Here is a 60948-nt window from a genome sequence, read left to right as displayed (position 1 = left end):
GACAACTCACGTGCTATAGTATCAATATCTAGATCCGCACGGATAACTCACGTGCTATAATAAGCCAATCTTGCCTGCTACGGCGTGCAACCCAATCCCATAATTATCCTCAGAATCAGGCCCTCGGCCTCACTCAGTCATCAATCTCTCCAATCTCTCGGGCTCACAATGTCATGAAACTAGCCCAAAATAATGATATGATGTATCAATAAATAACAACATAGACTGAGATATGATATGCAATGAATGAATATGACTGAGTATGAAATTACAATTTAAACATATAATTCGACAGTAGAAAAGACCTCAGTGGGTCCCAATAATACCAACATTTGCCTAAGGATGATTTCTAACATGCGTCACAACTCAGTTTCTCTAACACATAAAAATGCATGGAAAAATACAAGTTAATTGACTATACAGCTCTACGGAATCAACCGAGTCTCAATTTCTACGGTACATGCTCACACGCCCGTCACCTAGCATGTGCGTCACCTCCAAACAATTCACATAACACGTATAATCAGGGTTCATACCCTCAGCTCCAAGATTAGAGATGTTACTTATCTCGAGCAAGACAAATCCAATACCGAGCAAGTTGTACAATACTCCAGAAATTTTATTTTGCGCGTATCAACCTCCATACGCCTTCCTATATCCTCAATTCAAGCCAAACTATTTGTATCTATTCAAACATCGTGCAAATTAATCACAATTTACTCTAAAGCTTACAATTTAACAATTTACAAAAATTTTCAACTCCGCTCGAAAAATTGACAGTGGGGCCCACGTCTCGAAATCCAACTAAACTCACAAAATCCGATAACCATTCAATTACGAGTCCAACCATACTAATTTTACTCAAATCCGACTCCGAATCGATGTTCAAATCTCGAAAATTTATTTTATGGAATTGTAAAAAATTTGTTCGATTTCTCTTGGAAAATTATTAATCTAACGCCAAAAACGAAGATTAATTCATGGAATATAATCACAAAGGAGTCAAGAATACTTACCCCAAGTTGTGTGGTGAAATTTTCCTTTGAGAATCGCCCAAACCGAGCTCCCCAACTCTGTTTTCGTCAAAAATGGCAAAAACCTCTCGTTTATAGGGCTTTTTAGTGTTCGAGCGTCACAAGTGGCATGGGGCGCTGCCTTTGGCGCAGCTTCCAGCATCCCAAAAATTCCCAGCGCCAGGGTTAGCGCCCCATGCTACCCTGTGCGCTGGCGGCGACGGAAAATCTTTCTCGACACGGAAATGGGCATAACTCTCTCATACGATGTCCGAATTCGACGATTCTTTTTGCTATGGCTCCGTAATTTCAACAAGGATCTAATACTTCAATCAAAACTGAATTTGGAGTTCATTTTCTTATTGTGATACCACTTATGCTTGAAGAAACAATGTCGAAACATTCTGGAATTAACCATCCGAAATTCACCCTCGGCCCTCGGGACCTCAATCAAATATACCAATAAGTCTTAAAACATCATACGAACTTAGTCGATACCTCAAATCACATCAAACAATACTAAAATAACATAATGAAGCTATCAAATCAACTTTCGAACCTCACGCCGAAACATATCAAATCAATCTGGAATGAACTCAAATTTTGCGTACAAGTCATAAATGACATAATGAAGCTATTATAATTTCCAGAATATGATTCCGACTCCGATATGCGAAAGTCAACTCCCCGGTCAAACTTTCAAACTTTAAATTTCCTATTTTTGTCATTTCAAGCCAAATTTAACTATGGACTTCAAAATGAATATCAAGACACACTATTAAGTCCAAAATCACCATATAGTGCTATTGGAATCATCAAAACTCCATTCCGGAGTCGTTTGCATAAAACGTTAAATCGGTCAACTCTTTTCATTTAAGCCTCTAAACAAGGATTGTTCTTTCTATTAAATCCCGAATCATCCGAAAACCAAAGCCGACAATTCACACAAGTCATAATACACATTACGAAGCTGCTCAAGACTTCAAATTGTCGAAAGGAGCATAGATATTCAAAATGACAAGTCGGGTCATTACAGTTTATTAAAGAACAAATATCGTGATTCAGTTTAGAATAAGGTAATGGTTCCTGTCAGGAGCAGAGATTCCAGGATTTGTTGATTCGGCAGGTGGTTATGAGTTTCTACACATCTCGTCCGTCATGGCAGAATTGAAGGATTGAAAACCGGGCTTATATGTGTTATGAGGTATGCTTCGGGCGCCGGGGTCAGTGAAATTTCAGCATGGGCAAATAAGGTTGCCTTGGAGGAGGTTGCCTTGGGCAAATGAGTCATGCGGTGCATTGTATGATATCAGCATGGGTGCATGATTATGTGTGGATTCAGCGTGTGGAGAATTGTACGGTGTTCGTACGTTGGAATTAGCTCTTGTAAAGAAATTCGGAGTCGGAATTTGATTCTAAGGCTTATTGGTGTAGTTTCTCCATCTTGTATGTGATATGAACTTGACTGCTTGTGCATTTCCATTGGTTTCCTCATGTAAGTATTCTTTATTGTTTTCCATATGAAAGGTTATTTGTCACATTAGGTAAGAAATCTCAATTATAAGGTTTTTAGGACTAACCATTTTATTACTTCTTTAAGGGCGTGTATTTCATTTAGTGTAACTTTGATAGAACTTGATGTATCATGTTCTGACATTTATAATTTTACTATTTCTTATTTCCTATCTTTTGATTTTAGGTTTGGAATAGTTTTAAATGAAATTAGTATGGTTGAACTCGTAACTGAATGGGTTATCGGATTTTGTGAGTTTCGTCAGATTTCGAGACATGGGCCCCACTGCCAACTTTCGAGCGGTATTGGAAGTTTTTATAAATTGTTAAATTTCAAGCATTGGAATATATTTTAGATTAATTTGCACGTTGTTTGACTAGTTTCGGATTGAACGGCACCAAGTTGGGGCTTTAGAGCGAAATTGTTGCCAGAAAGTGGGTTTTGAGATGAGGTAAATCTCTTGTCTAACCTTGTAAGAGGGAATTTACCCCATAGGTGATTTAAATTATTGTTTGCTACTAATTATGGGGGCTACGTACGTACGAGGTGACGAGAGTCCGTGCGTAGCTACTAATTATGCATATGTCCGGGTAGTTTTAGGACCCAAAGCATGAACTACTTGTAATATTTGCACTCTTGGTTAATTGAAGTACCTAAATCATATTGGAAGATGTTAGAGGAAATAGTAAAAGACTTAAATTTCACGTACTTGAATTTTGTGCGAGTTATTCGACCGTTAATAGAAATTATACCTCCTTACGTGTTAGCTTTATGATAGCTTCTCATTCCGGAGGTTCATGAAGTGTCCTCCTTTCTTTTGGAAGGGGACAAACGCCTCAGAAGTATAGTGTCACGACCCAAAAATCACTAGTCATGATGGCATCTAACTCGACCCGCTAGGTAAGCCAACTAACAGTCAATACAATCCAAATGAAATTGTAGGAAAATAATGAAGAATTATCTGAACTTTTACAAATTAACCCAAGAACTGGTAGTACGAATCATGAGCTTCTAAGACTTGAAATTTACAAGCTGATACAAACAATTACATGATCTGTTTGAAGGTTACATAAACATATTAACAAAATCTAAAGCTACCAAGGACAAGTGACAGCTATATCTGGAATGCACGAACATCCTCAGGGTCAGCTCCTGACATCACCAGCAGCTCCGCTCCAGAAATCTGCGCGCAAGGTGCAGAAGTGTAGTATGAGTACAACCGACCCTATATACCCAGTAAGTATTTTGTCTAACCTTGTCAAAGTAGTGACGAGGCTTTTTAGTAAAAAGATGCTCACTAATAAAAATCTGTACCGAAATCTAGCCATAGAACTATACTACAGTGTAACATGATAGAGTACATGAAACAAATGTACAAAATAATAACAAAGTACTAGAATAGATCACAATTCAACAGTTTTCAATATCTCAACCAATCTTTTCCTTAGAGCGAAACTAATAAACCACAATAGTCACCCCATAACTTTCATAACGTGAGGAATATACTCTGATATAAAGTCAATTGCACGGCAACACCCTTCGTGCATTTATCTCATCCTCACCAAATATGCATACAACAGTACCAACCGGATGGCAGAAATGCTAATAACAGTAATGACAAAGTAGGAAATATGCAAGTAGCAATAATGAACGAGAATGTACATAAGGGCATCAGTAACAGACAAGACAGAAAGCATAGAGGTGATGACAAAAATCAGGAAAAAGGAATGTAACTTCAACTAACTAGCATGGTTGAGGCATAAATACAAATATAACGAATAAGAGGGGAACACATGATCTTTATGCATTAACAAGTAGAAGAATGAATGACTAACACGGAAGAAGGCATGTACTAAGTGCAACCAAAATAGATACGACAAAGATATAATTATGACAGCCGGAAGTAGGCATGGTATTTGCGAGTTTAGCAAGTAGGAGGCATGAGTGACACAATAACAAATAAGATAAAAAAACAAGAACATGGCATTAACGACAAGTCACATAAGAACCATAAATACAACAATAACAGCTCAATGTAACAGCATGATTGGTATACACAAAGGAAAGATATCACAACATAATGCATGTCCCTCGTCCTCACCTGCACGGAAACACCCATCGTGCCATGAACTCATGATAATTTAAAGCATGATAATATAAATAAAATGGCACGGCATCACCCTTCATGCTTTACACTCACATAACATGGCACGACATCACCCTTCGTGCTTTTCACAAATGATATGGCACGGCATCACCCTTCGTGCTTTTACTCTCAATAATATGGCACGACATCACCCTTCGTGCTTTTACTCTCAATAATATGGCACGACATCACCCTTCGTGCTTTTATTCTCAATAATATGGCACGACATCACCCTTCATGCTTTACAGTCTCCCTCACATGATAATGTATAGACAAAGCCACGACATCACCCTTCGTGCTTTACACTCTTCCTTACCAAGCATATGTATATCAATGACAAACAAGACAAGAAGAATAAATAACGTCAAGAAGAGTGTTTAAACGAATATTCCAAATGAATCCCAATCACAACTTTCCAAGCCAACAATAGTTCAATAAACCCGCAAGAACCTTATTATTCAAGTATTCCAACAAATCTCACAAATGATCTACAACACAAATATAGAATCTAGTATCTCAATAATATCGGTCGTAGCAATGTATTAATGATTATGCATATTGATGACCAAGTTAAACACACCAATATATTCTCAGAATTTCTATTAAATTTGACCAAGTTATAATAAGCTAAGTCTTAGTTCTAACATGTAATACTATGCTCTTAGTATCTAGGAGTCAAGTAAGGCATAAGGCAAGAAGGTCAGGTGATTCTACAAGACACAATTTATAACATAATTTACCCCCGAGCATGGTTAGCCCTGGCACATGCATATATGCTCGTCACCTCATATATGTATCACCCCCGCATGTGGCAAACAATGTCAAATAGTAGGAAAAATTCCTTCAACAAAGTTAAACAAGGCACTTACCTCAATTCGGCTAACTCAATACTCAATTTAGCTTTTTCCTTTACAAATTCACCTATGCTCGACACAATCTTGCCAAAGACGACTTAAATACATCACACAATGCAAGGGAAAATAATTTCAATTAGTAAAGCTGTGATTTTTATACAATTTCTAAAAAGTCAACAAAAGTCAACTCCTGGGCTCGCTTGGTCCAAACCCGAAATTCGGAAAACTCGAGTACTCATTCACACCCGAGCCCGGTTTTGTAATTTGTTTTGAAATCCGACCTCAATTTGAGGTCTAAATCCCAATTCTACAAAAATCCCTAATTCTACCCAAACCCCCAATTTTCACCATGAAAACACTAGAATTTAGGTTGAAAACTTATGAAATGTAATGAAAGATTGAAAGGAAATAGGTTAGAATCACTTACCAATGGATTGGGGGAGAAGAGTTCTTTGAAAAATCGCCTCTAGGGTTTTCTAGTTTTGAAAATTTGAAGAATGAACAAAAATCCCATTTTCCCCTTCTTTTACCCAACTGCAGTTATCGCAATTGCGACACAAGGTTCGCAATTGCGATCAATTCCTCGCAAATGCGATGAATCTCTGAGCTTGCTAACTTCGTAAATGCGACGCATATGTCGCAAATGCGAGCCAAGGTCCTTCGAAAAAGCAAACTTTTTACTCGCAAATGTGAGTTTGCCTTGATCTGATTCGAGTCGCAAATACGACAATATTCCCGCAAATGCAAATCCTGCCCCCATCACATTTGCGGCTTCTCTTCGCAAAAGCGAACCTGACCCAACCCCTTCCCTCTTCGCAAATGCGAGCCTGACTTCGCATTTGCGATCAAGTCCTCGCAAATGCGAGATCTGCAGACCTGATGCACCAGATATTGTTTTCCAAGTCTAAACCACTCCGTAGCCTATCCGAGACTCACCCGAGTCCTCGGGGCTCTAAACCAAATGTGCACACATGTATAAAAATATTATACGAACTTGCTCGCACGATCAAATCGCCAAGATAACACCTAAAACAATGAATTGAGCACCAAATCAAAAGAAACTTTTCAAGAAAACTTTAAAACTTCTATTACAACAACCGGACGTCCGAATCACGTCAAATCAACTCCGTTTCTCACCAAATTTGACAGACAAGTCATAAATATAGAAATGAACCTATACCGGGTTCCAGAACTAAAATATGAACTCGATAACAACAATTTTAAACATCGATCAAACCTTTAGATTCATTAAGCCTTTAAACTTTTAAATTTCAACAAAATGCGGTAACCCGAGCTAGGGACTTTCGAATTCAATTTCGGGCATACGCCCAAGTCCCAAATCATGATACGAACTCATCGGGACCGTCAAAATACTGATCAGAGTCTGTTTGCTCAAAACGTTGACCAAAGTCAACTCAAATGAGTTTTAATGCAAAGATTTCATATTTTTCAGTTTTTAACATAAAAATTTTTCGAAAAAAAAAAATACCCGGATTGCACGCAAATTGAGGAGGGATAAAATGAGGTATTTGAGGCTTCGAAACACAGAATTAGGTACTAAAATATAAGATGACCTATCGGTTCATCACATAATACATCATGTGGGGAAACTCGTGCCCTCAAACTACCGAGAAAAGTGCAAGTGCTCAAAATGACCAGTTGAGTCGTTACATATAGATGCATCTATGGATCGCGCAGCTCGTCCCTCGGCAGTGTACACATTATTCTGGATCGGGTCGAACGATCTCGGCAGAATCGTGCGTTATATCGTTAGTAGCCCGAATATTCACGAGCAAATCTTTCCACTGATGCCCGATATTTTTATGGTATTTCTTATTTATTTGAGAATGACACTTGCCATTTTTCTGAGTTGTTATGGTAGAATACAAGATTTAGAAATTCATGCTTTAAAGAAAATATTTGGAAGACTATGTAACTTACAGTTTTTACCCCATTACTTCCATATGCTTCATATCTGCTCACGCTTTTATTATATTGCTCTATTGGACCTTTAGTTAGTGTCGATGTCGATCTCTCGTCACTACTTCTTCGAGGTTAGACTTGATACTTACTGGATACGTGTTGATTTACGTACTCATACTACACTTGGTATACATTTTGTGAAGGTACATATATGTCTAGTGGTTTTTTTGAGCACAGAGGCGCGACTATTGCGGGGATTTACGGTGAGCTGCATTCCATGTTACGAATCCGCAGCATACAGAGTCTCCATCAAAATTATTTACATTCTCCTCTCTAATTTGTATTCCAGACAGAGGTTGTATTTTATCATATTTTCTAGTGGATGCTCATGCACTTGTGACACCGAGTTTTGAGGGTTTTCTTAGGGTTAATCGTTATTGTGGTTCATATTAATATTTTTATTCATTTTGTAAATTCTATGATATACTGTTAAATTAAGAAAAAATCGCGATTTTAAAAATATTGAAATGAGTAAATAAATTAATAAATCAATGTTGGCTTGCCTGATGGCGGCGTTAGGCGCCATCATGACCCATAGTGGATTTTGGGTCGTGACAATATATGTTCACTAAATACGACAAAGCTGCAAAATGAACTTGTCGCATCCATAAACGTTTTCTTTTTACCCGTTGAAGATGTTGCTTCTTTTTTTCCCCTAATGTGCTATTTATTTTCGTGTTCTTCTTGTTTCACTAAATAATGACTTATTTTTGTGAAATGCTTGAACAAGTGAATTTGCTACTTAATTAGAGTAGATATATAGTGATTTTTGAAACAAGCAATTGAATAAATTTACCAGTTATGAGATTTGTGAAATCACTAACAGTAAATGCCAACATGTGATGTTTTTTCCTTTTTGTACCATCTGAAATTATGCCTACGGCATGCCATTCAAATAAGGGTGAAGGGCTAATCCTTCCCAAAATTCATGCTTTGATTACACCCTCGAACTTCATAATTGAAGTATAGCTAGATGGAGATGATCTTCACTGAAAAACACCTTACTATTAACCGTGAAATGGTTATTTAGCATTGTAATGGCTAATGGAAACCAGAATTTTTATTGTTTTATCAATTTTGAACCAATCTCATTGTTGTAAGATTTGGTTTCAGGATCATTAACAATCCTCAAGGTTATGAAAACCCAAAGACTCTTACATCATCTCCTATCATGACCCAATTTCTCCTATAGGCCGTGATGACGCCCAATGTTGCTGCTAGGCAAGCCTACGATGAATTTACTAAGAGATTAATTCTTTTAATAGGTTTACAAGTAATTAAATTCTATTTATTTAGAATTTTATGAAATAGAGAGTCAAATGAATAAAACGAAAGCTTCTGAATGCAAGCATAAATATGTAAATACTCCAAAATCATAAAGTCTACTAAAGCGTGTGCCAAAGTCTGGTATCACAAGTGTACGAGCACTAGTAGAATATACACAACTCTAACCACTGTTTGAAATAGGATAGACAGGAAAATAAGTACGAAAGAAAGGCTCTAGGTGATGCAGAACGACTCAGGATGCAGCTCACCACTAGGCCTCCGGGTAACGGGGGTGTGCGCCGGTATGTCCACCAGATGCACCTGCCTCAGATCCTGCACGGTTAGTGCAGAAGCGTAACATGAGTAAATAAACAACATGTACTCAGTAAGTATCAAGTCTAACCTCGAAGAAGTAGTAACGAGGGGTCGACATCGACAATTACTATGGGCTACCAATAAAGTACAGAAGTTCTAAATAAGCAAGTGGTATGTAATCAAAATAATTACTAAATAACAAGAAGGAAGTAACTAATTCCTTCTCACATGGTAAGTCCTAAGTTAATCTCATCAAGTATACTTTTAACCTCTCAAGCCATGAAATGATATCAAATATATAATTAAACTCTAAGCATTAACAAGCACGATTATGCCGAGGTCGTACGTCCCGATCCAGAATAATGTGTACACTGTCGAGGGTCGAGCGACACGAACCATAGATGTATCTATCTACTGCCGAGGCATTCGGCCCGCTCCACAAGAAGAGAGGATACTTTATAAGTATTTGACTTAAACGTTATTAAAGGATAATACACAATGTAATACAAATTCCATTAACGGTCTTTCACAATTCCTCTAACAAGCTTCGATATAATTTTGGCACTTAATTAACTAGTAGGGTGCAAACATCTCAAATAATTCATGATTTGGGGCCTAAGACTGCCCGGACATAAGCATAATTAGTAGTTACGTATGGACTCTCGTCACCTTGTACGTACGTATCCCCCACAATTATAATCAAACATTAATTTAAATCACCTATGGGGTAAATTTTCTCTTACAAGGTTAGACAAGAGACTTACCTCGTCTCAAGGTTCACTTTCCGGCCTCAAATACCCTTTAAAGCTTCAACTCGGTGCCGAACAATCCGAAACTAGTCAAATATTATATAAATCAATCAATATATGTTCAAAAGTTCATATTCTAACTATTAAAGTGATTACCCAACCCCAATTGAAAGATTCCTAAAATTTACCCCGGGCCCACGTGCCCGGATTCCTAAAATTTTCGAAGAAAGTTGTTACCCATAACCGCACGAACTCAAATATATAATTTTCACTCAATTCTCCAACCATTTTCGTGGTTAAATCCCATTTTTATCAAAACCTAGGGTTTTCATCTAAACCCAAAATTTCCATAATTTTACATGTTAAAAGCTACCCATAATCTATGTATTAAACTCACATTGGGTAGGAATTACTTACCTTCAAAAGCTAAGTTGAAATCCCCCTCTTTAAAGCTCCAAAATGACCCAAGAGTGTAATAAATAAGCTCAATATAGCCTAAGTCCCGATTTAAAATAAGACACTGCCCAACTGCCCCTTCTTCACGAACGCAGAAAGGGCCTCGCGTCTGTTTACCCGAAAAACGAATGGAGTTGAATTTATGCTTAGTTCTAAGGATATGTGGTGCAACTAAATACAATTGTAAGGATAAATAGAAATATAAGTATGGATTGCAAAGAATGCAAAATAGATAAGATTGTAGGGAAGATGAATTTTAGGACTAAACAAGTGGAATCAATTTAAGAAGCTTGAAAGAATAACTCTTTACTATGGGAGAATATAGTGTTTTGATTACAATGTAAGCATGAAAAAATTTTCCCTCTACCGAAATGATAACTATCCCTTTTTATAGTAGAGGGATCTTACTTTAAATATAATTAAAAATACATAGTGGGAGACCATGATAAATTAACTTTTTCACAATTCCTGCCGAGATTCTCTCTCTAGTGGGATTGCAATGGCTCTTGTCTATGAGCTCGATATTGACTCGAGTCTTCAGTCTTGACTCGAGCTCTCGATCATGGCTTGAGCTCGATTCTGACTTGGACCCTTGAATTGATTCGGGATCGATGTTGGTCGGTCTCTGGATCATAAACTCGATAACTTTACTTTGCATCATAGCTCGATTTGGATTCAGGCTAGATAAGGATATCGGCCCCTCGGACTCGAAGATTGTTTGTACCATCTTCAGAACCCGACTTGAAGTCTCGCTTCAATCGATTATGTTTCGAACTCGATCGATCATACGAAGGCCGAAATTTATTTCGACCCCATACAGATAGTCCCCTCGTTTCTCAGGAAGAATGTGGTGAGAAACAATATGATTTTTTAACGTCTCGATCGGATTACAAGCTGACGTTTATATTGGGCTCGACCATGATGCATGTGATAGCTGTCCCATCGATTTAGTACCATCTTCAGAACCCGACTTGAAGTCTCGCTTCAATCGATTATGTTTCGAACTCGATCGATCATACGAAGGCCGAAATTTATTTCGACCCCATACAGATAGTCCCCTCGTTTCTCAGGAAGAATGTGGTGAGAAACAATATGATTTTTTAACGTCTCGATCGGATTACAAGCTGACGTTTATATTGGGCTCGACCATGATGCATGTGATAGCTGTCCCATCGATTTAGTACCATCTTCAGAACCCGACTTGAAGTCTCGCTTCAATTGATACTGAACCGCGATTGCCTGAACCTATAAATATCCCTCCCTTTTATCATTTAGTACTTTTGCACCTCCAATCTTCCAAATTTCCCAATTTTCTTTTCGTATTCTCTGAGTTCATTCACAAATCAGTGGTTCCTTTTGCAAAATTCTTCTTCCAAATTACCAAATCTTTGTCACCTTCTTTAAATCCAAAATGGTGAAGACATCCAAAACCGTTCCCCAAAAAGAAAAAGCTTCTTCTTCCCAATACGCCGCCGTTAAAACACCGGTGGATCCTCGTCCTGAGGAATGTATTCCGGTGGCAGGTGTTCTTACCTCCGATTTCAAACTCGATAAAGGTTTGCCTGTTCCTAGTCGATGTGAGCCCGCATCGAGATATATTTGTTCGATAACCTGGGAGCACATCGAGCGGATAAAAAAGGATTGTAATTGGGAGAACAAAGAGGTGGTAGTGCCGTCTCCTGAAGAGGACATCACTACTCACGTGAGAGGGTTTTTAGGCGTGTATACTTACCCTTTCACGTTAGGTCCCCTCGACCCTGTTATCATAGATTTTTGTCGTAAATACCTAATAACCCTAGGCCAGATACATCCTTCCTTTTGGCGGATCGTTATTTTGATTCGATATTTTGTAAGTAAAATCGAGGGGATGCCTTTCACACTCGATCATCATTTCCGATTATACCGTCCTCGTCTTTTTCGAGGAGGGTTAATAAAAATCCAACGTCGAGATACCAAGGCTCTATTCTTGAGTATAGACGAGGATAAGGATCGAGGCTGGATGGGACGGTTCATTCGAGTGAGGACATCGGACTTGATCCCAACCAAAAAAATGCCTTTCCTCGAGGATTGAATTATGAACCGTAAGTGTAATTTTGCTATTATCCCCTATTATGTTGTTCTTTCATTTCTTTTCTCACCAATATTCCTCTTTTGTGATGCAGCGGTTACCTGGATGCCCGACGCAGTGCCCGATCTCAAGAATTGGGTACGTGATCTGGTTTTGACCTCCTCATATGCCGAGTGCTCATAGCGCGACTTGTCAAAGGGCCGATGGGAGGCCAAAAATTATGGTGAGCACTCCTCTCAGGGCTCTTCCTGACTCTTTTCGAACCTAAGAGAACGCCCCAGATGACCCATTCGGGGCAATAGCAATCGAAGGCTCGCCCTCCTTCCCTGCTTTTTCCGCATGGGCGATTCGGGAGGCCCAAGCTTTGGGGGCCCTCAAATTAGATAGGCTTCATGATGGAGAGGATCCTTTTCGTGACCTGTTCATCGACGTCGAAGATACTACCGGTACAAGTGACACATCAGATATGTTTCACGGAGTGCAGCAGGCTTTGAATCAGGTAGGCCTTAAATCATATGGCGCTACCTTTAAGTTTACTTTTCTTTTCTGACTTCATTTCTTCTTTCTTTGCAGGCTACGGCAGTTCATCGAGAATCATGTTCTCGGTCCCGAACTGAGCTGCGTAGATACGAGGCCGAGCTTCAACAGGTTACGGAGGAGAGGAACTCCTTAAAGCTCCTTTTGGGCCAAATGGGAGAGAAAATAAAAGACCTCCGAGCTGAGTTGGTCAGGGCTCACCAAGATCAGATCGATTTCTCCGAGCAGGTAATAATGCTTTTAAAAGCCTATGGTCTTGATACCGGAATGATGGCTAACCTTTCGGTCTCACAACTGCAGCAGAAAATCGAGATAATCGGAAAACTTTGTGAAGAAGTCGATGTGATAAGAGCAGAGTCTTTGAAGTGGAAAGAAGGAATGGACCGCTTTGCTGCAGAGAAAGAAACTGCCCGAGCCCAATTGTCATCGGCTGAAAACCAACTTCAAAAGATGAAGGAGAAAGGCTTGGTCCAAGCAAGAAGGATAGAGGAGCTCGAGGCTCGGTTGGACTCTGTACTTGCGAAGGCCGAATCTGACACAGAGAAGGCAAAGGCCGATGCTGATGCACTTATGGCCATCTATCGCGCCGATGCTGAAGCTGCCCAGGTCCAAGTAAGAGAGGCAGCCGAGACTGCAGATACTCGAGCACATTGGATCGCTGAACTTGCTAAGTGCCGATCTTGGAGGGAGACTCTCGAAGAGATACATGTTCGAGGTTTCGACCTTGTTGAAGAAATAAAATGGGCCAAAGAACTCAAAGCCGATGCTGAAGCCTTGGCTTTCGATGACAATGATGATGACAATGATGATGACGACAAGGGTAAGAGCGGTTCCGAGGACGGGGGGAGCCCGATAGAGAAGAGATCGTTCCTGGGGATGACCAGGAAGCTTAGTCCTTAATTTTTTTACGTTGTAATAAATCATGTAAACAATTTTGTATATAGAAATGTCCCCTTTTTTGCTGACTTGCTCCTGTTTTGTTTCCTGTCTTGTGAAGACTTTATCCATGCCTTATGAATATTTTCACAAGGATTTAAGCGACTTGAAACTTGAAATAAAAGTAGCCCGTAGGCTTAGTAGTCGAGTGAATGATTCGATCTTGAAATAATGTAGCCCGTAGTCGTAATAGTCGAGTGAGTGCTTGCTCGAACTTGAAATAAAAGCAGCCCGTAGGCTCAGTAGTCGAGTGAATGATTCAATCTTGAAATAATGTAGCCCGTAGTCATAATGGTCGAGTGAGTGCTTGCTCGAACGCGAAATAAAAGCATCCCGTAGGCTTAGTAGTCGAGTGAAATATTCGAACTCGAAATAATGTTGCCCGTAGGCATAATGGTCGAGTGAGTGCTTGCTCAAACTCGAAATAAAAGTAGCCCGTAGGCTTAGTAGTCAAGTTAATGATTCGAACTCGAAATAATGTAGCCCGTAGGCGTAATGGTAGAGTGAGTGCTTGCTCGAACTCGAAATAAAAGTAGCCTGTAGGCTTAGTAGTCAAGTGAATGACTCGAACTCGAAATAATGTAGCCCGTAGGCGTAATGGTCGAGTGAGTGCTTGATCGAACTCGAAATAATGTAGCCCGTAGGCGTAATGGTCAAGTGAGTGCTTGCTCGAACTCAAAATAAAAGTAGCCCATAGGCTTAGTAGTCGAGTGAATGATTCGAATTTGAAATAATATAGCCCGTAGGCGTAATGGTCGAGTGAGTGCTTGCTCGAACTCGAAATAAAAGCAGCCCATAGGCTTAGTAGTCGAGTGAATGATTTGAACTCAAAATAATGTAGCCCGTAGGCGTAATGGTCGAGTGAGTGCTTGCTCGAACTCGAAATAAAAGTAGCCCGTAGGCTTAGTAGTCGGGTGAATGATTCGAACTCGAAATAATGTAGCCCGTAGGCGTAATGGTTGAGTGAGTGCTTGCTCGAACTCGAAATAAAAGTAGCCTGTAGTAGTCGAGTGAATGACTCGAACTCGAAATAATGTATCCTGTAGGCATAATGGTCGAGTAAGCACTTGCTCGAACTTGAAATAAAAGTAGCCCGTAGGCTTAGTAGTCGAGTGAATGATTCGAACTCGAAATAATATAGCCCGTAGGCGTAATGGTCGAGTGAGTGCTTGCTGGAACTCAAAATAAAAGTAGCCCATAGGCTTAGTAGTCGAGTGAATGATTCGAACTCAAAATAATGTAGCCCGTAGGCGTAATGGTCGAGTGAGTGATTCGAAATCGAAATCGGAGATTTATCCTAATTCTGTTTGCATAATAAATCTCAAAAATGGAGGAATGTTTCTTGGATATAAGATATCAGAAAAGAGGAGAACTTTCTTTGCAAGTCATTATACATGCGTTCATGTTTTGCGTCAGGGCTCGGGCCAAATACATGAGCATGGTTTGTTTGATCATTTCGCTCTTACAACATTTTCCTATTAGAATCCCGTTGTTACGAAATAACTTTATTGCATCAGAACTTGATATATTTGAGGGCTAATGCCCCCCCAGTATTCGACGTCGATTGCAAAGAGGCCTCAGATTCTGTCGTGTTGTTTCCAAGTATAGCACGATCATTGGTTGCCTCATTAAAAACCTTGCCGAAAAACCCATTAGGGATAAAACCGGTCTAAGGGAAAACTAGTATAACGCGTGCTTTCAGATCTAAGGCTTCGTACTGAAGGATCCATCTTAGCTCCTGATTGGACTTCTGCAGGGGTTATTTTTGAAATGTAAATGAATATGGGAGGGTCGTACCTTAACAGTAGTATCGTTTTAGATGCGATACATTCCAATTGCTTAGCAGTTGTTTTCCGTTTATAATGCCGAGCTTGTATGATCCCTTTCCGACGTTCTCGAGAACCTGATATGGTCCTTCCCAGTTCGGTCCTAGTTTTCCTTCGTTCGGATTTCTGGTATTGAGGGTGACTTTCCTTAGCATTAAGTCCCTGGGCTTAAAATGGCAGAGCTTGGTTCTTCGATTGTAGTATCTTTCGATTCGTTGCTTTTGGGCGGCCAATTGGACGAGAGCAGCTTCTCATTTTTCATCCGATAATTCGAGGCTAGTGTTCATAGCCTCGTTATTTGATTCTTCTGTTATGTATCAAAATCTGGCACTGGGTTCGACGACTTCGACTGGTATCAAGGCTTCAGACCCAATTACTAAGGAGAACGGGGTTGCCCCCGTACTAGATTTTGACGTTGTTCGATATGCCCAAAGGACTTCGGGTAGGATTTCTCTCCATTTTCCTTTAGCGTCGCTCATCCTCTTCTTTAGGTTTTGGATGATAGTTTTGTTCATTGATTCGGCCTGTTCGTTCCCATTGGGGTGATACGGTGTTGATAATATCCTTCTTATTTTGTGATCTTCGAAGAATTTCGTCATTTTGCTGCCAACAAGTTGTTTCCCATTGTCGCATACTATTTCGGCGGGTATCCCGAATCGACATACGATATGGTTCCAGATAAAGTCTACAACCTCTCTCTCTCTCTTACTTTCTCGAACAGCTGTGCTTCAACATTTAAAGAAATAATCAGTTATAAATAAAATGAATTTAGCTTTACCTAGGGTCGATGGAAGAGGGACGACGATATCCATTCCTTATTTCATGAATGGCCATGGGGATAGATTGAGTGAAGTTGCTCTCTGGGTTGATGGATCATTGGTGCAAATCTTTGACATTTATCTCATTTTAGAACAAATTCCTTCGCATCTTTGCCCATATCGATCTAATAATACCCTGCCCTGATTATTTTTCGGATTAATGGATCGGCACCGGAGTGATTCCCACAAGTGCCCTCGTGCACCTCATATAGGATGTAATCGAAATTTCCCGGACCTAAGCATACTGCCAATGGTCCATCGAATGTCCTTCGGTATAGCGTTCCATCTGAAGCCAACGTGAATCGAGCAGCTTTAGTCCGTAGGGCCCTTGAATCTTTAGGGTCCGATGGGAGCTTTCCGTTCTTTAACTATTCAATCACGTATGTCGAGTGTTGAACGTGCTCTCGTAGAACATGTTGTAAAGTCTATTGTTTGAAATGGTGCAAAGTGACATGTAGTTTGTCCAAATACCTTTGCATTCTATCTTCTCGAACTTCGAAGGTTTTGTTTACTTGACTTACCCCCAGCAAAGAGTCACATTTGGCTTCAATGACTTCTGCTCCCAAGTTTTTAGCTAGCTCGAGACCTGCAATCATGGCCTCATACTCGGCCTCATTGTTAGTCAACTTGGTAGCTTTAATAGATTGCCTAATAGTGTTACCCGCGGGTGGCTTTAAAACTATGCCTAACCCGGACCTCTTCACATTCGAAGCCCCGTTCGTAAAAAGGGTCCATACCCCCAATGATGTACCCGATTTCAAAAGGAGTTCTTTTTCGACTTCGAGTACGAGGGTTGGCGTGAAATCAACCACGAAGTATGCGAAAATTTGAGACTTGATGGTCATACGGGGTTGATATTCGATATCGTACCCACTGAGTTCGACGGCCCATTTGTCCAATCGGCCTGATAGTTCGGGCTTGTGCAAAATATTAAGAAGCGGATAAGTGGTTAATACACATATGGGGTGACATTGAAAGTACGGTCTTAACTTTCTAGAGGCACTTATCAGTGCAAGTGCCAATTTTTCTAGGTGCAGATATCTAGTTTCTGCTTCTGCTAAGGTCCAACTTATATAATAAACGGGAAATTGCGTACCTTGCTCTTCCCGAACTAGGACACCGCTTACTGCAATTTTTGATACTGCCTAGTACAAGCAAAGTTTTTCGTCTGTTTTTGGAGTGTGAAGTAGTGGTGGGCTCGATAGATACCGTTTTAGTTCTTCTAATGCCTATTGGCATTCTGGGGTCCAAGCGAAATCGTTTTTATTTTTGAGTAGAGATAAAAAATTGTGACTTCGATATGATGATCTCGAAATGAATCGGCCTAAGGCTGTAATCCGTTCCGTTAGCCTTTGTACAGTTTTCACGCTGTCCATGATTGTGATGTCTTCGATGGCCTTGATTTTATCGTGGTTAATCTCGATTCCTCGATTTGACACCATGAAGCCGAGGAACTTGCCCGAACCGACCCCGAAAGTATATTTTTCGGGGTTGAGCTTCATGTTGTATTTCCTCAGAATCTCGAACGTTTCCTGCAAATGGGTCAAATGGTCCTCTACACGCAGGGACTTAACTAGCATGTCATCAATATAAACTTCCATTTATTTACCTATTTGTTCTTTGAACATTTTATTTACTAGGCGTTGGTAAGTAGCCCCTGCATTTTTTAGCTCGAAGGGCATCACGTTATAACAATATGTTCCATATTTGGTGACAAATGAAGTCTTTTCCTGGTCATCCAGGTTCATCTAGATTTGATTATACCCGGAATAGGCATCGAGAAAAGTGAGGATCTCGTGGCCGGCTGTGGCATCGATCATGCGATCGATGTTGGGCAGCGAAAAAGAATCTTTGGGGCATGCTTTGTTCAAATCCTTATAGTCCACACACATTCTATGTTTGTTCCCTTTTTAGGCACTACAACTTCATTGGCTAACCATTCGGGATATTTCACCTCCCGAATGGACCCTATCTTAAGAAGTTTGGTTACCTCGTCCTTTATGAATGAGTGCTTTACCTCGGACTAGGGTCTTCTCTTTTGCTTCATAGGTCTGAACCTAGGGTCCAAGCTTAGCCGATGTGTCGTTCTGTCCAGTGGGATCCCTATTATATCTAAATGGGACCAGGCAAAGCAATCAACGTTATCGATAAAAAATTGAATAAGTTTCTTCCTGAGTTCGGGGCTCAACCCCATTCCCAGGTATACCTTCCGTTCGGGCCAATGCTCGATTAGTGTGACTTGCTCTAGTTCCTCAATCATTGATTTGGTGGTGTCGGAGTCATCGGGAATCACGAAGGATCGAGGGATCCTATGATCATCTTCTTCTTCAATCTTCTGGGTATCTAGTTGGGTCAAAGCCAATGTCTGTGATTGCTATTTGGTATTTTGTTCCCCTTCTGAGCCCGATCCCTTTACTGGCAAAGGCGAGGATATTGGTTTCGCTTCCTCGACAGCGTACACATGCTTAACTTTAGTTTTATTCATGAGTACGGATATTACCAGTGCATTGTTATGAGGTTGTATGACTCCTTCTACATCTTCATCATTGAAGGACAAAGTTCCTATGGATGTATAATCTTGAGTTCGAGATCGCTTTTCTCTCACAATCGATGTCTTAGTGCGTTTAAGCACTGGTCCCTAAGGGGGATCGGCGCCGCCGGTGATCATGTGAATGATTTGATGTGGTTCTTCTTGTTCGTTTTCCTTGCCGAAATCCCTGTTTTTAAAATGGTTCTTCGCCCTATTGCTCAAAAATTCTCGAAGGTGCCCTTTGTTAAATAATCGGGCTACTTCCTCTCTTAGTTGCCTGCAATCTTCTGTTCTGTGGCCATGGGTGCCATGATATTCACACATTTGATTGGGATTCCTCTGGGCAGGATCGGTCTGTATGGGTCGAGGCCATTTAGTGTCTTTGATGGGTCCGATAATCGAAACGATGTCGGATGCGTCAATGCTGAAGTTATATTTTGATAACCGAGGTGCTTCCGTAGATCCGGCAGGCCTATTGAACCTACTTCTGTTCATCATCCCCCGGGGCCCTTGACCTCGATCACTTCTTTTGCTATTTTACCTGAGGTTGTGTCTCGATTCACTGACTCTGTGGCTTTCGTTGTAAGGTTGGTATCGATCCCTGATTGGACCTCGTTCTCGATTAGTATCCCTTCGAACAACGGGTTCAGACCCCAATTGATCATCTTCGACCCTAATTTTTGATTGGTACCGATTATGCACGCTGACCCACGTGATGGCTGGGTATTCGATCAGGTTATGCTTTAATCGCTGTGAAGCAATCGAACTTCATTCGTTCAAACCTTGAGTGAAAGCCTGAACAACCCAATCGTCTGTAACTGGTGGCAAGTCCATTCGTTCCATTTGAAAATGAGATACGAACTCCCTCAGCATCTTGTTATCTTTTTGTCTTACCTTGAAGAGGTCCGATTTCCTTGTTGTGACTTTTATGGCGGCGGCATGTGCTTTCACAAAAGAATCTGCTAACATGGCGAACGAGTCTATGGAATTTGGTGGTAGGTTGTGATACCAAATCATTGCCCCCTTCTAGAGGGTCTCTCCGATTTTTTTTTAACAACACAGATTGGATTTCACCGTCTTCTAAATCATTGCCCTTGATGGAATATGTGTAAGAAGTGACGTGCTTGTTGGGATCGGTCGTTCCATTATATTTGGGGATTTCGTGAATACGGAATTTTTTGGGGATTGGTTTCGGGGCTGCGCTCGAGGGAAAAGGCTTTTGCACGAATGTTTTCGAATCCAACCCTTTTATCATTGGTGGAGCTTCCGAGATCTGATCGACCCTAGAGTTATAAGTTTCTACTTTTTTATCATTGGCTTCGACTCGCTTTGTGGGTTCCTCCATCAATTTAGCAATTTCGGGAGTAGTCCCCGATTCTTGCTCATTTGACTTCACTATGGCTGGCTCCGTTCTGTGGGTGATTTCTCGAGGTGGGCTGCCTGCTTTGTAGCTAGGTTTGGCTCTGCAACTGAGCTATTGCTGCCTGTTGGTCTTGCAACATTTCGAAAATCATACGTAAGCTAACAACATTTTCCTCGGCATTATGGGTATCTCGAGCTTCAGACCGAGTGACACCAGGGATGCTATTCTCGGGTTCAGCATGGAGGTTTGCCTCAATGGCTACATTCTAATTGATATCTATTGGCGCTCCGGTTCGAGCTCCAACGGCGTTTACAAGTGGCCTTTTGGTACTGGGTGTCAAGTTATTTTTCTCATCTTGAAGACCGACTCCGTTGTCGATCGGTGAAGCCATTTGATTGGTAGTTAGTCATTACTAATCCGAAATCCAAGATATTTTCGGAACCGAGCATAAAACACAACAGTGTGTTTCTTCAGATTCATATCAAGTAACCACTGTTATCCTTAACCCCACGGTGGGCACCAAACTGTTTACCCGAAAAATGGATGAAGTTGAATTTATACGTAGTTCTAAGGATATATGGTGCAACTTAATACAAATTGTAAGGATAAATAGAAATATAAGTATGGATTACAAAGAATGCGAAATAGATAAGGTTGTAGGGAAGATGAATTTTAGGACTAAATAAGTGGAATCAATTTAAGAAGCTTGATAGAACAACTCTTTACTATGGGAGAATATAGTGTTTTGATTACAATGTAAGCATGAAAAAACTTGCCCTCTACCGAAATGATAACCATCCCTTTTTATAGTAGAGGGATCTTACTTTAAATATAATTGAAAATACATAGTGGGAGACCATGATAAATCAGCTTTTTCACAATTCCTGCCGAGATTCTCTCCTCTAGTGGAATTGCAACGGCTCTTGTGTATGAGCTCGATATTGACTCGAGTCTTCGATCTTGACTCGAGCTCTCGATCTTGGCTTGAACTCGATTCTGATTCGGACCCTTGAATTGATTCGGGATCGATATTGGTCGGTCTCTGGATCATAAGCTCGATAAATTTACTTTGCATCATAGCTCGATTTGGATTCGGGCTCGATAAGGATATCGGCCCCTCGGACTCGAAGCTTGTTTGTACCATCTTCAGAACTCGACTCGAAGTCTCGCTTCGATCGATTATGTTTCGAACTCGATCGATCATACGAAGGCCGAAATTTATTTTGACCGCTTACAGCGTCGAAGGCAAACGGCCCAGGCTCAGATAACTTGGCCATCGCGAACGCGACCAGGGCCTCGCAAACGTAGAGGCCTACTAGGTAATCCAAACATATGCCCAAGTCCAAAATCATCATTCGAACCTATTGGAACCGTCAAATCCCGATTCCGAGGTCATTTACTCAAAATGTTGATCAAAGTCAAACTTAGCTTTTTAAAGCCAAACCAAGGAACCAAGTGTCCCGATTTCAACCCAAACATTTTCAAATCCCGAACTAACCATCCCCGCAAGTCATAAAACAGTAAAAGCACATACGAAGAGTCTTATTTAGGGGAACAAGGGTCTAGAAATAAAAACGACCGGTCGGGTCGTTACATCTAAGAAAACTATGCGTCCTTTCAAAAAATTGTGATGAAATGGCGGATGAGAGGGAATACAGCGGATGAAGATATGCCGAGAAGTGAAAGAATTACAAAAGGCAACACCAATATTGATAGAGAAGTGGTGTCTCTGTCACTAAGCGTCAGGATTAAAGCTTAAACGAGTCATAATTGAAGAAATTAGAAAGCGATTATGAATCTCATCGAGTGATCGGAGTAAGGAGTAACCATAGTCTTGATCCGGATAGGAACCCAAGACCATCCTAACCAATTCACTGCGAGCCCAAAAAAACTCGCATACTTATTTCACTTTGACAGTGTCAAAGCAAGACTATTGCCAATAAAAAATAGAGTAACTTTTTCTTTTGCGTATGGAAAAACTTTCCTTGCTAGGAGGATTTATCACTAGGGATTTCAGGAAATCGCTAACAACATCTGCTAGCATCGTGTGACTTTTTCCCACACAAAATTAAAGGTGGATTCTTTAGTAATTAATCCGAAAAATAATTATTTTTTTCGACTTATTAAAATGGATAAGTAAACAGAATGTTTTAGTTAATGGAGTATAAATAAAAAGAGACAGGAGAAATAATATCTATTGCAAAGGTTACATGCTAAATAGCAAAGTTTTTAAGTATAAATAGAAGAAAATAAAAATTACGAGTCTTTAGGAGTTTCGTACTTTTATAACAGATTAACAATATAGAATTATGTATTTTTAAAAAAGGTTTATAGTGGTTAACAAAAAGATGCACGTGAAACACACGTGATCATTAGTAATCGTAATGTTAATTGATATAAGATGTACATGTAAAGCACCCAATTAGGAAACTAGTTATTTAATGAGAAGGGTAAAATTTAAAAATAATAATTATTTCTCTGCCGACTTGTTAAAATGGACAAGTAAACAAAAATAAATTCTTTTTTTAATATATGAATTACGAATATAAAGAAACGGAAGGAGTAATATCTATTGCAAAGATTTACATGCTAAAAAGAGAAGTTTTCAACTAGAAATAAAAGAAAATATAAATTATGAGTCTTTATGAGTTTTCTACTTTTATAATAGATTAAGAATATAGATTTATGTGTTTTTAAAAAAACAAAAGAAGTGACACAAAATGCACGTAAAATACACACGATTAGGAAATTCAAATACTCAAGAATCTCATACAGGACCATCCTAGACAATTAATCGCGACGCAGGAAACCACCCTTAGAAAAGCTTCACTCCGACAGAGCGTCAAAGCAAGAACGTTTCCAATGGAAAAGAGAGTTTCTTTCTCTCTTGAGTAGGGGAAACTCCAGTAGTAGCAAGAATCAACCCGGTAATATTCAGAATGAAACACATCATGTAATAGTAAACAAGCTTTGATCAAGACGGATGACTGACAATCTTGATGATGGCTTTGTTTTATGCTTCATTTCATTAGTAACTTTCACGTTTGCTCAACTAGGGATCCAAAAGTGGCAATGGTGGAAACCCCACTTGAAATGGAGATGCCAGTGATTTCACTATCTCTTGCTTGCCTTATTTAATGTCTGGAGCTAGAGTAATGTCATCATCTCCATATATATCACACAAATGGCAGGTCATTGATCTTTGCAAGAAGGTTGAAGACAAGGATGGTGGTTTAGGAACAACAAATTGACCATGACATTGTTGAATCTCAAAAGATCCACTTCTGCAGCTTGATTTCATAATTTTCACTTACAAAAAGGGTAGTAATAGTATTTTTTAGGTAGAAGAAGCTAGCGTACAAAGATGTTGCTATGAAATGGAATGTTATAAGATCAATGTATTTTGAGGAATATTCATCTGTAGCCGGCGGTAAAAATAATTGCCATTCGCTAGCTATAAATTAAGCCATATAATTCATAGCCCCGATCAAATTATAATGGCTAGCCTAAATTAGTTTTCTCCGCATGCCGACAAACATTAGCATTTACATAATTCAGAATAACATATGTTCATTTATGTGGCTTAAATTCATCTTCTTTGTACTCCATATCCCATTTAGTATATGGAGTATAAGTAAAAAGAGATGGAAGAAGTAATATCTATTGCAAAGGTTACATGCTAAAGGGCGAAGTTTTTAAGTATAAATAGAAAAAATAAAAGTAATGAGTCTTTAGGAGTTTCGTACTTTTATAGCAGATTAACAATATAGAATTATGTGTTTTTAAAAAAGTTTATATTGGTTAACAAGTAAGATGCACGTGAAACGCACGTGATCATGAGTAATCGTAGTGTTAATTGATATAAGATGCACATGTAAAGCACGCAATTAGGAAACTAGTTATTTAACGAGAAGGGTAAATGTCACGACCCAAAATCTATTAGGGTCGTGATGGCGCCGGACACCACCGTCAGGCAAACCAAAAATAAATACTCGATTTGGTTCTCATTTTTAATATTTTTGAAATCATATTTTCCTTCGAGTTAATAGTAAAAGATAGAATTCATAGTGTAAATAATAATATTCTTAACAATTTCAATACAGAACAACCCATATTCACCCCAAAACCCGGTGTCACAAGCGCATGAGTATCAACTAAGAATGTAAAAAAAATACAACATCTGTCCGGAATACAAATTTGGACAGGAGAAATATAAATACTCTGAAGGAGACTCTGCCGGCTGCGAGTCGTAATATGGAAATGCAGCTCACGTAAGTCCCCGCATGCATACGTGCCTCTGCCCTCACAAGGCCACTAGTCACATATGTACCTGCATAAAAATGTGCAACAAGTGTAGTATGAGTACGAAATTAACGTGTACCCAGTAAGTTTCTAGCCTAACCCCGGAGAAATAATGACGAGGGGTAGACATCGATACTTACTAGTGGTCCAATAATATCATGTACAGTAAAGAGGTAAGTAAATATTAAGCAACATAAATAAATGATATAAACAAGTATAGATTATGTGGTACAAATACCCCTCTTTACGAGGAACTCGAGCGCTCCGTTTGAAAATTCCGTCCTTAACCGGAGTATATATATGAATATAGTGGATCTCATTAGATAGATTTTCATAACCCAAATTGGGAAAACTTACAGTTACTCTGGCTTATTGCCATATATTACGCACGATTTTATGAGAATATGATATAGGAAATGCCGAGGCATACGATCCGATCCAACATAAAAGTTAAACTATGCAATGCCAAGGGTCGAATGATGCGAACCATAGATACATCTATTAAACTGTCGAGGCGGACGACCCACTCCCATGAGAGTGTGGTACATAAATCCCGCCGAGGCGAATGACCCAATCCCATAAGAGTGAAATACAAATTTCTGCCGAGGCGAACAGCCCGATCCTATTAGAATAAGAAGCTTTGACGAGTCCTTGACCCCACTCAAGAATAAACATGTGAGTTATAATTTCTTTAACAAAAACCTTTCAATAAAATATATATATATATCATAGAAACATGCCGTAGGAGGAGTAAAGTTATTCGGTGACTAATCGTGAAATCGTGAAGTCTCTATAATAACAAGTCTGTAATGTAGAACAGAGGAATTTAATAGGCGAGAGACTGCTCAAATAATACAGATATAGCATGATGTGAACCTAAGCCTACCCGGATAATAACATGAATGTAGCTACGTACGAGCTCTCGTCACCTCGCGCGTACGTAGCTCCCACAACAAGTAGAACACATCAATATACAACACCTAGGGGTAATTTCCCCCTCACAGAGTTAAACAGGAGACTTATCTCACTCCGATGTTCCAAACCCGGCTCCAACACCGCCCTAACACCTCAAATCGGTGACCGCCGATCCAAAACTAGTCAAATAAGATGCAACCTAATCAAAATATACTTTAATACTCATAATTAATCAATTTATAATAATTTTTAACTACGCTCGAAAAATCGATAAAGCAACCCTCGGGCCCGCATGCCCAGATTCTGAAAATATTCGAAGACAAACACTACTCATATCACTACGAACTCAAATATATAATTTATTCTCAATTTCATGCCCAAATTCGTGATCAAAATCCAAGAATACCAAGTTCTAGGTTTTTCTTCAAAATCCCTAATTTCTACTAATTTTCATGTTTAAATCCATATATAAACCATGTATTTAACCCAAAATGAGAATAAGTCACTTATCCCATAATAGAGGATGAAGATGGCACTCCAAACCTACTCCAAAATCGGTTCCCGTGGACAAAATAAAGTGAAATTGAACCCAACTCTCGTTTTAAAGAAGACACTGCCCAGCCATGATTTTCGCTTCTGTGGTTCATCAACCACTCATGCGGCTCCACACTTGCGGAAATCCCATCGCAGGTGCGGTTCAAGCTCGGCCCAACAGCCCCCGCATCTGCGCTTCTGCTTCCGCGATCCTTAAGCGCATCTGCGTGTACACCTGCACGTGTGTGCCCGCTTCTGCGACCCCAAGCCTTTTGGCCAACTTCGCTTCTGCGCTTGCCTTGCCGCTTCTGTGGCCCTTTTTTCGCAGGTGCGGTTACACCAGAACTCAGGCCCTTCAGCAACACAACAAACCTCCAAGTTGATCCGTTGACTACCCGAAACCACCCCGACGCCCTCCGTACCTTAACCAAATATACCAACACGTCCCAAAATACATTACGAACTTAGCCGAGGCCTCAAATCGCGCCAAACAACATCGAAACTACGAATCACCCTTCAATTCAAACTTAATGAACTTTGAAATTTCAAACTTCTATAATCGATGTCGAAACCTATCAATCTGGTTGACCTAAAATTTTGCACACAAGTCATAATTGATATTACAGACCTACACCAACTTCCGGAATCGGAATCCGACCCCGATATCAAAAAGTCCACTCCTGGTCAAACTTCCAAAAACCTTCAAATTCCAACTTCCGCCAAATGACCTCCAAATGACCTCCAAATGACCTGCGAACCTCCAAATCCACATCCCGACGCGCTCCTAAAACCAGAATCACCATATGGAGCTATTCTCAGACTCGGAATCCCAAACGGACATCAATAACATTGAAATGCACTTCAACCCATATTTAGGAAATTCTTCCAAGAATGCCAACTTCCATAATAGGCGCCGAAATGCTCCCGGGTCATCCAAAACCCTCTCCGTGCATACATCCAAGTCCAAAATCATCATACGAACCTGTTGGAACATTGAAATCCCGATTTCGAGGTCGTTTACTAAAAAATCACACCTTAGTCAATTCCTCCAACTTAAAGCTTCCGAAATTAGAATTTTCTTTCCAAATCAACTCCGAACTTCCCAAAATTCAATTCCGGCCACGTGCACAAGTCATAATACCTGAAGTGAAGCTACTCAAGGCCTCAAACCGCCGAACGACGTGCTGGAGCTCAAAAAGACCGATCGGGTCATTACATTCTCTCCCACTTAAACATACGTTCGTCCTCGAACGTGCTAAGAACTGCTCTGGAGATGTCCGAAATCATTGGTCAACACCTCGTGCACCTACCCGTGCTACCATAACCCAGTTGAGTACATTATCTTGAGCCAATCTGAATATCTTCCCCTTTATTTGGTCAAGTAAGTCTTAGAGTCAAATTCCAACATACGAAATTCTCCACCAGGCCTGTTTCCAACATACGAACACCGTATCAATCACTACACACTGCACCAAACACGATTGTATACCCTTACTAAATTCTTACCATGCACTGCATAATTCACATGACCATAATAACATCCTCTGATAACAATAACCGAAATTCCATGAATCTGAACCGCTCTGAAGAATAAGTAGTAAACACATGAATGAAGTGTGTGCAATGCTGCCATGACGAAAGAGATGTGTAGAAATTGATAACCAACTACCGAGTCGACGAAACATTGAGTTTCTCCTCATGACAAAAATCATTACCTCGTTATGAATCAAATAACGATATAGCTCTTTAACATGCCTCATATAAATCCGTTCACACTGATCCCAGGTCCAAAAATCTCGTCTCACCCAGTACAAGCTTCTCAGGCAATAAGCTACCTCACACACTGCCAAAAATCTCATATGATGCCACAATGTGCAAAGAAGCTACAAATTCGAATGTGATACCTAAGGAAAAACAAACTCTGGAAAGAACTACTCAACCCACGTAACTAATTAAACAACTGAAAGGAGGTTATGAACCTTCCTCAGAAACGAGAAATAAAACACACAAGAATAGATATGGTGAACTGTACTCAACATCATACTGTTGTGGCGTGCAACCCGATCCACACATGATACCGTTGCGGCGTGCAACCCGATCCAACCATGATACAAATGGCGGCTTGCAACTCGATCCAAACAACATATCCGTGGTGGCGTGCCACCCGATCCACACATAATAATCTAAAGAAAACACACATCGAGCCGTAATGCTTATACTCATGAAGTGCCTGAATATCGAACATAAGCACCCCAAGTGCATAATACAAATCCTGGGGAGACGGGTAGCATCATACGCTATAAAATTCAAGCAAGACTAAGGTGCGATATATGATCTGCATCTCGAGAACCATCCTACTCACATAATACCACAAACCATACGGGACCTCAATACGAGTGCGAATAATCAAACCACCTCACAACCCACCTGGTCTAATATAGATTACACAAAATAGCTGACGATAGAAATAACATCCAAGGCCCAAAGACCCTTCCAAAAACAACGCTATGCTGAGATGAGCACATCCGGTCTGATATAGAGCCCACATTCACATTTAGATCCATCCACGGACCTGAAACCGATTCTGATCATACCATGCTTGTCTAAATAGACTCTCAAGGACCCACAATGACCTATTCACAACACATAAGAACAGTCGTCAAATCCGAAACAAACTTCCACATTCCATAACCAAATGAACCGAGCCCCCTTCATGCATAAATTCTCACATTAGTGATAGTACCACAATCTCCATACTTGGTTTTAAATCTTTAACCAATCAAGTGACTATATGTCACACTTATACAATCTTCCCGTGGGATACACTCCCACGACCCTCCGCACCAGGTAATAAGTCTGCACATCCATACCACCGGTCACACTAATGTTGTAAAGCAAATCAAGAAGCTGCAAATCAGTACACAAAGCCTCTTACATAGGACACCGATCTCAGGTGACGCCAAGGACAATACCAGCTTACTCTAAACATCTGAATTCTTCTCTGCTTATCCGAGATCGTGACATTCTTGTTGACATCAACTGCAACCTTGATCCTTGCCAATTCTTATGCCGCTCACTGCACCTAACATACCAATAGGCAAGAATACAAGAATTTCATCATAACTTCCGAACCACCAATAGGGTACACACTTTATCATATAGAAACTTTTCACTTAACTCATTTCAGGAGAACCATTGCCACACGTGACTGAATTTCCATAAACGCAGAAAATACAAACCTTGAGTGGTGGTCTAAACCACCATAATCCTTCCGGGATCCATCTACACATAGCATGCCATAATACTCGAATGCGTCCAAATAAAATCAATTACGGCGACCGTCAAACCTCGCACGTACCGCCACAAATCACATGTATAACTCAACACGCTGAAGTAACTGATCATTGCCACCATCATGCCAATTCAACCATAGCTAACCGAATCTGACTTCTTCTAATTTACTATGGACTTGCCTTAAGAATAATAATAGCCCCATTCAAAACATCATGAACCTAAATCCGCACTCATCCTGAGTGACCTTATATCATGAGACCACGTTGTCTCCAAAACCTACTAACCATCTCATACCCTCCTTATGCACATATTCGCATCTTCAACTGGTACACCCATTCTGAAAACCCCTCTATGAATCCGAAGTTATTTTCTCCCATTCCTCAAATGCCACACCGTAGACCGACGATAACATAGAATATTCCAAGTCCCCTTTTCCATAATCCGCTGCCAAAATTTGATACTTAACTATACCACGGACTCAGAAATCCTTAGGCATATCACCTTAAATTTCGAACCTACTTGGACCATTGTTGAGAGTCACCCACTCTGACTTGTCCCCGAATATAATCAAACTCCAAGGCCCTGCTAGCACATGAGCACCCTCTCAAAGAAGCAACCGACTGAATTCCTCTCCTTATACATCACATCCACACGAAGCATAAACTCTGGGTCTTCCCAAAACCTGAACATGAACCGATAAGGTCAAAGATAGAACACATTCCTCAAATCCTTTGCTCAAATTACCACTGATGGTTTCTTTCCTTAGTAGTAATAACCCATCAATACTCCGATACCCAGAAACCGCACAAGTTGATAACTATGCAATCCAATCATAGACGGTGGGGCTCTCCCACTTAGCTTGAAGCTACAATTACATAACACTGGGACCCGCCAAGGTTCCTCCTTCCCCATTGACATCAGCTAAAAGTCCAACAACGCATTCCAAACTCGAAATCATGCTGCATCTAAATAAAATCCATGGTCCTAGTCACTGTCCATCACTATTCCTAGATTGCTCTAAGCTTCCCACAAGGCGTGTTGCTATCCTACCACAGAACCCATATGCTACCCTGCCAATCTCCCACTTTGGTCAAACCCTCTCCTTTAAGCAGCTCCTCGACTTATACTTTTCACCCTTGACCTTCGAACAATTCCAACCACCGCAAGACACCTTCCACATGTCCTTCCTCGTCCTTCACTGCCCAATTGTTGCTCCAAACCCGAAAATATCCGAACACATGAGTCGCCACAAACTCTAAACCTCTTAAAAGATCATGTTTCTCGAGCCATCAATACTAGAGGTACCAATTTGATTCCGAAATTGCTACACTCCGTTATCTCTGACAACCGCATCTCAGGCACCATTTCACAACACCCTACCCTGAAGGCAAATTGAAGAAGACCATAATATCGGCGAACCTTAACGCGTTTAACAAGGACGATGACACCACATCACAGATGAAAATTCCACCACTCTCAAAATACCAAGTCTCGTTACTCCATCAACTCAAACACTCATAGTCCGATTGCCTTTTCTCTGCTGGAAATAAAACACCGAGCCTCTGAATCATACACTGAGTAAAACCTCCTTTCAAGTCATTCACTGCCTCGATGCATAGGCAGGCATCCTACCATTACATAATCACGGTGCGATAACAACGCACGAATCGTCATAACAATCAATGCCAAATCTCAAAACCATAGGAAATACTGATGCTGAGCTGAAACGACAGGACGACCTTCTGCAAGGCGACGGTAATAGCCTAATAAAAGATGCAGGGAGAAACATCCCACACCACATATGCAGTACCATTAAAATTCCTCGATTCCAAAATTATAACAAATACTTCACGTCGCACAAGATTGAATAGGAAGGAAACGAAGGCATAAGCCTCAAAGGAATCAAATCGCACGATGAGGAATCAAGAAGGGAATTGCTCTTAACGGTCCTATAGCCTCTCGAAGATAAGTACAGACGTCTCCGTACCGATCCGCAAAACTCTACTAGACTCGCTCATGACTCGTGAGACCTAAGTGAACCTAGTGCTCTGATACCATGTTGTCACGACCCAAAATCCATTAAGGTCGTGATGGCACCGGACACCGCTGTCAGGCAAACCAAAAATAAATACTTGATTTGCTTCTCATTTTTAAAATTTTTGAAATGATATTTTCCTTCGATTTAATAGTAACAGATGGAATTCACAGTGTAAATAATAATATTCTTACCAATTTCAATATAGAACAACCCATAATCACCCCAAACTACGGTGTCACAAGCGCATGAGCATCAACTAGGAATATAAAATAAAATACAGCATCTGTCCGAAATACTAATTTGGACAGGAGAAATATAAATACTCTGAAGGATATTCTGTCAGTTGAAAATGCAGCTCACATAAGTCCCCGCATGCATATGCGCCTCTGCTCTCACAAGGCCACTAGTCACATATGTACCTGCTCAAAAATGTGCAGCAAGTGTAGTATGAGTACGAAATTAACGTGTACCCAGTAAGTATCTAGCCTAACCCCCGAGAAGCAGTGATGAGGGATCGACATCGACACTTACTAGTGGTCCAATAATATCATTTATTGTAAAGAGGTAAGTAAACCTGAAGCAACATAAATAAATGAGATAAATAAGTATAGATTATGTGGTACAAATACCCCTCCTTACGAGGAACTCGAGCTCTCCATTTGGAAATTTCCTCCATAACCGGAGCATATATATGAATATATATATGAATATAGTGGATCTCATCAGATAGATTTTCATAACCCAAATCGGGAAAACTTACAGATACTCTGGCTTCTTGCCAAATATTACGCACGATTCCATGAGGATATGATATAGGAAATGCCGAGGCGTATGACCCGATCCAATATAAAAGTTAAACTATTCATTGCCGAGGGTCGAACGATGTGAACCATATATGCATATATTAAACTACCAAGGCGAACGGCCCGTTCCCATGAGAGTGTGGTATATAAATTCCGCCGAGGCGAACTACCCGATCCCATAAGAGTAAAATACAAATTCCTGCCAAGGTGAACGGCCCGATTCCGTTAGAATAAGAAGCTTTGACGGGTCCTTGATCCCAATCACGAATAAATGTGTGAGTTGTAATTTCTTTAACAAAAACCTTTCAATAAAGTATATACATATCACGGAAACATGCCGTAGGAGGAGTAAAGTTATTCGGTGACTAATCGTGAAATTGTGAAGTCTCTACAATAACAAGTCTAGCCTCAAGTAGTAGTATAGAACAGAGGAATTTAATGGGTGAGAGACTGCTCAAATAATACAGCTATAGCATGATGTGAACCTAAGCCTACCCGGACAATTAAATAAATGTAGTTACGTTCGGGCTCTCGTCAACTCGTGCGTACGTAGCCCCCACAACAAGTAGCACACATCAATATACAACACCTAGGGGTAATTCCCCCCTCACAGAGTTAGACAGGAGACTTACCTTACTCCGATGTTCCAAAATTGGCTCTAACACCGCCCTAACACCTCAAACCGGTGACCTCCAATCCAAAACTAGTAAAATAAGATGCAACCCAATCAAAATATACTCTAATACTCATAATTAATCAATTTATTACAATTTTCAACTCCGCTCGAAAAATCGATAAAGCAACCCTCGGGCCCACATGCACGGATTCCGAAAATATTCGAAGACAAACACTACCCATAGCACTACGAACTCAAATATATAATTTATTCTCAATTTCATGCACAAATTCGTGATCAAAATCCAAGAATATCAATTTCTTGATTTTTCTTCAAAATCTCAAATTTCTACTAATTTCCAGGTTTAAATCCATATATAAACCATGTATTTAACCCAAAATGAGAAGAAGTCACTTACCCCATAATAGAGGATGAAGATGGAACTCCAGTCCTACTCCAAAATTGGCTCCCATGGACAAAATCAAGTGAAATTGAACCCAACTCTCGTTTTAAAGAAGACACTGCCCAGCCATGATTTTCGCTTCTGCGGTTCATCAGCCGCTCCTGCGGCTCCGCACTTGCGAAAATCCCATCGCAGGTGCGGTTCAAGCTTGACCCAACAGCCCCCGCATTTGCGCCCCGTGCAGCACATCTGCGCTTCCACTTCCGCGATCCTTACACGCATCTGCGCGCGCGCACTTGTGCGTGTGTGCCCACTTTTGTGACCCCATGCCATTTGGCCAACTTCGCTTCTGCGCTTGCCTTGCCGCTTTTGCGGCGTCGCACTTGCGGCCCTTTTTCCGCAGGTGCGGTTACACCAGAACTCAGGCCTTTCAGCAATACAACAAAACTCCAAGTTGATCTGTTGACCACCCGAAACCACCCCGACGCCCTCTGGACTTTAACCAAATATACTAACACGTCCCAAAATACATTACGAACTTAGTCGAGGCCTCAAATCATGCCAAACAATATCGAAACTATGAATCACTCTTCAATTCAAACTTAATGTACTTTGAAATTTCAAACTTCTACAATCGATGCCAAAACCTATCAAATAACGTTCGGTTGACCTCAAATTTTTCACACAAGTCATAATTGACATTACGGACCTATTCCAACTTCCAGAATCGGAATCTGACCCCGATATCAAAAAGTCCACACCCGGTAAAACTTCCTAAAACCTTTAAATTCCAACTTCCGCCAAATGACCTACGGACCTCCAAATCCATATTCAGACGCGCTCCCAATACCAGAATCACCATACAGAGCTATTTCCAGACTCGGAATCCCAAATGAACATCAATTATATTGAAATGTACTTCAACCCAAATTTAGGAAATTCTTCCAAAAATGCCAACTTCCATAATAGGCATACGCCCAAGTCCAAAATCATCATACGAACCTGTTGGAATATTCAAATCCCGATTCCGAGGTCGTTTACTCAAAAATCACACCTTAATAAATTTCTCTGACTTAAAGCTTCCAAAATTAGAATTTTCTTTCCAAATTAGCTCCGAACTTTCCGAAATTCAATTCCGACTACGCGCACAAGTCGTAATACATGAAGTGAAGCTAATCAAGGCCTCAAACCACTGAACGACACGCTGGAGCTCAAAACAATCGGTCGAGTCGTTATAGTAAAATTTAAAAAAATAATTAATTCTCTGCTGACTTGCTAAAATGGACAAGTGTACAAAAAAATTCTTTTTTTAGTATATGAATTACGAATAAAAAGTAACGGGAGGAGTAATATCTATTGCAAAGATTTACATGCTAAAAAGAGAAGTTTTCAACTATAAATAGAAAAAAAAATATAAATTATGAGTCTTTATGAGTTTCCTACTTTTATAATAGATTAAGAATATAGATTTATGTATTTTTTTTAAAAAAATGATTGACAAAAAATGCACGTAAAACGCACACGATTAGAAAATTCAAATACTCAAGAATCTCATACAGGACCATCCAAGACAATTAACCGTGAGGCAGAAAACCACCCTTAGAAAAGCTTCACTCCGACAGAGTGTCAAAGCAAGAACGTTTCCAATTGAAAAGAGAGTTGCTTTCTCTCTTGCGTAGGGGAAAACTCTAGTAGTAGCAAGAATCAACCCGGTGATATTCAGAATAAAACACAGCATGAACAAGCGCTTGTAAACAGTAAACAAGCTTTGATCAAGATGGATGACTGACAATCTTGTTGATGGCTTTGTTTTATGATTCATTTCATTAGTACCTTTCACGTTTGCTCAACTGGGGATCCAAAAGTGGCAATGGTTAAAACCCCACTTGAAGTGGAGATGCCAGTAATTTCACTATCTCTTGCTCGCCTTATTCAATGTCTGGAGCTAGAGTAATATCATCATCTCCATCTAGATCACAGAAATGACAGGTCATTGATCTTTGCATGAAGGTTGAAGACGAGGTTGGTGGTTTAGCAACAACAAATGACCATGACGTTGTTGAATCTCAAAAGATCCACTTCTGCAGCTTGATTTCATAATTTTCACTCACAAAAAAGGCTAGTAATATTATTTTATAGGTAGAAGAAGCTAGCGGACAAAGATGTTGCTATGAAATGAAATATTATAAGATCAATGTATTTTAAGAAAAAAATCATTTGTAGCGGCTAGTGAAAATAATTGCCATTCGCTAGCTATAAATTAAGCCATACAATTCATAGCCCCAATCAAATTATAATGGCTAGGCTAAATTGGTTTTCTCAGCATGCTGACAAACATTAGCACTTACATAATTCAGAATAGCATGTGTCCATTTATGTGGCTTAAATTCATCTTCTTTGAACTCCATATCCCATTTAGTATATGGAGTATAAGTAAAATGGCATGACCCAATTTCACCTGTAGGTCGTGATGGCGCCCAACACTACAGCTAGGCAAACCAACTAATAAATTAAGCATGCATTGATAAAATTTAAAACCAAGAAAATATAAAAAAAATCCAAACTCTACCAATGTGTGTGCCAAGACCTGGTGTCACAAGTGCATGAGCATCTAGTAGATTATACAAAACTCCAAATACTGTCTAAAATGAAATAAACAGAATGTAAATATAAGAAGAGACACTGGTAGCTGCAGAACGGCTCAGAAATGCAGCTCACCACTATGCCTCGGGATGACGTGGGTATGTGATGATAGGTCCTCCACTAGTACCTATCTCAAATCCTGCACAAAAAAAGTGCAGCAAGTGTAGTATGAGTACGTAAACAACGTGTACCCAGTAAGTATCAAGCCTAATCTCGAACTGGTAGAGACGAGATGGCCGACTTTGACACTCACTATGGGTCAATAATAATAACTGAAATAAAACTAGGATATTTAAATCACCATGATTTACAGAATTTAGAATAATTTATTTAATCAGCGAAAATAATCAAATTCCTTCAAATGTAACAATTCTCAATATATTAATTAAATTCCTTCAATTCAAATAATTTCTAATTTATCAATTAAATCTCATTTACAGGAGTAACAATTAATTCCTTAACAAGCAAGAATAATAATTCATTAAATTTCATGGATTTTCCAATTTATCAATTAGCTTTACAAGCTGAAATAAATTATTAAAGTATCGTGTAATTATTATTATTAAGCACGATTTCTGCCGAGGACCTATGGCCCGATCCAGAGTGTCGTGTACACTGCCGAGGGACATGCGGCGCGATCCATAGATGCATCTATCCTGCCAAGGCATTCGGCCCGCTCCACAAGAAAGGAGGATATTTTCTTATGTGCCTCCGGAAGGAGAGTATATTTATTATAAGATAAATTCGGGAGGAGAACAATTTCTTTTAACAATTAATTGATTTACACAGAAAATAGCCTATGAGATTTTCATCCTTTAATATCTTTAGCTAACAATTCACAATATATTCACATATATCAATTAATATTAATTAATCAAAGAATATAATTTACACAAGTAATGCATGCTTTGAGTCCTAAACTACCCGGACTTTAGCATTAATAGTAGCTACGCACGAACTCTCGTCACCTCGTGCGTACGTAGCCCCCACAATTAGCAACAATTATTTAATTTTTACTCACCTATGAGGTAATTTCTCCCTCACAAGATTAGACAAGAGACTTACCTCGTCTTGCTCCAATTTAACCCACTAGAAGGCCTTTTCCACGATTATCCAACTCTGTCCGACTCGAATCTAGCCAAAATAATTCGATACAATCACTAAAAAGTATAGGAATCAATTCTATAAGAAAATATTATATTTTTAATAAAAATTCCAAAATTAATTAAATATTCGTCCATGGGGCCCACATCTCAGAATCCGGCGAAAGTTATGAAATCCGACAACCCATTCAATTACGAGTCCAACCATACCAGTTTCACTCAAATCCGACTCCGAATCGATACCGAAATCTCAAAAATTCATTTCTATGAGATTTCTAAATTTTTTCAAATTTCAATCTCAAAACACTAATTAAATGGTGAAAATAATGATATATTTGTGTATATAGACCAAATCCGAGTTGGAATCACTTACCCCAAATGTCTTTCCTTGAAATTCTGTCAAAATTCGCCTCTGCTCAAGCTCAAATTTGTCAAAAATGGCAAATGGGTCGAATGCCTCTATTTTTATAACTTACAGATCTGTCCAGTCCGATCAGGGAGCTCGATCAGGGGAGCTGAAACAGGGGAGCTCGATCAGGGAAGATCGATCATGGGAGCTCGATCAGGGGAGCTCGATCATGGGAGCTCGATCTTGGGAGCCCGATCTCGGGAGCTCGATCTTGGGAGCTCGGTCTTGGGAGCTCGATCTCGGGAGCTCGATCTTGGGAGCTCGATTTTGGGAGCTTGATTTTTGGGCCTCGATCATGGGCCAGAATTTCCAGCAGAAAGGAAAAATTGCAGCAGTTGTTTTAAGTCCAACTTTTGATCTGTTAACCATCTGAAACTCACCCGAAGCCCTCGGGACCTTAACCAAATATACCAACAAGTCCTAAAATATCATACGAACTTATTTAAAACCTCAAATCACATAAAACGACGCTAAAATCACGAATTATGCTCCTATTCAAGCTTAATGAAACTTAAAATTTCCAATTCCTACATTCGATGTCGAAACCTATCAAATGAACTCTGATTGACCTCAAATTTTACACACAAGTCATAAATGATATAACAGAGCTATGACAATTTTTCGGAACTGGATTCCGACTCCGGTATCAAAAAGTCAACTCCTCGGTCAAACTTTCAAACTTAAATTCTTTTTTTTAAAGCCATTTCAAGCCTAATTTAACTACGGACTTCCAAATAAAATTTTGAACACGCTCCTAAGTCCAAAATCACCATACGGAGCTATTGAAATTATCAAAATTCTATTTCGGGGTCGTTTGCACATAATTAGACATCCAGTCACTATTTGAACTTAAACATTTTAATTTTTTTATCAAAATTCCATTTCTCGGGCTAGGGACCTCGAAATTTGATTCCGAGCATACGCCCAAGTCCCAAATCATGATGCGGACCTACCGAAACTGTCAAAACATTGATCCGAGTCCGTTTGCTCAAAATGTGACCAAAGTCAACTCAGTTGAGTTTTAAAGCTCTAATTCACATTTTAATCCATTTTTCAAATAAAAACTTTCCAGAAAATTTTACGGATTGTCCACGCAAGTCGAGGAATGATAAATAGTACTTTTTGAGGTCTTAGAACACATAATTAATTATTAAATTTAAAGATGACATTTTGGGTCATCACATTCTCCACCTCTTAAACAAACGTTCGTCCTCGAACGGGTTTAGAATTATACCTGAAGTGCTGAATAAGTGTGAATATCTGCTCCGCATATTTTCCTTGGCCTCCCAAGTCGCTTCCTCGACTGGTTGGCCCCTCCACTGGACCTTTACTGCAGAAATCCTCTTGGACCTCAGCTGGCGAACTTGTTTATCAACAATGGCAATTGGCTCCTCTTCATAACCCAAGCTATTATCTAGCTGAACTGTGCTGAAGTCTAACACATGTGATAGGTCGGCATGATACTTCCGAAGCATAGATACATAAAAAACCGGATGAACTCCTGATAGACTGGGTGGCAATGCAAACTCATAAGCAACCTCCCCAACTTGTCTCAACACCTCAAATGGGCCTATAAATCTTGGGCTCAACTTGCCCTTCTTCCCGAATCTCATAATTCCCTTCATCGGCAAAACCTTCAAGAGAACTTTTTCACCTACCCTATATGATATATCACGGGCTTTCTGATCCGTGTAACTCTTTTGTCTGGACTGTGCTGTACGAAGTCGCTCCTGAATCAACTTTACCTTTTCCAAGGCATCCCTTACCAAATCAGTACCATATAACTTAGCCTCACCGGGCTCAAACCATCATATAGGTGAACGGCATCGACGGCCATATAAAGCCTCAAATGGAGCCATTTCGATGATGGATTGGTAACTGTTATTATAAGCAAACTCGGCCAAAGGCAGGAAACGATCCCACTGACCTCCAAAGTCAATCATACATGCCCTGAGCATATCCTCCAAAATCTGAATTGTCCGCTCTGACTGCCCGTCGGTCTGCGGATGAAAGGCTGTGCTGAGCTCTACACAGGTCCCCAACTCACTCTGTACTGCTCTCTAGAAATATGAAGTAAACTGAGGGCCTCTATCTGATATGATGGAAATTGGCACGTCGTGCAACCGAACTATCTCCTGAATATAAATCTGGGCCAACCTCTCTAAAGTATACGTAGTTACAATAGGAATAAAATGTGCCGACTTGGTCAACCTATCAACAATCACCCAAACTGCATCAAACTTCCTCAAGGTCCGCGGCAACCCAACTACAAAGTCCATAGTAATTCGTTCCCATTTCCACTCTGGTATAGTCATCTGCTGAAGTAGGCCACCTGGCCTCTAGTGCTCACATTTAACTTGCTAGTAATTTAGGCACCTAGATACATACTCAACCATGTCCTTTTTCATTTGTCGCCACCAATAATGCTGCCTCAAGTCACAATACATCTTAGTAGCACCTGGATGAATAGAATACCGAGAACTGTGTGCCTCCTCCAGGATTTTTTTCCTCAGTCCATCCACATTAGGAACACATAGACGATCCTGGAGTCGCAGAACACCATCCGTTCCAATAGTAACTTCCTTGGCACCTCATCGTAGTACCATTTCCTGAAGAACCATCAAGTGTGGATCATCATACTGCCGAGCCTTGATTTGTTCAAATAGTAAAGACTGAGCTACAACACATGCAAGAACTCGGTTGGGCTCTGAAATATCCAGCCTCACAAGTCTGTTAGCCAAGGACTGAATATCCAAGGCTAATGGCCTTTCCTCTGCTGAAATGAAAGCCAAACTGCCCATACTCTCCGCCTTTCTGCTCAAGGAATCTGCAACCACATTTGCTTTGCCCGGATGATACAGGATAGTAATATCACAATCTTTTAGTAATTCCAGCCATCTGCACTGCCTCAAATTTAGGTCTCTCTGCTTGAACAAATGCTGCAAACTGTGATGATCAGTATAAACTTCACAGAACACCCCATAAAGATAATGCCTCCAAATCTTAAGGGCATGAACAATTGCAGCTAACTCCAAATCATGTACCGGATAATTCTGCTCGTGGGGCTTCAACTGACGTGAAGCATATGCAATAACTCGTCCTTCCTGCATTAATACACAAAACAAACCAACGTGTGAAGCATCGCAATACACTGTATACATCCCCGAACCGGAAGGTAACACTAACACTGGTGTTGTAGTCAATGCTATCTTGAGTTTCAGAAAGCTTGCCTCATAATCATCGGACCATCGGAACTGAACACCTTTCTGGGTTAATTTGGTCAAAGGTGCTGCAATAGATGAAAAACCTTCCACGAACTGACGATAATAACCTGCTAAACCCAGAAAACTCCTGATCTCAGTCGCTGAACTGGGACGATGCCAATTCTGAACTGCCTCAATCTTTTTGGGATCAACTTTAATACCTTCGCCCGATATAATATGTCCCAAAAATGCTACAGACTCTAGCCAAAACTCACATTTAGAGAACTTAGCATATAGCTTTTGTTCCCGCAATGTCTGAAGCACTACTCTCATATGCTGCTCATGTTCCTCCTTACTGCGTGAGTAGATCAATATGTCATCAATGAAGACAATGACAAACAAATCAATATATGGCCCGAATACCCTGTTTATCAGATCCATAAACGATGCTGGGGCATTAGTTAAACCGAAGGACACCACCAGAAACTCATAATGACCATATCTAGTCCGAAAAGCAGTCTTTGGAACATCCGAATCCCGAATCTTAAACTGATGGTACCCCGACCTCAAGTCAATCTTAGAGAATACCCTAGCACCCTGCAACTGGTCAAATAGATCATCAATACGTGGCAACGGGTACTTGTTCTTAATAGTGACTTTGTTCAATTGGCGATAATCAATACACATCCGCATTGTTCCATCCTTCTTTTTCACAAATAATACTGGTGCACCCCAAGGCGATACACTCGGTCTGATGAACCCTTTGGCTAGTAACTCTTTAAGTTGTTCTTTCAATTCTCTCGGAGCCATGCGATACAGTGGGATAGATATAGGCTGGGTATTTGAAGTTAAGTCAATACAGAAATCAATATCACGTTCAGGTGGCATACCTTAAAGATCTGACGGAAATACATCGGAGAACTCCCGAACTACAGGCACTGAATCAATAGCCAGAGTCTCTGCAGTAGTATCCCGAACATAGGCTAGATAATCCAAACAACCCTTCTCAACCATGTGTTGAGCCTTTATAAAAGAAATAACTCGATTAAATGAACTAACAGGCGAACCCTTCCACTCCAGCTTAGGCAATGCTGGAATAGCCAAGGTAAGAGTCTTGGCATGACAATCTAGAATAGCATGATATGGAGATAACCAGTCCATGCCCAGAATAATTTCAAAATCGGTCATCTCAAGCAATAGGAGATCTGCTCTAGTTTCATAACCATAAAATATAATAATACAGGACTGGTAGATCCGGTACACAACAACAAAATCACCCACATGAGTGGACACATAAACAGGAGTACTCAAGGACTCACGAGAAATACCCAGGAATGGAGCAAATAGAGATGACACATATGAATACGTAGATCCTGGATCAAATAATACTGAGGCATTTTTGCCACAAATAGAAATAATACCTATAATCACGTCATCTGAGGCCTCTGCATCTGGTTTAGCCAGAAAAGCATAGAATCGAGCTGGAGCGCCAACTGTCTAACCTCCGCCTGGCTGACCTCCACCTCTAGGATGACCCCTACCCACCTGTCCTCTACCTCTGGGTGGTCGGACTACTGGTGGAGCAACTGGTCCGGTAAGCATAGGCTGCTGACCCTGCTGTACTGGTCTACCCCAAAGCCTGGGGCAAAACCTCCGCATGTGATTGGGATCCCCGCACTCGTAACAACTCTTCGGTGCGATGGGCTGCTGACTAAGTGTCTGGCCCTGGGAACGTGAATACCCACTGGGAGGACCCTGAATAGCTGGTGGGCGGTAAGAACTCTCTGTGATAGCACTGAGATAAGGTCGCACTGGAGCACCTCGAAAAGGTGGTGGTGCTGGATATGGGGGTCTGATGGACTGCCCCCTCACGAACTGACGTCTGCCCCTAGACGGAGCACCTCTGAACTCTCCAGAGTACCTGAACCGCTTATCTCTCATAATCTGCTCTCGGCTCCGCTGACGTACACCCCCAATCCTCCGGGCTATCTCTACAACTCGCTCATAAGAAGTACCCATCTCAACCTCTCGAGCCATAGTGGCATGAATACCAGTATGTAAAATGGCTGCAAACCTTCGCACTCTCTCTGCCTCAGTAGGGAGTATCATAAGTGCATGGCGAGATAATTCAGAAAACCTCGCCTCATAATCAGTCACTGACATCTGACCCTGCTGGAGCTGCTCAAACTGAAACCGCAACTCTTCCCTCTGGGAGGGTGGAATATACCTGTCCAGGAAGATACGAGTGAACCTGTCCCAAGTCATGGGAGGAGAATCTATTGGTCTGCCAAGAACATAAGACTGCCACCATCTACGGGCTCTTCCCTCTAGCTGAAAAGTAGCAAAGTCTACCCCATGAGACTCCAATATCCTCATGTTGTACAGTCTATCCTTGCACCGATCAATGAAATCCTGGGGATCCTCATGTTTCTCACCCCCAAAGGAGGATGTAGTCTAGTCCATCTGTCCAATAGTTTCTGAGGATCAGCGGCTACAGCTGGCCTGGGCTCAGGTGTAGCTGCTGCCACTGGCTGGGTTCCACCTATGGGTAGTGCACCCTGGGTCTGATATACAACAGTTGCCTGTCCATGAGCCAGCGCGGTAGGGGTCTGTGCTCCCCCGCCCGCCTGAGTTGTGGCTGGGTCGGCCGGAAATAAACTGGCCTGAGTCACATTGTCCATGAATCGTAGCATACGACCCATGACATCCTGAAATCCCGGTGCAGATGTGAAGTCCACCGGAACTGGCTCTTCCACAGGCACCTCACCCTGCTCCTCAATAATGGGATTCTCTGCTGGACCCACTGGTGGCATAACTGGAACAGTCTTGGGATGTCCTCGCCCTCTACCACGGGCTGGAGCCCTCCCTCGGCCTCGGCCTCTAGCAACTGGGGGAGTAGCTCTACCCTGGTCTGGAACTTCATTCGAGCGCGTTCTCACCATCTGTGAGAAAATAAGAGAAGGAATTTTAGTGCTACATTAATTTCACGATGGAATATGAAGAAAGGTAATTTCCTAACACCCTATAGCCTCTCGAAGATAAGTACAGACGTCTCCGTACCGATCCGCAAGACTCTATTAGGTCTGCTCATAACTTGTGAGACCTACGTGAACCTAGTGCTCTGATACCATGTTGTCACGACCCAATTTCACCTATAGGTCGTGATGGCGCAAAACACTACAGCTAGGTAAGCCAACTAATAAGTTAAGCATACATTGATAAAATTTAAAATCAAGAAAATATAATAAAAAACCAAACTCTACCAATGTGTGTACCAAGACCTGGTGTCACAAGTGCATGAGCATCTAGTAGATTATACAAAACTCCAAATACTGTCTGAAATGAAATAGACAGAATGTAAATATAAGAAGAGACACTGGTAGCTGCAGAACAGCTCAGAAAGGCAGCTCACCACTATGCCTCGGGATGACGTGGGTATGTGATGATAGGTCCTCCACTAGTACATGTCTTAGATCCTGCACAAAAAAAGTGCAGCAAGTGTAGTATGGATACGTAAACAACATGTACCCAGTAAGTATCAAGCCTAATCTCGAAGTGGTAGAAACGAGATGGCCGACTTTGACACTCACTATGGGTCAATAATAATAACTGAAATAAAACTAGGATATTTAAATCAGCATGATTTACAGAATTTACAATAATTTATTTAATCAGCGGAAATAATCAAATTTCTTCAAATGTAACAATTCTCAATATATTAATTAAATTCCTTCAATTCAAATAATTTTCGATTTATCAATTAAATCTCATTTACAGGAGTAACAATTAATTCCTTAACAAGCAAGAATAATAATTCATTAAATTCCAAGGATTTTTCAATTTATCAATTAGCTTTACAAGCTGAAATAAATTATTAAAGTATCGTGTAATTATTATTATTAAGCACGATTTCTGCCGAGGACGTACGGCCCGATCCAGAGTGTCGTGTACACTGTCGAGGGATGTGCGGCGCGATCCATAGATGCATCTATCCTGCCGAGGTGTTCTGCCCGCTCCACCAGAAATGAGGACATTTTCTTATGTGCCTCCGGAAGGAGAGTATATTTATTATAAGATAAATTCGGGAGGAGAATAATTTCTTTTTAACAATTAATTGATTTAAACAGAAAATCAAGCCTATGAGATTTCCATCCTTTAATATCTTTATCTAACAATTCACAATATGTTCATATATATCAATTAATATTAATTAATCAAAGAATACAATTTACAGAAGTAATGCATGCTTTGAGTCCTAAACTACCCGAACTTTAGCATTAATAGTAGCTACACATGAACTCTCGTCACCTCGTGCGTACGTAGCCCCCACAATTAGCAACAATTATTTAATTTTAATCACCTAAGAGGTAATTTCCCCCTCATAAGATTAGACAAGAGACTTACCTCGTCTTGCTCCAATTTAATCCACTAGAAGGCCTTTTCCACGATTATCCAACCCTGTCCAGCTCGAATCTAGCCAAAATAATTCGATACAATCATTAAAAATTACAGGAATCAATTCTATAAGAAAATACTATATTTTTAATAAAAATGCCGAAATTAATTAAATATTCGTCCGTAGGGTCCACATCTCGAAATTCAACGAAAGTTATGAAATCCGACAACCCATTCAATTACGAGTCCAACCATACCAGTTTCACTCAAATCCGACTCCAAATCGATACCGAAATCTCAAAAATTCGTTTCTATGAGATTTCTAAAATTTTCCAAATTTCAATCTCAAAACACTAATTAAATGGTGAAAACAATGATATATTTGTGTATATAGACCAAATCCGAGTTGGAATCACTTACCCCAAATGTCTTTCCTTGAAAATCTGTCAAAATTCGCCTCTCCTCAAGCTCAAGTTTGCCAAAAATGGCAAATGGGTCGAATGCCTCTGTTTTTATACTTACAGATCTGTCCAGTCCGATCAGGGGAGCTCGATCAGGGGAGCTCGATCTTGGGAGCTTGATCTCGGGAGCTCGATCTTGGGAGCTCGGTCTTGGGACCTCGATTTTGGGAGCTCGATTTTTGGGCCTCGATCTTGGGCCAGAATTTCTAGCAGAAAGGAAAAATTGCAGCTGTTGTTTTAAGTCCAACTTTTGATCCGTTAACCATCCGAAACTCACCCGAGGCCCTCGGGACCTCAACCAAATATACCAACAAGTCCTAAAACATCATACGAACTTATTTGAAACCTCAAATCACATAAAACGATGCTAAAACCACGAATTATGCTCCTATTCAAGCCTAATGAAACTTAAAATTTTCAATTCCTACATTCAATGTCGAAACCTATCAAATCAACTTCGATTGACCTCAAATATTACACACAAGTCATAAATGATAAAACGGAGCTATGACAATTTTTTGAAACTGGATTCCGACTCTGGTATCAAAAAGCCAACTCCTCGGTCAAACTTCCAAACTTAAATTCTTGTTTTCTTTTTTATTTCAAGCCTAATTTAACTATGGACTTTCAAATAAAATTTCGAACACGCTCCTAAGTCCAAAATTACCATACGGAGCTATTGAAATCATCAAAATTCTATTTTGGGGTCGTTTTCATATAATTAGAAATCCGATCACTATTTAAACTTAAATATTTTAATTTTTTTAAATCAAAATTCTATATTTCGGGCTAGGGACCTCGGAATTTGATTTCGGGCATACGCCCAAGTCCCAAATCATGATACAGACCTACCAAAACTGTCAAAATACTAATCCTAGTCCGTTTGCTCAAAATATTGATCAAAGTCAACTCAGTTGAGTTTTAAAGCTCTAATTCACATTTTAATCCATTTTTCAAATAAAAACTTTCTAGAAAATTTTACGGATTGCGCACGCAAGTCGAGGAATAATAAATAGTACTTTTAAAGATCTTAGAACACATAATTAATTATTAAATTTAAAGATAACATTTTAGGTTATCACATAAAAAGACACGGAGGACGTAATATCTATTGCAAAGATTACATGCTAAAGAGCGAAGTTTTTAAGTATAAATAGAAGAAAATAAAAATTATGAGTCTTTAGAGTTTCGTACTTTTATAACAGATTAACAATATAGAATTATGTGTTTTTAAAAAAGGTTTATATTGGTTAACAAAAAGATGCATGTGTAACGCACGTGATCATGAGTAATCGTAGTGTTAATTGATATAAGATGCACATGTAAAGCACGCAATTAGGAAACTAGTTATTTAACGAGAAGGGTAAAATTTAAAAATAATAATTAATTCTCTGCCGACTTGTTAAAATGGCCAAGTATACAAAACAATTTTTTTTTTAGTATATAAATTACGAATAAAAAGTAACGGAAGGAGTAATATCTATTGCAAAGATAAATGCTAAAAAGAGAAGTTTTCAACTATAAATAGAAGAAAATATACATTATGAGTCTTTATGAGTTTCCTACTTTTATAATAAATTAATAATATAGATTTATGTGTTTTAAAAAAAAGAAAAAGAATTGACACAAAATGCATATAAAACACACACGATTAGGAAATTCAAATACTCAAGAATCTCATACAGGACCGTCCTAGACAATTAACCGAGAGGCAGAAGACCACCTTTAGAAAAGCTTCACTCCGACAGAGTGTCAAAGCAAGAACATTTCCAATGGAAAAGAGAGTTGCTTTCTCTCTTGCATAGGGAAAAACTCTAGTAGTAGCAAGAATCAACCCGGTGATATTCAGAAAGAAACACTGCATGAACAAGCGCTTGTAAACAGTAAACAAGCTTTGATCAAGACGGATGACTAACAATCTTGATGATGGCTTTGTTTTATGCTTTATTTCATTAGTAACTTTCACGTTTGCTCAACTGAGGATCCAAAAGTGGCAATGGTGAAAACCCCACTTGAAGTGGAGATGCCAGTGGTTTCACTATCTCTTGCTCGCCTTATTCAATGTCTGGAACTAGAGTAATATCATCATCTCTATCTAGATCACAGAAATGACAGGTCATTGATCTTTGCATGAAGGTTGAAGACGAGGTTGGTAGTTTAAGAACAACAAATTGACCATGACGTTGTTGAATCTCAAAAAATCTACTTCTGCAGCTTGATTTCATAATTTTCACTCACAAAAAAAGGAAGGTTACTAATAGTATTTTCTAGGTAGAAGAAGCTAGCGGACAAAGATGTTGCTATGAAATGGAATGTTATAAGATCAATGTATTTTGAGAAAAAATAATTTGTCGCGGCCGGTGAAAATAATTGCCATTCGCTAGCTATAAATTAAGCCATACAATTCATAGCCCCGATCAAATTATAATGGCTAGCCTAAATTAATTTTCTCCGCATGCCGACAAACATTAGCACTTCCATAATTCAGAATAGCATGTGTCCATTTATGTGGCTTAAATTCATCTTCTTTTTACTCCATATCCCATTTAGTATATGGAGTATAAGTAAAAAGAGACGGAAGAAGTAATATTTATTGCAAAGATTACATGCTAAAGAGCGACGTTTTTAAGTATAAATAAAAAAAAATAAAAATTATGAGTCTTTAGGAGTTTCGTACTTTTATAACAGATTAACAATATAGAATTATGTGTTTTTAAAAAAAGTTTATATTGGTTAACAAAAAGATGCACGTGAAACGCACGTGATCATGAGTAATCGTAGTATTAATTGATATAAGATGCACATGTAATACACGCAATTAGGAAACTAGTTATTTAACGAGAAGGGTAAAATTTAAAAATAATAATTAATTCTCTACCGACTTGTTAAAATGGACAAGTATACAAAAAAAATTCTTTTTAGTATATGAATTACGAATAAAAAGTAACGGAAGGAGTTATATCTATTATAAAGATTTACATGCTAAAAAGGAAAGTTTTCAACTATAAATAGAAGAAAATATAAATTATGAGTCTTTATGAGTTTCCTACTTTTATAATAGATTAAGAATATAGATTTATGTATTTTTTTTTAAAAAGGAATTGATAAAAAATGCACGTAAAACGCACACGATTAGGATATTCAAATACTCAAGAATCTCATACAGGACCATCCTAGACAATTAACCGCGAGACAAAAAACCACCCTTAGAAAAGCTTCACTCCGACAGAGTTTCAAAGCAAGAACGTTTCCAATGGAAAAGAGAGTTGCTTTCTCTCTTGCGTAGGGAAAAACTCTAGTAGTAGCAAGAATCAACCCTGTGATATTCAGAATGAAACACAACATGAACAAGCGCTTGTAAACAGTAAACAAGATTTGATCAAGATGGATGACTGACAATCTTGATGATGGCTTTGTTTTATGCTTCATTTCATTAATACCATTCACGTTTGCTCAACTGGGGATCCAAAAGTGGTAATGGTGAAAACCCACTTGAAGTTAAGTGGGGGAGAATATAATAACCCGACCGGTCGTTTTGAGTATTACAACCCCATTTCCATATTTACTGCTCAATTTATGCTTTACAGTTGTTATGTGATTCGCCGGGGTGATTGGTTCGGATCCGGTGAGGTTTTGGAATGAATTGGAAAACTTAGTTCCAAGGTTTAAAGCTTAAGTTAAAATAGTGACCGGATGTCGGCTTAGGTATAAACGACCCCGGAATGGAGTTTTGATGATTCCAATAGCTTCGTATGTTGATTTTGGACTTAGGAGCGTGTTCGGAAAATTATTTGGAACTCCGTAATGGAATTTGGATGTCGAAATTTGGTAAAATTTGTATGGCTGGACTCGTGGTTGGACGTGCGTTCATATTTAGTAACTTTTGTCGGTTCCGAGACGTAGCCCCCACTGTCAATTTTTGGGTTAAGTTTCGGATTTTATTTGAAAATGTAGAATTTTCATATGAAATTGATTCCTAAAATTTGTGTTGACTGTATCGAATTATTGTGACTAGATTCGAGGCGTTTGGAGGCCGATTCGCGAGGCAAGGGCATATTGGAATAAAGGATTGCACGATTTGAGGTAACATTTCTAAACTTGATTTTGAGGGTTCGAATTTGGTGTTATATAAATTATTTGGAGGTGGCGCATACGATCGGTGACGAGCGTGTGGACGTGCACCATAGAAGTTGTGATTTGAATAAATTCCGCGAAGTTGTAAAATTTAAGAATCATGTTATTATTCGCATATTCTCCACGTGTTAGAGAAATTTAGCAGAGACTTGTATTAAAGATCACGTTTAGGCTACGTGCCGATATTTTGGGACCTATAGAGTCGTGTTGCTGTTAAATTAATTATTTTAAAATGTACATTTCATACTCAATCATGATCATCCATTGTAAGGATATTGATGGGATCGTTGCTGCAGCCTTGTTGGCCTAGGTTATATATATATATATATATATATATATATATATATATATATATATATATATATATATATTATTATTATTATTATTATTATTATTATTATTATTATTATTATGGGATCGGGCAGCATGCCGCAGCAAGCCTTATAGGCTTTATTATTTTGGATCGGAGCTGCACGCCGCGGCAGGCCTTATAGGCTTTATTATTACGGGATCAGGCTGCATGCCGCAGCATGCCTTATAGGCTTTATTGTTATGGATCGGGGCTGCCCGCCTGCAGCAGGCCTTATAGGCTTTATTATTATATGGATCAGGGCTGCCCACCTGCAGCAGGCCTTATAGGCTTATTTCTTATACGGATCGGGACTGCCCGCCTACAGTAGGCCATATAGGCTTTATATTACGCTTGGGCTGAAGGAGCCCCTCCGGAGTCTGTACACACCCCTAGTGAGCATAGATGATTATATATTCGGGATGGACTTCCCAGGGCATGGACTTCCCTTACTTATTTATATTGTGATGAATTTCCCTTGACATGGATCTTGTCCGTATCATTTACATTGGGGATAATTTTTTCAAGGCTGGATTGGCCTTATACGGTACTGAGTGACTGGTTGTCAGTCGATGTGTATATATATGGGGGATGGAATATCCCTGGTCTGGATTGGCCATAAACAGTACCGAGTGACCGAATGATTTGTGACAAGTATTACATGAGGTCTTTCAACTGAGATGACATATTCCTCATATTATGTAGTATTGATCTATTTCACTTGTACTGAGTTTAATTGTTCAACTTGAAAGTATGCCTACATTTCTGTACCATTATTTATACTGGATTGTACCTGCGGAGCTCGTCACTACTTTCAGCCCAGAGGTTAGTCTTGTTACTTATTGAGTTGGTTGTACTCATACTACACTCTGTACCTCGTGTGCAGATCCAGGTACTTACAGACACGACGACTGTTAGATATTAGAGTGCTATCAGTTGGAGACTATCATGGTAGCTGCCAGGAGTTCGCTGACCTTGACTTTCTTTCCTTCAGTTATTGTACTATTTTATACTTTCAGACAGTGTTTTATTAGTCAGACTTTGTATTTATATTAGATGTTCCTGTACTTAGTGAACCAGGTTTTGGGAGTGTTTATATCTGTATTTGAGAGATTTCTTCCACTGAATTTAAATATTATATTTTCAAACTTGAAAGATATGGTGGTTTATTGAGATTGTCGGCTTGCCTAGTATTGAGATAGGCGCCATCATGATAGGTGAGATTTTGGGTTATGTCAATTAAGAATGAAAAATAGGCTAATACTCATTTAAACGGTATAAATCAATTTAAAGGAAAAATGAATTACTGCTCAGTAAAATAAATCGGGTTTTACAACAAATAGCCCGTGTACGTACTCGTCACCTCACGTACACGACGCTCACATATCACAACAGTACCAAATCCTAAGGGGATTTCTCCCACACAAGGTTAGGCAAGCCACTTACCTTGAACCAAGCTCAATCAATCCGTAAGAATGCCCTTTCCTCGATTATCCGACTCCGAATGGCCCAAATCTAGCCAAACACAATTGCATATCATAAATACAACTATAATAGGCTAATCTAATTAATGAAATCAATACTTTAACATAAATTCTGAAATTCGCCCTAAAAGGTTGATCTGGGCCCACATCTCGGAATTGGGTAAAAGTGACAAAATATGAAGACTCATTCACTCATGAGTCTAACCATATCAAATTTACTAAAATCCGACACCAAATGGTCCTTCAAATTCTCAAATCAAACTCTCCAAATCCCTAGTCTTAACTCCCAAATTCCACCTTAAATACACACTAACTAGGTGGAAAAATAAATGGGTAAGCAAGATTATTGATCAAAAATAAGCACAAGGGACTTACCTTAAGAAATCCCTCAAAAATGATCTCAAGAAATCGCCAAACCCGAGCTCAAAATGATAAAAATGAGCAAAAATCGCAAACCATTGCATTTAAGTGTTCTGTCAAGAAATCTCGCACCTGCGGCCCATAGTCGCACCTGCGATGCCGCACATGCGGAATTTCCATCGCAGGTGCGGAAATGACTTAAAGGGACTGGGTCCGCATCTGTGAGCAATGGGCCGCACCTGCGTGCCCGCTCCTGCGTAATTCTTCCGCTCCTACGATCCCTCAAGCCCTGGCCCCTTCCGCTTCTGCGCTCCATCTTCCGCATTTGCGGATGTGTAGATGCGGTTATACCTCCGCACCTATGACCTCTGTCCTCTTCCTTCCAAACCGCACATGCGTCCATTGGCTCGCTTCTGTGGGCTCGCACCTGCGGTCAATGTTGCGCAGGTGTGATTACACCAAGTGCAGCAACTTCAGCTATTCTTCCAAAACCAAATTAGATCTGCTAACCATCTGAAATAAACCTGAGGCCGCCGGGACCTCAACCAAACATACCCACTAGTCTAAATCACCATACAGACTTAGTCGATCCCTTAAATCACATCAAACAACGCTAAAAACATGAATCACCCTCCAATCTAAATTTAATGAACTTGAAACTTCAAATTTCTACAACTGATGCCGAAACCTATCAAACCACGTCTGATTGACCCCAAATTTTGCACACAAGTCATATTCAATATTACAGACCTACTCCAACTTTCGGAATCGCATTCTGACCCCGATATCAAAAATTCCACTATCGGTCAAAATCTCCAAAAAATTCGACTTTCGCCATTTCAAGCCTAAATGAGCTACAGACCTCCAAAACACAATTCGGACACGCTCCCAAGTCCAAAATTACCCAAGGTAGCTAACTTAACCGAAGGAACTCTATTCCGGAGTTGTCTTCACGCAGTTTCGACTACGGTCAAAATCCTAAGACTTAAACTTCCGTTTTAGGGACTAAGTGTCGCAAAACACTCCGAAACCAAAAACAAGACCTCCCGGCAAGTCACATAAGCAGAAAAAGGTACGGGAAAAATATTAAACAGGGTATCGAGGCTATTACTCTCAAAATGACTGGCCGAGTAGTTACAACCCTACTTGTTAATTTAATTGCTTAAATCATATTGAAACTTGATAAATGAATTGTAAAAGGTTAATTTAATTGCCTAAATCATTTGGTATTCCCTTGAATAATTGCCCCGTAATAAATCTTGAATTGGTTGTTGTAAATGTATTTACTCTTTTGTGGAGCGGGTCGAACGCCTCGGTAGCAGATTGATGCATCTATTTTTCGCGTCGCTCGACCCTCGGCAATGCTTAGTTTAAATATTTATTATGGGTCGGGCTGTACGACCTCGACATGATTTGAGCATGATAAATCTTTGGAATTAATAATAATTGATATTACTTCATTGCTGAGACACAATGTTAGATGGCGAGAATAAATTTGGAAAATTTTCTATTAATAAAAGTATTGTCAACTCACTTCTTGTTATTGCGTTTACAGCTATTTCATACAATCCATGCTTAAGTATAATATCGGTATTTTATTGTTAGACCATAGTAAGTGTTGTAGTCGACCCCTCGTCACTACTTCTTTGAGGTTACACAGGATACTTACTGGGTACGCGTTAATTTACGTACTCATACTACACTTGCTGCACATTTTTGTGCAGGTACATATATGTCTAGTGGCCTTGTGAGAACAAAGGCGCGGTTATTACAGGGACTTAGGTGAGCTGCATCCCCTGTTACGATCCGCAACTAGTAGAGTCCCCTTCAGAGTTACTTATATATTTTTCTTGTCTAATTTGTATTCCGGACAAATGCTGTATTTTATTTTACTTCTTAGTTGATGCTCATGCACTTGTGACACCGGGTTTGGGGAGGGGGTACTTATGGGTTGTTCAGTATTGTAGTTGTGAAAATACTATCATTTTCTTTGTAAAGTCTATCTCTTACTATTTAATGAAAGGACATTATGATTTCAAAAATAATGAAATGAGTAATTAAGTTAATCAATTATTGTTGAATGGCCTGACAGCGGTGTTAGGGGCCATCACGACCTCTAATAAAATTTGGGTCGTGACAACATGGTTACTTCTTTGGGTGTTGTTGTGCTAAGGGGGCATATGCCTTTCGGCCCATTTGGGCGGTACAATTTGGATTTGAGCAAAGTGGGTGACTTTCGAGAGGGTTCTAATGGTTTCAAAATGTATATGTGGCAATTGAAAATTTTTCGAATCCGTATATCGCTAGAATCGGTTATTTACACTGGATGGTGCTGGGACTTGCGGTAATTCTGTATGACTATGGATTCTTCCTTTTAGTGTAAGAAAGGTAAAAAGGAACAATCTTAAGTCCACATAAGGTCTTTTCAGTGTGAGGGTCTCGGTCGTGGTACTTAAGAAGAATACAGTGGCTTATGGGCCTTAGGACGGTATGGTTTTATGTTAGGATGTCTTGTAGTGAGCTTTGGGTAAGGATCGTAGTGTTCTGACAAGGAGAAATGTCGACTTGAGGGTAATTCAAATGAAATTCAAAGTAAATAGTACAACTGGTAGTAGGCTAGACCAGTATGGTAATGGTATGCTTAGTTCTTTTGGGTAATTATGACGTGGTGAGACTTTACAAATGTTTTGGTGGCAATATTCTTGGGTTTGGTGACCTGCGTGGCTTGCTCAAGTTAGAGGAATTCAGTTCTAATACTTTGGTTATGTGCGAATGGGTTTCAAAGTGTTCTTGATGGTTTCTACCAGGGTTTGAGCCGGATATTTTCTATCAATATGGGGAACGTGTTATGTATTATGATTTCCTCCTGAAATGAAGCAAGAGGGAGGTTTCTAAATGACCGGGTATGTAATTTGCTGGTGACTCAGAGTTGATAATGAGATTCTCGTGCTTATTACATGATGGCCTGATAGATGTGGTGTGTTATGCTGGATTAAGATTTATATGTACGAGGTGGCAATTTATTCTTGAAGGGGAGGTCACGAATTCTGGACAGAATAGTCAGTTTCAAATATTTAGATTTATGTTATAACTTCTCGGTAATCCCTGAGAAAGGTACGTATTTCAGAAGGCGCATTGTGTTTTGACTTACGGATGTTCATCGGTATTGCGGTACTCACCTGGGTGTTAGACTGCTGATATTCCAACTATCGCTATGCGGCATAGAAGAATTTTGGAAGTATTCCTAGTGGGATGATCGTGTATGTAGGACGTGATAGTCATTCGAGTGCTGGATTTGTGATCAGTTACGGTAGTTCATGTGTTCTATGAATTTGGGGGACTGGGAGTTCTCAGAAGCAAATTTTTTCAGGGTTGCGACCTGGTTGAGGTGAGTATTTTATTTAAACTCAATGGAGGCACTAATTGCGTTAATTATTTGTGATAGTTGCGCGCCATGAGTGCGTACATATGGGAGGTTTGAGCCATGTACTGGCATCGGGGCAAGTATTCATACTCGGAAGAATGCTTAGGCAAAGATATGCCTAGAGTTGACTGTTAAGCGTAAAGTTATAACGTTTCTCGTATTCGTATCTTTATCGAGAACTATCTGGACTACACTTGAGGTTACAAAGAAGCTAATTCCCTGAATAAATTGGGTAATTACTATTTCTGCGTTAACTTGCCGATTTGAGTAGTGATAGCACACTCTGCACCTGCCTACTCTATGGCGTGTTATTTGTACCGGTCTAGGAGCATGAGAATCATAATTCATTTATCATATACATGTGTTCTTATTTGATTTCTCCTGTATGATATGCTTGGACTGGAGGCCTATGACCATGCCGGGCGGATTATATTATTAGCATGTGATTTGTCCGTACGGATCTATATGCTGATATTATTGGCACGTGAGTTATCCGTGCGGATCCATATACTGATATTATTGGCATGTGAGTTGTCCGTGCGGGTCTAGATATTGATACTATAGTATGTGAGTTGTCCGTGCGAGTGATGATAAAGTGAGCTCTAGAAAAGCTGGTTACTCTTATTAAATTCGTGTGTCTTGGTACTACTATATATAATAAGCTTATAGCATTGCAGTTGTGGTGCTGCTTGTTGAACTTGCAATATGGTTCTCTACTTTGAAACATCTTCCATTTTGGGTACAAGGTTGCGCAGTTGTGGTTTGAGTTGTATTGGTGTGGCATGTTAGTGGGATAGTTGTGTTTAATAATATATGGTCATTGGACCTAGAATGGGTACTATCAGATTTTATTACGGTATATTGGGAGGATAATATTAAAAGTCGTCTTAGAAGATTATTATGATTCTGGTTGGCACAAGAAAGCTCCATGACTTGTTGATCTGATAAGGGGTTTTGAGATTACGCATGTTCCTTTCATTATCAGCAGTGTACGAAGGTTTAGAATGAGATTTTGTTTGATATGGGGTTTAAGACCAGTACTAGGTTGATTTTGAGTAGCTACTGTGATCGAGAATGGTGCTGTGATTATGTGAATTGTGTAGTAGGTTATGCGATTATATATGGAGTTATAGCTATGGCTTGATACAGTTTGTTTATACTTATACAATGTATAGATGTGAGATTCAGGTGTAACGATCCGGCCGGTCGTTTCGAGAGTTGTTGCCCCGTTCTCCCGTTTACTGCTCCATTTATGCTTTATAGCTGTTATATGAATTATCAGGTTAGTTGGTTCAGGTCCAAAGAGAATTCAGGGTGAACTGAGACACTTAGTCTCTTAATTGAAAGCTTAAGTTGGAAAAGTCGACCGGATGACGACTTATGTGATAACGACCTCAAATTTAAATTTTGATAGTTTCATTAACTCCGTTGGGTGATTCTAAACTTAGGAGCGTGTCTAGATTGTGATTTGGAGGTCGGGAGTAGAATTAGGCTTGAAATGGCAAAAGTTGAAATTTGGAGAAGTTTAACCGGTAGTGGACTTTTTTATATCGGGGTCGGATTCTGATTCTGAAAGTTGCAGAAGGTCCGTGGGGTCATTTGTGACTTGTGTGCAAAATTTGAGGTCAATCAGACGTGATTTGATAGGTTTCAGCGTCGTTTGTAGAATTTGGAAATTTTGAAGTTCCTTAAGCTTGAATCCGTGTGTAATTCGTGTTTTCGATGTTGGTACAGGTGGTTTGAGGATTCGACTAAGTTCGTGTCATATTTTGGGACTTGATGGTATGTTTGGTTGAGGTCCCGGGGCCCTCGGGTGACTTTTGGATGGTTCACGGATCATTTTTGGACTTGGCTTGATGGCTGAAGACTGCTGGTGTAATTGTTCTGGTTTCCACTTACGCGTTCGCGAAGGGCATCTGGTAGCTGAGAAAGATTTGTCCTTCACGTTCGCAAAGAAGAGGATGCATTCGTGAAGGTTTGGACTGAGAGTGCAATGCGAACGCGTTCGCGATGAAGAAAAGAGGCAGCTAGGGACTCCGTGCTATTGGTCTACGCATTCGCGAGGGTGAGGCCCCGTTCACGATGAGAGGGATTAGTGAAGGTTCGCATTCGCGAGTAGTTGATTGCGTTGGGTAGAATGGATTTTTGGTCAGAGGCAACTTGTGCTTCGCGAACGCGAGGGTGCTTCCGCGTTCGCGAAGGAGGCGTACATGGGCAGAATAAAAGATTCAAAATCGAGGGTTTCGAGTTCATATCACAAAATTGATTTGGGAGCTCGGTAAAAGGCGATTTGTGGAGGGATTTTCACGTGGGTGTTTGGGGTAAGTGATTTCTATCTAGTTTTGGTTAATTTTCATGATTATGCCTAATTCTACCATAAAATTTGTGATTTGGGGTGAAAAATTGGAAAAAATAAGGAAGAGTTCTTGGGCTTTCTAATGGGATTTTGTGATCGAATTTGAGTAAGTTTGATATGGTTAGACTCGTGAGTGAATGGGCTTTCTAATTTTGTAACTTTTATCAGATTTCGAGACGTGGGCCCGGGGGCCGGGTTTGGACCTATTTCGGATTTTGGCTATAATTTTGTATTTTCTTGTGGAATTGATTCCTTTAGTCTATATTGATTGTATTGTACTGCTTGTGGCTAGATTCGGGACGTTTGGAGACTGATTTGAGGGGCGAGGGCATGTTGGAGTAGAGTTTAGCCCGGATTGAGGTAAGTAACACTTTCAAACTTGGTTCTGAGGGTTCGAAACCCCGAATTATGTTTTATGTGATTGGTATTGAGGTGACGCACATGCCAAGTGTCGGGCGTGCGGGTGTGCACCGTGAGAATTATGACATGATCGATTCCACGGTACTGTTTAGTGGTTCTATCCTGTTGATATCCGTGTTTTCATCGTGTGATAAAGTAGTTGAGTTGTCACTCATGCTAGATATCATGTTTAGGCTTTATGCCGATACTGTTGGGACCCATAGTGGTCATTTCTTGCTATCATTTACTGATTTCATTGATATTTCGTACTCAGTCATATTCATTAATTTCATATCATATCTCAGTATCTGTTGTTAATTATTGATACAGCATATCATTATTTTTGGGCTAGTATCATGACATTGTGAGTCCGTAAGAGAGAGACTGGAGAGATTGATGACTGAGTGAGGCTGAGGGCCTGATTATGAGTGACTGTTATGGGATCGGGCTGCACGCTGCAGCGGTTATACTGATTTATGATAGCGCTTGGGCTGAAGGAGTTCCTCCGGAGTCTGTACACACCCCCAGTGAGCGCGGTTGATATTATTGAGGGATGGATCTTCCCTAGACATGGATCTTGTCCGAAGCATTTTATACCTGGAGATGGATCTTCTTCATAGGCTGGATTTGCCCTACTCGGTACTGGGTGACTGATGGTCAGTGATATATATATTCCGGGATGGATCTTCCCTGGGCCGTTTGGGTCATATACAGTACCGAGTGATTGAGCATTTGAGAGTGTGAGCACATGAGGATGTTAGCATGGTGCATCATATAAATCATGTGCATTGGCATGGTAGAAGTAGGGGAGATATATTTTCATATCATTCAGATTGATCCATTTTACTGTTTTAAGATATCTATCGAACTTGAAAGCATGTCTACATTTCTGCACTGTTATTTTCTGTATTGAGTTGTGCTGGTTGAGTTCGTCACTACTTTCAGCCCACAGTTTGGGTTCGTTACTTACTGAGTTGGTTGTACTCACGCTACACCCTGCACCTCGTGTGCAGATCCAGGTACTTCCGATTACGGCGGCTGCTGATTGAGGAGACAGGATCTCAGAGACTATCGAGGTAGCTGCATGGCGTTCGCGGCCTTGACTCTCCCTCATTATCTTTATTTGTACTTCAGTTTTTACTCCTTAGACATTATAGTAGACTGTATTCTGACATAGATGCTCATGTACTCGGTGACACCCCAAATTTTGGGAGGGGTTCGTATTGCATTGTGGTTTTATTTCGGTTTTAAATGGTTTCTTAAATATTAACTGCTTCCGTTTAATTTTCAAAGATTTTATTTAGTTGAACTGGTTGAGTAGTTGGCTTACCACGATAGGCGTCATCACGATGGTTGGTTTTGGGTCGTGACATCGGGTCTTGACAAAGAAATTATGAATGTTGGAAATTGAATTCCACGGTTTATGGGCTAAGGTTGAAGTAATGATCTTCAATTACGTGATATTTCCAGGCCTATATGGTATAGGGTGGCATTAGATCACCCCCGGGTATGTGTGTGGTAAGATGGAATAGTGATGTGATGGCTTGGAAACAACTCTTGGCATGTGCGAGGACGAGTGTATGTTTAAGTGGGGGAGAATGTAACGACCCGACCATTCGTTTTGAGTATTACAACCATGTTTTCACATTTACTGCTCAATTTATGCTTTACAGTTGTTATGTGACTCGTCGGGGTGATTGGTTCAGGTCCGGTGATGTGTTGAAATGAATTGGAACACTTAGTTCCAAAGTTTAAATCTTAAGTTAAAATAGTGACCGGATGTTGACTTATGTATAAACGACACCGCAATGGAGTTTTGATGATTCCAATAGCTCCGGATTGTGATTTTTTCCTTAAGAGCGTATCCGAAAAATGATTTGGAAGTCCGTAGTGGAATTTGGCTTGAAATGGCGGAAGTTGAATTTTTGAGAAGTTTGACCGGGGAGTTGACTTTTTGATATCGAGGTCGTAATCTAGTTTTGAAAATTTTCATAGCTCTGTTATGTCATTTATGACTTGTGTGCAAAATTTGAGGTCTATCGGACGTGATTTGATTGGTTTCAGCATTGAATGTAGAAGTTGGAATTTCTTAATTTCATTAAGCTTGAATTGATGTATGATTCGTGGTTCTAGCATTGTTTGACGTGATTTGAAGTTTAGACTAAGCTCGTATGATGTTTTAGGACTTGTTGGTATGATTTGACGGGTCCTGAGGGGCTCAGGTGTGTTTTGGATCACTGGTTGAGAAACTAGTTAAGTTAAGGATTTAGAGTTTGACCATGGTCAATATTGGGTCAAAACGACCTCTTTTCTGTGTTTTGAGTGCGCGAGCATGTCCGTAGCGTGTTTTAAGATTGAAATTCATATATGGTTTGTATCCGGGAGGTTCCGAATGAGTTTCAACGTGGTTTCGGATCATTTCGGAGAAGTTTGAGTTTGCTGGTTTATGGTGAGGTATTGTTCATTCGCAATTGCGAACAATATCGCAATTGTGAACACTGTTCATTGGAGATTACTGTTCACTCGCAATTGCAAAAATTTGTCGCAATTGCGATGATTTTAGATTTTTTGTAGTTCGTAATTGTGAACAATTTATCGCAATTGCGAACACTGCTCATGGGGAGGTACTGTTCATTGGCAAATACGAAGTTTTTGTCTGCAAATGCGAATTGACAGAATGTTTAAGATCTGAAAATGGGACTTCTTCCCATTTTCCATTTTTAAAGATTTGGAGCTCGGCGAGGCGATTTTCGGGAGATTTTGAAGAAAAATATGGGGGTTAGTGTTCTTAACTCAATTTTGGTTAAAATACCCGAATCCATTGTTGTTTTTATCCCTAAATAAGTGAATTTGGTTGAAAATGGTAGAAATTTTCATAGACTTTAATTGTGGATTTGGAGGTCGAGTTGATGTCGGAATTTGGTAAAATTTGTATGATTGGACTCGTGGT

General features: G+C 39.9%; 1 pseudogene; it reads right to left on the bottom strand.

The window, feature by feature from the left end:
* Nucleotides 1-21990: 21990 nt before the first annotated feature.
* Nucleotides 21991-35100, bottom strand: LOC142175367 (uncharacterized; annotated as a pseudogene).
* Nucleotides 35101-60948: the final 25848 nt, after the last annotated feature.

This window comes from Nicotiana tabacum, chromosome 21 (assembly GCF_000715075.1).
Source record: "Nicotiana tabacum cultivar K326 chromosome 21, ASM71507v2, whole genome shotgun sequence".
Lineage (NCBI taxonomy): Eukaryota > Viridiplantae > Streptophyta > Magnoliopsida > Solanales > Solanaceae > Nicotiana > Nicotiana tabacum.
The sequence above is the reverse complement of the archived record's forward strand: the minus strand, read 5'-3'. Positions and strand labels throughout refer to the sequence as shown.